The 72089-nt window shown below is 36.8% G+C and overlaps 4 protein-coding genes and 1 long non-coding RNA gene across 5 annotated transcripts; 3 read left to right on the top strand and 2 right to left on the bottom strand.

Moving 5' to 3' along the window:
• The first annotated feature begins 6670 nt into the window (after positions 1-6670).
• On the top strand, positions 6671-9604 carry LOC143623183 (uncharacterized). The gene is made up of 5 exons (XM_077094148.1): positions 6671-7502; positions 7608-8049; positions 8170-8828; positions 8895-9370; positions 9473-9604. Exons 1-5 carry the CDS (start codon positions 6671-6673, stop codon positions 9602-9604), a joined length of 2541 nt encoding a protein of 846 aa, XP_076950263.1.
• A 172-nt stretch (positions 9605-9776) lies between these two features.
• On the top strand, positions 9777-10366 carry LOC143623182 (uncharacterized). The gene is made up of 2 exons (XM_077094147.1): positions 9777-9940; positions 9982-10366. Exons 1-2 carry the CDS (start codon positions 9777-9779, stop codon positions 10364-10366), a joined length of 549 nt encoding a protein of 182 aa, XP_076950262.1.
• A 24111-nt stretch (positions 10367-34477) lies between these two features.
• On the bottom strand, positions 34478-35374 carry LOC143623181 (uncharacterized). Its single transcript, XM_077094146.1, has one exon. It carries the CDS (start codon positions 35372-35374, stop codon positions 34478-34480), a length of 897 nt encoding a protein of 298 aa, XP_076950261.1.
• A 6535-nt stretch (positions 35375-41909) lies between these two features.
• On the top strand, positions 41910-65969 carry LOC143623235 (uncharacterized). The gene is made up of 3 exons (XR_013151856.1): positions 41910-42158; positions 42602-42727; positions 65886-65969. It is a non-coding gene; the product is annotated as an uncharacterized LOC143623235 (long non-coding RNA).
• LOC143623285 (TMV resistance protein N-like) lies at positions 44356-46979 on the bottom strand. The gene is made up of 2 exons (XM_077094233.1): positions 44849-46979; positions 44356-44756 (listed from the first exon to the last, which is right to left on the bottom strand). The coding sequence occupies exons 1-2, from the start codon at positions 46097-46099 to the stop codon at positions 44448-44450; spliced, it is 1560 nt and encodes a 519-aa protein (XP_076950348.1). The 5' UTR covers positions 46100-46979; the 3' UTR covers positions 44356-44447.
• Positions 65970-72089: the final 6120 nt, after the last annotated feature.

Here is a 72089-nt window from a genome sequence, read left to right as displayed (position 1 = left end):
TTCTGTTACAATTGACACTTTAACTTTTTTAAGTTTAATATCTTTTGTTAATTATTATGTTTTGGTATAAACTTAAGAGATTTTATAAAATCTATGTTTATCATATGTTTATATTTGTCTTACATGTTTGTGTGGATGAATACGTATCATAAATGTTATAGTATCTCATGTTTAGTAGTATATATTAATTCTATATTAAATTTACCTATTTATTAGATGTTTTACATATTCATTATTTATGTTTACCATATTTGATTATAACTAACAAATAAATGTGTTTTAATTCTTAATTTGTTATGATTCGTCTAGAATGTAGTTTTCAAATTCAATAACCACCACTCTTATATTCCTTTTATTTATGTTAATATGTTAATGCATTCTAACAAAATTGCCGGGTGTTACCTAAGTTAGAATATTATTTTAAAAAGTGTTATAAATCCCTAATCATCTTTTAGGTTTAACATCTTCTTTATCATTCTCCCGGCCGTCATTGAAGTATGTATCAGTCCCTTAATTTCTTTTAACTATTTCTATATAAGTTGTTTTTTGTAACATCCTAAAATTTTAATTATAAATAAAGAAAGTTATGTTTAGTGATTTCACGTTGTTAATTATTTAATGTCGAGTAAGGAGGGAGTTGGGCTTAGATTGCGTAAGATGGGTTAAATGAGAATGGGCCTCGGGTCCGTGGGCTTAGAGGGATATAAATATCCCATCCCAAACCCAATCTTTCATTTCCACCTTCTTTCTTCACACACTCAAAACACACATTCTAACCGATCAAGATTCGAAGCCGAGACCCGAGATTTTGTTGATAGATCTGAGTTGGTAAGGTAAGAACAAATCCAACAAAGCTAATATTACTGAAAATGGTTAGGATTGGATGGGTTAACCGGACCCGAAACCCAAACTGCCCAAATCGGACCCCTAAAACGTCGATTTTAGGCCGATTTGATGGTTGGGATTTGTAGGCGCCGATCATACGATTCCGTGGGTACCAAAATCGAGTTATTTGGCTAAGAAACGAAGGAGTTATGGGCAAACAGATCTGCAGCGCGATAACTTCGCCTGCAAGATTAAGTTCGCCTGATGAACTTCGCCTTCAAGCGTAACTTCGCCTTCAAGCGTAACTTCGCCTAAGGATAACTTCGCCTGAAGCCAAGTTCGCCTAAGGATAACTTCGCCTGAAGCCAAGTTCGCCTAAGGTTTAACTTCGCCTGAAGCTAAGTTCGCCTAAGGATAACTTCGCCTAGGGCCAAGTTCGCCTAAGGTTTAACTTCGCCTGAAGCCAAGTTCGCCTAAGGTTTAACTTCGCCTGAAGCCAAGTTCGCCTAAGGTTTAACTTCGCCTGAAGCCAAGTTCGCCTAAGGTTTAACTTCGCCTGAAGCCAAGTTCGCCTAAGGTTTAACTTCGCCTGAAGTGAAGTTCGTTTAGAAAATAAATTAAAAACCTAATGGAAAATGTGTTAAGGCAGTTATCGAAAATAAAATTTTTCCAAGCTGACCTGGCTGCTTAACCCCAGCCAGGGGCTCTGCCCCTTGGACCCCGCTAGGGGCTGCCGCCCCTAGAACCCCGCTGCCAGGGGCGCTGCCCCCGGACCCCCGTTCGTTGTGGGTCATATATAGATAGAAATACAAAACGAGTAGTAGTAGTTAATTGATATGTGTAAATATTATACAGTTAGCCGAGCCCAGTTAAAGAAAGGAATTACGATCAACGGCGAGCGTAACAGGATCCAGGTGAGTTTCTAGCCCCATTCCTTGTTATGTTTTCGGGGCTGTGTGCATACTTGATGTGTTGTTAATACATTTATCCTAAGTGATAAGTGTATGCCATATGTGATATATGTGATATGTATGAATGATTGCTTGATGGTACGTGAACGATCTTCGGATATTGCACGTACTGTCAGGTTGTAACGTTATAAAGATGGTAAGTATGATATGTATGTTTATGTGTATGAACGTAATAAAGTTAATAAAAGAAGGAAATGACGGTTGTATGGTTGTATAGTTACGAAAAGGGTACCGAGCCCTAATAATACTCGAGGTATGATGTATGGTTGTATGGTAACGAAGAGGGAATCGAACCCTACTAATATTTGAAAACAAGGGACCAGACCCTTATAATATATGTGATGTTAGGGACCAGACCCTTATAATATCTGTGATGTTAGGGACCAGACCCTTACAATATCTGTGAGGATAGGGACCAGACCCTCATAATATCTGTGATGTTAGGGACCAGACCCTTATAATATCTGTGATGTTAGGGACCAGACCCTTATAATATCTGTGAGGTTATAGGGCGAAAGGCTCTTTAAAACGTATGATTATGAATGTAAAGAAAGTATGTAAGTAAGAAAGAAAGTATGTAAGTAAGAATGATGGTATGAGTACTTATGTGTGTATGAAAGAAAGTTATGAGGTTAAAGTACGTATGTATGTAATAAGGTATTGTATGGTATTGTATGATTAACTAAAACTCACTCAGCGTAGCTGACTTTTAGTATGCACGCAGGTGAGTAGGATGAGACAGCTGGCTTGAGTGGAGGACACATGGCAGAAGACTAAAGCCTGGCATCTGAAGATCTGATATGTTTTATAAGTTATGTTTTGATTTTGAAAGACAAGAGGAATGTTTTAAGACATGATTATGAATTGATATGTAATGTTTTATGAAAGTTTTATTTTCCGCGTAAATGTTTTAATCAACTCTGATAGTTAGAACTGTGTTTATGAGTAAATCCAACACGAAAGTAGGGTTACCGGTAACGGGGCCTTACATTTTTCTTAGATTAATACGTTAATAACTAATATTTTAAATTTATATTATTTTGTTTTATGTAGAAAGATTTTTTTTAATGACAACTTCTTTTCTTATGCTTGTCGAAGATCCGAAATTTCCTATTCAGGTATTCTTAAAATTATATGATAATATTTTTGTCTAAACTTTCAATATTTAATTTTGTAAATCTGAATTTTGTTATTAGGAAATTCCAAAAGAATTTATCTTGCAAAATTCTTTGATATTTAACTTGTTGCCTAAAACAGTTGAGATTGTTCATTACAAAGGATCATCGATAGTGGAGTTAAAAAAGCATGAAAAAACAGTTTGTTTGGGTGATGGAGTTACTGATCTAATGTGTTCTTTGAAATTCGTCCTTATGAGAGGGTTATTTTTGTTTTAATTGAAGATGAAACTAAATGGTTGGTTAGAACTCCTTCCAAGAAAGCAAATTCTACTTTGCATAGACAGGCATTTGTTTTATACAATCATAATAGAATGAATGCTAAATTGGTAAAATTCTCTTTATTTTTTAATTAATAGTCAGTGTTAGAAACATGTATATTAGAATGGTTTTAACATATATTATTTTTTCCTATTTTCCTAACAGGTTGTTTCAAAGAAGAATATTGAATCCCAGTTTCAAGACGCGCTTCAAATCGGAGTAATTAAATTCATATTTGATCATAGCCATTCATGGGAGATAAATTTTAAATTTTATAAAAAACACTATTTATTTGGTGACGGTTGGAAACAGTTGGTTCAAGATTTGGCTTTAAGAGATGGTGACGTTCTTTGGTTAAAGTATGTCAACACGTCTACTGTTGATTTTATAGTGTATGACAAGAACGGTATTCCTATATTGTTTCCACATTTACCACCAATTATTTTTCATCGATTATCAAATTTCAATATACATGGTGAACATACCGTGGAGTCTTCATATTGTGAATCAGTAGTTGGTTATTCTCACAATCCCGTTATACATCATGGTGATAATAATGAGGCTGAAAACTCTAATTGTTATTTAGAGTTCCATAAGAAGATTGAATATCGTATGGTAATAAATTTTATACGTTTGTAATATATTTTTGTTATAAGTCTGTTCATTTAAATTTAAATTAACCATATTAACTTTCTAATTTATTTTGTTTTTAATATTTTAGCGACCACCTGCTGAAGTTGGTAGACTGGCGAATCTGAAAAGAACCCGCTTAATTAAGTTCAGGAGTTTGTTAGGCAATGAAACCATCTTTAAAGTTAAAAAACGGAGGACAAAAAGAGAAGGGTCGCTTTACGTTAATTGGATGGAAGGATTACGTGATTAACAATCAATTATGTTTTGGCAAGACTTTAGTTATTCGTTATTATAAGAATGATGTTGCTTTTGTTGTTCTTAAAGTTATTTAGTTGTGATGTTTTTTTTTCGTATTTATTTTTATTAATTTCGACTTTATTAAAATTTTAATGTAAGAACCATTATCTTTATTTATTTTGTTTGCTTTAGTGATAATCTGTTTATGTATTGTTTTTTATTTCATTCATTCATGTTTATAACAAATATATTTTAACATAACCATAATTATGATAAACAAAATCTTTGTATAATCATAACCTATGTAAATCTAAAATTTATGTTATTCATATTTTTTTTTTAAATCTGGTCAAAATATATTAATATTAAACTATTGACTTACATTAAGCTTTATTAAGATTTTCTAAAGATATTCATTATTGAAATTTATATCATATTCCCTAATTTAAGATTCTTTCCATTTTATTACATTAATGGCATTTTAATTCAGTTTTAGTTTATATTATACATTACTTAAATACTGTTTCATTTTTCCTATATTAACCATTTTCCATGATTTGTCAAGATATTTTCCACCATTTTTTTCCATTATTTGTATAATCATGTCTTCATCTTCTAAGAAACGTAAAAATGTTCTCTCCACTTCAAAGAGCAAAACAACGATCCAACTGGTATTTCAGTCTTTGTTCATATTTCTTTCAACTCAGTCGATTATTTCTTCAATTATACGGTATTCTTTATGTTTTATGTAGGTAATATTCCAAGAGACCCATTGTCTAATGTTTCCAACACAACCCAGTCAAATAATGTTCAATATGTTCATTCGAATCCACCTATCACGGGTTTTTTTAATGGATACTCATGTCCAGTATATCATTCCAATCAATACGGTAAAATCTCTAGGCATCAACCTTTTAATATTAATTTTAACAATATTTAATTTGGTTGTTTTGTAATATTAATATTTTCATTTACTTTGAATTAATCTATTTTCGTATCCTATGTTTGTTGAAATAAAAGTCAACCTCAAATCGGCCATTTAGGTAACGTTTTAAGCAATACACCAGTTAGTATGTCTCAAAATTACACATCAAATAACTATTCATCAAAACACGATTCAAGTAAGTTTTATATATATTATATTTACAATATATTTGTAAATTTATCTATACTACATTATTGGACTTATTATAAACGCAGATTCAAACATTAGAACCCGTACACAATATGAAGTTCAAAGGAGTTGTGTTACTACAATTCACAAAGGGAAGAAAAACTTTTCTCTGTCAACTCTACCTAGCGTAAACAATAATTCCCCAAACTACCAACGTTCGTTTCTCTTTTTGTCATTCATAAGTATTCTAATTCTCTAGCTACTGTTATTTTCATTATTCATTTTTCATTATATTTATATTATAAATATATTTCCAGATGATAATTCTACGTAACTTGGTAGTTTTTATTCTTCAAATCGAAAACAAAGAAAGCAAATTGTAGATGCTAAACGTGATAAATTAAAGCACTCTTTAAACCAAGCTTCTCAAACAATGCCGTCTTCTTCAAGTAAAATCTTTTTCCTTTTAGTCATACATTTGTAATATTAATCTATTTTTTGTTTTATTAGTTATAAAATATTGTTTTTAACAGGTTGTGTTATTTCCTCAAACATCATCCCTAATACAACATCAAATTTGAGCAGTTCTGTTTCTAACTACATAAACTCTAGAAGTACGTCATCAAAAAGGCGTGTTGGAAGACCAAAGAAAACAACCAATACTACTCCTATACCTATGCAGCAGTTAAACGATTTTGAGTTTGTTGTTAATGTTTTTAAAGGCATATCAACAGGTTATTATTTAATACATTATATAATTTTACATTAAATATTACAAATATTGGTCTTAAACTTATATGTCTCATTTATTGTATAGATTACGTTGATCATGGTGATCAAAGTTTCAAATGTGAGTCTTGCAACACGTGCTTGTGGGAAGTTAAATCTAGGAAAGGAAAAAAAACTGCCGATACAACGTTCTCTTAATGTTGTCGCAATGGAAATGTTAAACTTCCTAATTTAAAGCAACCTCGTGAAAGTTATGTAAAGTTGTTTCGTGGCGAAGATCCTATAAGCAAGTATTTTTTGAAAAATATTAGATGATTCAATTCTATGTTCTCCTTTACATCAATGGGTGGAAAAATTGACAATTCCATTAATAGAGGAAACGCTCCTTACACGTTTAGACTTGGCGGAGAAAACTACCATTCTATAGGAAGTATTCTTCCATTAAATAACAAACCTCAGTTTGCTCAACTATACATTTATGATACGGAGAACGAAATATCAAACCGACAACGAGTATTTAGGTAAGGCTTACTTTTAAACATTATATGTTTCTCATTTTTCAAACAATTACTGTTTTATCATATATATCATTTATATTAATGTTAATTTTTATTTGTTTGTCTTACAGTGAATCATCTTCAGATGCCAACAATTACGAAAATTATATTATTAATTATCTCAAGGAAATGTTAGACTCACAAAATCCATTGGTTCAGGCATATCGTATGGTACGTGATACTTTTAAAGAAAATCCTCATATTGATTTGAAGCTCCGCATTGTTGGAACAAGGAAATACGATGGTAGGACTTATAACTTACCAACTGCCTCTGAGGTTGCCGCTCTTATCGTTGGAGATTTTGGTGGCGCAATGGACAAGAGAGATATTATAATTAACTCCAGGTCTGGTGGTCTTCGACGAATTAGTGAACTTCATCCTTCTTATAGTCCTCTACAATTTCCTTTGCTTTATCCTTTTGGTGAGGATGGTTATAAAGTAGACATTCCTCACAGGAATGTCGATCCTTCGTCTACGGCTGCCCGTAAGAAGTGCACTATGCGAGAGTTCTTTGCATATAGGTTACAAGATAGGCCGAACCAATTCTCACTACCCTTAAATGGACGAAGGCTTTTTCAGCAGCTTTTGGTTGACGAATATACCATGGTTGAGAGTCAAAAGTTGCATTTTATACGTGGAAAACATAGTGAACTTAGGTCTGACACCTATGAAAGCCTTCGAAACCTTAAGACGACAGGAAATTCAGATGCTTCAACATCTGGGCAGCGTGTAATTCTTCCGTCATCTTTTACTGGTGGAAGTAGATATATGATGCAAAATTACTTGGACGCTATGTGTCTTTGTAGATGGTACGGTTATCCGGATTTTTTCTTAACCATTACGTGCAATCCAGGTTGGCCAGAAGTAAAACGTTTTTTAAAGGATACCAATTTAAATTCTGAAGACAGGCCAGATATACGATGTCGGATTTTCAAAATGAAGCTTGATTCAATGATTAAGTTGTTGAAGGATAAGACTTTGTTTGGAAAAATCAAAGCAGGTTCGGTTCCCTATTTAATATTTTTTTAATATTTTGTTTACCGTTTGTTAAATATATTTATTTTATTTAATTTTTGATAATTTATTTGTTTGATTACAAATACAGCTGTTTACACAACTGAGTTTCAGAAACGTGGTCTGCCTCATGCCCATATTTGCCTATGCATTGCTCCAGAGAATAAAATTCACAATCCGTCCCATATAGATAAATTTATTTCAAGTGAAATTCATGATAAGGTCACTAAACCAGACCTATACCAGCTTGTGTCAGATCATATGCTTCATGGTCCTTGTGATGAGGCTAATCCCATCTGTAGCTGCATGATTGATAGAGAATGTTCAAAAAGTTTCCCAAAACGATTTCAAAATGAGACAAGTATAGATTCCAACGGTTTTCCGCTTTATAAAAGAAGAGACACCGGGCGTTACGTCGTCAAGAAAGGTATAAATCTAGATAACAGAAGTGTTGTGCCTTACAACAAAATTCTTTTACGAAAGTATCAAGCCCATATAAATGTCGAGTGGTGCAATCAAGAAGGATCAATCAAGTATTTGTTTAAATATATAAATAAGGGTCCAGATCGAGCTACAATTTCCCTTGTCCAAAATAACACCGCCGAGAATGAAGATCCTCAAGTAGATGAGATTAAAGCTTTTTAAGATTGTAGATATCTTTCTGCATGTGAGGCTGCTTGGAGGATATTTGCTTTTGATGTTCATTACAGGGTCCCGACTGTTACGAGACTTCCTTTTCATTTACCTGGTCAACAACAGGTAATTTATGGCCCTGAGGAAGATATTGAAGATGTTCTTACCAAGACTTTCAATTCAGTTTCAATGTTTACTAGTTGGATGGAAGCAAATAGAAACTACGAGCATGCAAGGAGGCTATCATATGCTGAGTTTCCAACACAGTTTGTATGGAAAAAAACATCACCACCAAAATGGGTAGAAAGGCAAAGTGGATTTGCTATTGGTAGAATTCATGCCGTTCCCGCATCATTTGACGAGGCATACTACTTAAGAATACTTTTAAACAAGGTTAAAGGACCGAAATGTTTTGAAGATATTCGAACAGTAGATGGTATTGTTTGTGATTCTTTTAGAGATGCATGTTATAGAAGAGGGCTTTTAGACGATGATAAGGAGTACATAGAAGCAATTGAGGAAGCAAGCCATACCGCAAACGGATATTATTTAAGAAATCTGTTTGCAACAATGCTTATAACATCGTCCTTATCAAGACCTGATTACGTCTGGGATAATACATGGCAATTTTTAGTCGACGGGATTCTTTATCATCAACAAAAGAAACACAAGAATCCAGGTTAGTGTTGTTATATGTGTGAACTTGTCTTTTTTTAGTTTGGTTTAAGGTAGATTTTTTTTCCAGTTTTGTCTCTTAGTGACGATCAATTGAAGAACTTGGCATTACTTCAGATTGAGGATTTTTTGGTATCCAACAATTCATCTCTACGTAGGTTTTCACACATGCCTTTTCCAGATCAGGAATCTGTTTCCACGTCAATGAATCCTCTTATGATGGAAGAATTATCTTATGATAAGGATTCTTTGTCAAATGATTTTAAGCTTTTGTACACATCTCTAACTGATGAACAAAAAAGCGTTTACAACGAAATATTCAACTCCGTGAAACGTAAAAAAGGTGGTGTTTTTTTCGTGTATGGTTACGGCGGTACCGGCAAAACATTCTTATGGAAAACCTTATCTGCCTCAATTCGGTCAAAGGGAGAAATTGTTCTTAATGTTGCTTCAAGTGGAATAGCATCTTTGTTATTAGAAGGCGGTAGAACGGCTCATTCCAGATTCCTTATTCCAATCAATCTTACCGAGGACTCCCAATGTCAGGTAACTATTATAAATTTTATTAAGTCTAGATTATTTCACATTTAAATGTATGTTTTTAAATTATTTTAATGAATATAATGTTGACATATTCAACATTTTCAGGTTAAGGGTAATACATATGTTTCTGAGTTATTGAAAAAAACATCATTAATAATTTGGGATGAAGCTCCCATGATTCATAAACCATGCATTCGAAGCATTGGACAGAACCCTAAAAGATGTTATGAACGTTGATTTGGGCAACACTTCTGGATCATTGTTTGGAGGTAAGGTAGTTGTTCTTGGTGGTGATTTCAGACAGATTTTATTTGTTGCACAGAATGGAACAAGAAATGATTGTGTGAACGCCACAATTAGTTCTTCTTACATATGGTCAAATTGTAAGGTTTTGAAATTAACTAAGAACATGAGGTTGACCGTTGGTTCTCAAATGTCAAATACTTTAGAGATTAAACAATTTGCTGATTGGTTGTTGGATATTGGTCAAGGTAATCTTGGTGGTCCTAATGATGGTGAAGCAACTATAACAATTCCAGAGGATCTTCTAATAAAAGATTCCCTTGATCCTATGTCTGATTTGATAGACTTGTTTATTCCTCTATGTTACATAGGTTTAATGATCTTACCTACTTTCAAGAGCGGGCTTTGCTTGCTCCCTTAAATGATGTTGTTCAAGAGATTAATGATCGTATTTTAGCGTATTTTCCTTGTCAAGAAATGGAGTACTTAAGTTCAGATAGCATCGACGAGGTCGAAAGTGTATCTGAGGATTTTGATCCCACATTGTACTCTCCTGATTTTTTGAATGGTATAAAGATGTCCGGAATGCCAAACCATCGTTTGTTACTTAAGGTTGGAGTTCCTATTATGTTACTACGGAATATAAATCAGAAAAAAGGGTTGTGCAATGGAACTCGACTACAAGTTGTTAGTTTGGGTAAATGCGTCATAGAAGCTAAGGTTGTTTCTGGTACTAATATTGGATTTCGTACTTAGCAGAATAAGTCTTACACCGTCTGATAAGAAGCTTCCATTCAAGTTAAAAACGAGACAGTTTCCTATATCAGTTTGTTTTGCAATGACTATTAATAAAAGTCAAGGACAATCTTTATCGCGTGTTGGATTGTATTTAAAAGACCCGGTTTTTACCCATGGCCAGCTTTATGTTGCTTTGTCTAGAGTGAAGACTCGCGAAGGTATTAAGATTGTTTTATTAGATAAGGAATCCAAATTGATTAGTAAAACCAAAAATGTTGTGTATAAGGAAATATTTGGAAACCTTGTATGAGTTTTTACATTTCATTTTCGTTTATGTTTGAAATCTTGTAATCACCTTTAACTTTTTTTTATAAAATGATTGTTTTATTTTATTTTGTTTAACTATGGTTATATGTTTGTTTATTAATTATCCCTTTACTATTCTTATTTTTTATGTATCTTTTTTATCTTGTATTTATAGTATAAATTATTAAATATGTATGTTTTTAATTATAAGTTATTTGATATATATTGTATATCTATTTCCCAGATTCAAAAAAGAAAAAAAATATAGGTATAATGTTTACAAACAGTCTAAAAGTATAGGCTTAACAATTAGTTCTATGGATTCAATAACCGCCATTATTTTTGATTAATTTATACGATTTTTAAAGATGAACAATCACATCCTAATTTCTTCAATCAGACAATCAAACACAATCAGTTTTTTATTTTCGTCCACAATGTCGACAATTGTTAACTGGAAGTTTTGCTCCGATAACAACAGATATGAGTTCCTTATCAGTGATCTCTCGGTAATTCACAAGTATAACATCTACTCTGTTATGTCTTTTGATATTCTCAAGAAATATCAAATATACGTAGCCGGGAATCGAAAAGTTGTTCTATCTGATGAAGAGAACTCACTGATGAATGCTATACGAGAGGATATTGTACAACATGATCAACAGGTTCTTCCGGTTGTCAATGTGAGTCAATGGTTTTTTTATCCTTTTCAGAATTTGGTTGTTATAAAGTATGTGAATGGGCAACAGAAGACTGTGAAGCCAAAATCAATATTGCAATCAAATGATCTTTATCTTTTAAGAGATTTGGATCAGTTGAAGCTTTCGAATGAGAGAAAACACATGGCACATTTTGATTTGGAAGAGGAGGTCGGTGAGAAGGTTAAATGGCTTTTAGAGTGTCAAAACTATGAATCCGATTTTGATGATCTTCATAGTTCTTTTGAATCTGATGTTGAAGTTTAAAGTAACAGTTATTCAATAATTTGTTTATTTACTTAATTAGTTTAATTCTTTAGTTTATTGATTGCAATGTTTGTTTGTTTATGTTATTACATTAATTTATAAAAACGTACAATAAACTGGTAAAATCGTTTTTTTGGTGTCGTAGGTTGTGATGGCAGTTTGGTTTTTTGTTTGGATTGTTGATGAAGCTGATGGTTGGTAAGTTTACCTCACATGTGTATATCTTCTTTTGTTTTAGAGTTTATGGTTAGTATGATTCTTTCAATAATATGACAGTTTCAAAAGTCTTTAATTTTTTATAAACAGTTGTATTCATTTTGTTATTTATATAAACTTGTGTTACATATAAACATTTTGTGTGTGTTACAACAAAAGTATTTACATATTTATGTTTACATAAAGTCTTTATGATATATGTTAGTAATATTTGAGTTAAATAGTTAATTGACTTCCATGTTTTGTTTTTCTTTTTCAGGTTTTAGGTACTGATGATTTTGTTTGAGGTTGCAAATTTTGACTATCATGTTTTTGTAGCAACGTTAACATCTAATTAGTTGTAATGACTTTTATTATAAACTTAAGTTTGTGTAATTATTAACTGTTTATGTAGACTATCTTATTATCTATATCTCCAATATAGATAAATATTATATCTTTTGGGTTCTAAATTTGATTTTATATTATGGTTGTTTATATATATATATATATATATATATATATATATATTATGATATTGTATGGTAGTTTTAGATACATTTTGTTACATATCTAATGTCAACCCGTGTGTAACACGGGTACTATCCTAGTTATTAAATAAATTAGAGGTCTAGTTTAATTGTGATTCCTAGTTTGAGTAGGATTAGAATTGTGGGTGTTATATAAACCCATCAAAAGGTTTATTTCTAGTAGTGTAGAGAGAGTAGAGAGGGTAGAAAATATTTTGTTCGTGTTTCTTATTAATGAAAAGAGCCGCATAAACGTTTTATGCAAAATCGTGTTTGGTGTTCTTGATTCACTTGTCTAAGGTTTAACATATTTTAGTTAAAAAAACATGCAAGGATGATGATGAAGTCACACTGACTTCAACTTCTACAGCAAAAGCAAACATAACACACAATGAAACCAAAAAGCTGATCAAATGCTGAAATCTTTTATAAAAAATTTTAGCTAGCCATTGGATGATTATATACATACTCAATTGCAAGTGCACAAGAGTCAATCTTATCAGCTTCTTTGTCTGGAATCTCCAATTTAAACTCCTCTTCAATGGCCATTGTTATCTCCACATTGTCTAAGCAGTCCAACCCCAAGTCCTTCTGGAAATGAACTTCAGGAGTCACCTGCACGCGTTTCGATTGAACAATTTCACCACCAATTCATAGATGCTTTATCATAGAAATCATCATTTATATGAAAGTTTACTTTATGTTGTGTGCCCTCTCAACTTCATTTGATCTTAATAACCTGAATATAAAACCGTAGGGGACTTATTTTACAGAAGATGGACAGACTAACACAAATAGGCGAACTTATAATAAAAATTTGGCAGGTTTTGTGTACAAATAGACCTGTAAACTAACCAAACCGAACCGAACCGAACACTTAATCGGACATATATTTGTGTTCACGTCCGTACGTTTAAAAAATGAGCATGTTTGTGTTCGTTTATGTTCATTTGTTTAAAATCAAACAAATACATATGAACAAACGTAAATGAACACAAACACAAATGAAGATACTTAAATGAACACACGTGAACAAATAAAAAACCAAATGACTCATCCATATAATATTTAATTATTTTCTATTAACATATAAACAAAAATAAACATACGGACATAAACGAACATAAATGTATGTTCACGGACATTAATGACCGAACAAAACACGTGTTCATGTTCGTTTGTTTATTAATACACGGACATAAACGAACTTCCCATCGAACGGTTCACGAACAGTTCACGAACAGTTCACTGAACGTTCGTTTGTTTACATGCCTATGTACAATCCATAGACGAGATGATTCAGAGAATAAGTGTAAATAGCAGCAATATAATACAAATAGCATGAAATTTTGAAACAAGATTTTCCTATTTGTCCACACCTTGTATCAGACATACTTTTGTGCAAGAAAAATAAAAGAATTATATAAAGAGTAAAACTAAAAAACTGAAATTATGACAGACATGGGATCTCACAAATCACAATTACCAGATCAGATATCAACAAAATAAAAGTGGTCAAATAAAGACTCTTATATGTTAAACTTTAAGGCAAGTGAATTAAGAACACGAACACGAGGATTTTATCAGCACACGATCGACTCTTTTATTAAGAAAACGACAAACGAGAAAAACTTAATAATTAACTAATACATTGAGCCTATGGTATATATATACCCACGATTCCTAATCCTATACTAAATCAAATACATAATTTAAATCTAAAACAAATAGGATTAAATAAAATAAGACTAACTTATTTTATAATAATAAACTAATTATTATATTAAATATTCTCCAAGATCCTAGGAGCCTTTAATCTGGTTTGGTGTTGGACACATTTAACACTCCCTATCAACACCAAACTTCTTATAACCGTGACACACACGAAACACCTCGACTCGAAACAACCCCGTGACTCAACGCAATAGGTCACGTCTTCTGGCTTCGGCTCATGTGTTCAATTCTAACACTCCCTCTAGATTCATACTTGTTCATCCAAGGTCTTTCACAACCCGCAACACTCGTATATCTTTGGACTTGATTCTTGAACTCGTCGCACGCCTTCACACGAAGTTGCATCTTGGTTCGTTACTCCTTAATCTACACAAGATCTAGGACATCATTCAACTTACATCCAAACAGTAACTCTGCACAATCAAACCCGTTTGTTTCTTCTTCTTGGACTAACAAGAATAGATTACTTTGGCTCCAAGCAATCTCCACCAACATGTTTATGTTGACATATAATACCATTTTCTTCATACTGGTCTTCTATAAACACAAAGTCCTACATGCATGTTGATTTAGTCTTGATATTACAACTGTAACTACCAATCGTGATCTCACATATATGGTCCTTATTGACAGCCCAAAACTGCTACTATTTGCTGCCGCATGACCACCAATTTCAACCCCCATGCGGTATCCAAACACCTCGAATCGTTGCAGCTTCGGTCATGAAACCAGACCCGAACACATCTGATGTTGTTGTCTCGTTTAGACAGCCTGGCAACGCTACCACTTGGGACTGTTGGGTCATCGATCCAACCCACTAAACTACCCGACACACGGAGATTTAACCATATCGACACACGATCATGGCACAACATCATTGCTCGACACGAGGAGATTTAACCATACCGACACACGATCATGGCACAACATCATTGCTCGACACACGGAGATTTAACCATCCTGACGCACGGTGATGCCACATCATCACTGAAACCTTCAACGTGACGAACACCAAAACAAAGTTGACACACAACCTCGTTGTACTCCGTTATATCGGCATACGTAAACCAACTTGGAACTCCCTCTCATCACATGTTCGCCACTGAACCTCTGTGAACCGGTTAAACAACCAACCCATTTGCTTCTTAATTTTGTTCTCAAAGTCGTACGCAAACATTCACGCATGTTGTCCCTATATGACAGCCCGTTTCCATTGTTACTCGAAACGCCGAAACAACCTCTGACCCGTTGTCAGCTACTACCTGAACCTGGATACGTTTGATCGAAAACTTACCAAGATCCGAACCTGGACACACCTTCTTCGATCGATTTCTTTGTTTTAAACGTACTAAAACAGTCGGCCCTCGCTTCCTTCGACTATGATCGGTTCAATCACTAACCTGACAAACAGATCACAATGCGTTCACGGTCGGAACATCAGGTCCTTCCTTCTTGATAAGAATTGTTAAACAACAAGATGTTTTCACAAGTGATAGTTGCAAATCAAACAAGGCACACACAATCGGAATCGCTTACTGCTTCTTCTTGGACACACAAGAAAGACTCCAAAATAACATGCTTTGGCATGCAGCGGTTCTGAACAAACAGAAGAATTATTTTCTTGATAAACAAGTGCTCTATGCTTAGCCACTCAATCTTAGTTAATCATCATTCAAAATTCATGAAACAATGTTGGTTCAGGATAACGTTCTTGACATGAGCCAACAAGATTGACCACCAAACATATAAATTTTTAAACAATTACCAACTTGCCTGTTGAAAACAGTTTCACCACCTTAAAACTCATACGACGCCATACTCACCCAAGACGGCACTCCCGCACGACTATGGACGACTCGAAACAGCTCACCGCCTTTGTCTACTGTTTTTGTTAATTTCCTGGTTACGACCCAAGCCTTTCTTCACACCTGCCCTCCACCGGCGGACACACCCGCCGGCGGAGGCTGCCCCGATCTTCAAACCGCTTCCCGGTACGAGCCTTAGGCTCTGATACCACTTGTTAAACTTTAAGGCAAGTGAATCAAGAACACGAACACGAGAATTTGATCAACGCACGATCGACTCTTTTATTAAGAAAACGACAAACGAGAAAAACTTAATAATTAACTAATACATTGAGCCTATGGTATATATATACCCATGATTCCTAATCCTATACTAACTCAAAAACATAATTTAAATCCAAAACAAATAGGATTAAATAAAATAAGACTAACTTATTTTATAATAATAAACTAATTATTATATTAAATATTCTCCAAGATCCTAGGAGCATTCAATCTGGTTTGGTGTTGGACACATTTAACATTATATCGAATTGGTAACTCGGATTCATTGTATCTCACAGGAAGAGTAACTGAGACACTGAGTTAGATATAGCTACCATGTCTCATTTTTCATATCACAATAGTATGACACAACACAAGTATTACTGCAAGAAGTTAACAAAAATATTGAAATCCATAATTCAGCATTAATGAAACGAGACTCTTGCAGTCGTCTAACACAGTCATGTTGCAGGGACAGATTGACGATATGAAGATCCACAAAATAAAAATACTTCGAATAATATTGCAGAACACTCTGCTTGTCACTTCTCTTAATCAGAATAATCAAATACAAAAACTCAGATCTCTAAAATGGATACTGAACAGAAACTAAGTACTCCAGATGATCATCATGAGACGACATTGACCGAACATAAGTACTCCAGTGGGCCCATACAGAACATATCCTAGGATTGTTGATCTCAAGACCGCCGCCATTTTCCCACCTTATTCTTCTTCTCAATCTCTCCGAACATAAAAACATAGTAACTAATAACCGGTTCCAAAACCCAGTTCCTAACCGGTTCCAAACCGGTTCGAACCGTTGGAGAACGGTCTAATACCCGTTTTGACTTTTTTATATCCGTTAAAATTGAAAAAGGATTTTTTCTGACGGTTTTGCCCCTCAAAGATATTAATATAAATAGGCATATGAAGCGATTATTCAAACACAAGTTCGCTTCACATTTCACAACACTCAAAAACTGAAAACCCATCTTGTGAGCGAAAATCTGCTCTTGAAACGCTATGACAACCGAAAGCGGAGAACCGTCGGTTGGCATCGGTGCAACTAAAACCACACCTTTTATTGTGAGGACGAAACCGGGTTCAAACTCTACTTTGAGAAATCATTTGTCGAAATGCGTGAAGATAGCAAAAAGCAGTTCGTTTCAAGGCGAAGCATCAACCGGAAGCAATAAAGTTTGGAATTACAATGTGAACACACTTCTGGATCAATTTTCAAAGTTCGTGATTCAACAAGGTTTGCCATTCAGCTACATTGACAACCCTCGTTTAACGAGGATGATTCAAGAAACTCTTCAACCGCTTTAGCGTCAAGTAAGTCGTATTACCCTTAGATGTAATTGTTTAAAGCTATGGAAAATGGCAAAACGTGATGTTTGGTTCGCTCCACATGGTATACCGGTATCTTACCTTTGTGTGACCGCGCATTGGGTGGATCCCAATACGTGGCAAATGATGAAACGTACGCTTGCGTTTGAATTGTTTGGATACCCGCATGACGAAGAGGATTTATTCTAAATTTGAGATGATGTGATAACAACTTTTAAATTAGAAAACAAAATTTTTTCGATCGCATTTGATAACACTTCGTACAATACAAACGTGGTTGAAAAATTAATTTTAAAATCTAAACCGGTTTGCAACGGTGTTTTTTTTTTCATAGTCGATGTGTTGCACATACTATTAATTTAGTTGTGCCAGACGGACTTGGCATTGAATCCGTTAAAGATTTAAAAACCGCTTTTAGAAATATGTTATGTGACGTTTTAAGATATAGTAAAGATAGATACGCCGATTATAGAAAATTGTGTCGCGAAAAGAATTCCACTTGTTTAGGTCCGAACTGGGACATACCTACTAGGTGGAATTCGACTTGTGACATTGAAGAAACACTAAGTGACCCCGACAGATTAAGGATAATCTTAGGGTTAAGTAGATGTTTCCCACGAGGGTTAGGTCCGGCAAAGATGGTTAGCTTAGCTACAACTGCGCGTGGACCTGCGTGTACTCCACAGATGCCTTCGTGTACTTCCCTTAGGAGGTAGTCGGCATCTTGGTCGTCAACGCATCTGAGGAGTGGGCCAAGAAAATTACGCCTGTAAAGTATGTAATCAACAAATTGATAGTTCAGTGATTTACAGCGTATCTTTCTTGCCTGTGTCTTTGACTCTGGTAGTACACCCGCTGCAAGGTAATTTATTATTGGCGTCATCCATGTTTCCGTGCCGGTTTGGATGACACAAATTTCCTTGTGCGGGACTGATGGTGCTCCCAGAAGTTCAACGCGGATGTCCTTTCCCAAGTGGGTGAAGGCTAACGATGCAAGCTTGCTTAACGATGCAAGGCTAACGATGCAAATGGGTGAAGGCTAACGATGTCCTTTCCCAAGGGCCATTGTGTCGTTCACGGCCGTGTACGTCCCGTTTATCTGGTTGGCTACTAGCATGGAATCCACGTGGGCTTCCAAGTATTTCACCCCCATCTTACGCGCAATTCTTAATCCGGCCAAGAATGCTTCGTACTCCACTTCGTTATTCGTACTTGGGAAATCCAGCAGAATAGCGTAAGTGTATTCTTCGCCTGCTGGGTTAGTTAGTTTTAACCCTGCGCCTGAACCTTCGTTGTTGGCTGCTCCATCAGTATAGAGTTGCCATACATCGTTGCTGTCTTGTGCTGGAGAGGGTTGAGCCTCTTCCTGGCACTCTTTTTCCCGCGAAGCGGGGAATTCTGCAATAAAGTCGGCCAAGACCTGGCCTTTTATGGCTGGTCTTGGCTTGTACTTTATCGCGTATTCTCCCAACTCAATTGCCCATTTGGCTAGGCGCCCTGACAACTCGGGTTTGCCTAGAACGTTTGCAAGTTTGAAGTTGGTGAGAATGGTGATTGGGTGGCCTTGGAAATATCGTCTTAGCCTGCGTGAAGCCTATACAAGCGCTAAGACTAATTTTTCCAGGGTGGAGTACCCGGTTTCCACGTCTGTTAAGACGCGGCTTACATAGTAGATGGGCATCTGGATGCCCTTTCGTTCTACTAGTAAGACCGCCCCAGTTGCTCTGTCTGTGGCGGAGAGGTAGAGAATTAATTCCTCCCCCACTTCTGGTGCTGTGAGTGTTGGGAGTTCGATCAAGCGTGACCGAATCTCTTGAAAGGCTGCTTCCGCTTCTGGTGTCCAGCGGAAGTGCATTTTCTTCAAACAATTTCTCAATGTTGACACGAATGGAAACGACCTATCCGCATGGTTTGCCAAAAAGCGGTTAAGTGCGACTAGTCGTTCATTCAGTGTCTGAGCCTGTTTGATGGTAGTAGGTGATTCCATTTTCATAATGGCTTCAACCTTTTCGGGGTTCGCTCTGAAGCCATCTTTGGTAACGATGACTCCTAAGAACTTCCCCTCTTCCATCCCAAAGGAACACTTGCTCGGGTTGAGCTTCATGTTTATCTTTCTGAGCGTGTTGAAAGTTTCTTCGATGTCTTTCAACATCGCCTCTGGCTCGAGACTTTTGATGACCAAGTCATCCATGTAAACTTCCAAGTTTCTCCCGATTTGGGCATGAAACTCTTTGTCCATCAGGCGTTGCTATGTGGATCCGGCATTCTTTAGTCCGAATGGCATCATTTGGTAACAAAATGTGCCATCGAACGTCCGAAATGCGGTTTTATCCTGATCGTCAACAGCCATGTGGATTTGATGGTACCCTTTATACGCATCAAGGAAGCATTTAAGGTGAAACGGTGCTAATGAATCTACCTTAAGGTCAATTTCGGGTAACGGGTAACAATCCTTGGGGCATGCTTTGTTTAGGTCTTTAAAGTCTATGCACATGCGCCATTGTTTATTTGATTTTGGTACCATGACGGGATTTGCAACCCATGTTTGATATTTACTAACGCGTACGATGCCTGCGTCAAGGAGTTCCTTGACTTGGGTTCTACACGCGTTAGCCAGCTCAGCACCCATTACGCAACGCTTTTGTATGACCGGCGCAAACGTCGGGTCACACTTGAGCTTATGCTCAGCCTTACTTCGAGGTACACCAGTCATGTCAGCTGGTGTCCACGCGAAGATGTCGGCATTTTTTTGCAACAATCGTTTGAGTAAGGTGCGTGTGGGATTAGTGATCGTTGGGCCAATGGTAACGGCCTGGTCAGGGTATTTGCCATTGAAGGCCCATTCTTCTGGCTCAGAGGTGGTTGGTTTAGCCTTTTTTGGTTTGGGTTTAGGTGAGACGGATGCGATGCATACCTGGGGAATGCCCGTGATCATAGCGACGCCCTCAGCTGTTGGCCATCCCATCATACCATGGACCGAAGACACCACGGCATTAAATCTTGCCATCCCATCTCTCCCGAAGAGAATGTCGTATGTGTGGTGTGGCTTCCTCATTACAACGAAGTCCACGTCTTCCGTGCGGGAGTACTTCCCGTTCGTGAGAGTGACGGGGAAAGATAGGATTCCCAAGTGAGTGTTTGTGCTGCCATCGAATCCTTCCATTGAGGCGTAAACTGTTTCTAGGCATTCTTTGTCTTCATCGTCTAGCTTGTCGAAGAACTACCTATACATGACCGTTGATGAAGCGCCATTATCAGCAAGGGTGCGGGAGGTGATGTAGTGCCCCAGCTGGCTTTTGATGACTATGGGGCCTTCTTTGTTGGCCCCCCCGGCACACGCGGGAAGCGCACTTCTGCTTCCTTCCACGCACTGGGCTCTGTTGTTCGCCGTTTTCTTTCTCTGATGTTGCCATGAACCATGTGAATGCTGATGTCGACGGGCTTCCGCCCATTGCCCTTGTACCGATTGTCTTTCCTCCCTCCGTTCTTGATTGACGCCACGAGGTGTGTGAGTTTCCCATCTTTGACGAATGTTTCGACGACATCCTTCAAGGATGTGCATTCCTCCGTGGTGTGGCCTTTTGTCCCGTGGAAGTCACAGGATTTGCTCTGATCAGCGTTGTGACGCTGTCGGATTATTGGAGCCTTTGGCCATGGGAGCTTGTTGGTGGCAAATATCTCGGTGACGCCTTTGGTGAGTGGCGTCCATCTAGGATTCCGGTTCGACGACTGCATGTTGTCCCTTCCGCCTAAGAGAGGGCGAGAGCTGGATGAGGTGTCAAAGTTTACCCTTGACTGCCAAATACCAAGCTTCCTCTTTTTGTTTTGTCGGGCGGTACGGACGTTATTTTCTCTTGTTCTCTGGGTGTAGAGGTTTGTGCTCTGGGGAAGATTTCTACCCAGTTGCTTCTCCGTTTCGGCAAAGCGTTTAGCTGCCGTCATGATGGCATCCCACGTGGGTGGCATGCCGTCTTTACCTGTCAACGTGCGGATGAGCTCTGGGTACTCAGCGCCCTGGATGAAAAGCGGCGCGAACAAGATTTTCGCTAATAGTGCCCAGACTTAGCTTCTTTGAGTTGAAGCGAGTGATGAAGTCTAGCAAAGATTCGTCTTCTTCCCGGATGCAGTTGAGGATCGTCCATTGCTCTTCAGTATATTTTCTTTGTTGACTGAAGTGCTGGCTGAATTTGTGCTGGAAGTCTGCCCAATCGTAGATGTGGTGGACCGGTAGACGATCAAACCACGCTCTGGCTGCCCCGACGAGCGTCATTTGGAACATGTAACACCATGTGGGTTCCATCCAATTACTGACGGTTGCCCCCGCTATAAATCTGTTCATGTGATCGTCCGGGTCAGATATGCCATTGTAAGTGCCTATGTTGGACATCTGTTTGGCACTCTTTGGAGCGATTGCTTCCGCAATGTCCCTTGCAAACTTGGACGTTCCCGCATTCTCAACAGTTGGTCTGAAAGTTTTGGAGAAGTCACGTGGGTTTCCCCCCGTGTTTTTTGGTTTGAAAGTTTCTCCGAAATTTCTTCTCGAGTAGAAGTCTGCTTCTTTACGCTTCCCTTTCGCCTTATGACGTGGGTTTGCGTCACTGTCAGATTCTTCGCAATCTTCATCATCCACATACTCGCAATCATTGCTCATGTTGAGCTGTTGTCGAGTGCTTCCGAATTCGTCATTGGCCTGTTGGAGTGAACGTAAATGTTCGTCCAACTCGGCTTGGAATTCTTTCTGACGTGCTTCCGCCTAAGCTTTAACTTGTTCTGGTGTTTTTCGGGGAAGTCTCGTCTGTTGTTTCCCCAACTGGGTATCAATGAATCCCAGGAGAGGATTGTTTACTGCACTTGCCCCGGCTTGGGTAACCGGGGTAGTGTTCGTAACAATCGTGTATTCACCGGTGTTCCCCCCAGTAGCTGGGGTTGTGGTTACCGGAGTTTTTGGTCACTCGGTAGCTTTGGCATCGGAGTAACCTTGACCATCTTTCCAGAAGTTTGAAAAACTGAGGAAAAGAAGAATTAGTTCTAGCTTAATGCACGGATGGCGCCAATGAAGAAACACTAAGTGACCCCGACAGATTAAGGATAATCTTAGGGTTAAGTAGATGTTTCCCACGAGGGTTAGGTCCGGCAAAGATTGTTATTCTTCTCAACCTGCAAAACAGACACCGTAAGCTCGTCACTGGGAATGGGGGGTTCCTCCTTGTGACCACCCTCCGGCGTGAGAATCAGACTAGGTTGCTCTGAATATAAGTGTATATAGAGAGAAATAGCTAGAGAGAAGATGATGATACCGTTCCAAGGTGTTGGAGTATTTATAGCCGAAGGTAGGTTTCCAAGCAGGTACGGCCAGCTGTATATAATATTCCTTTTCCACCAACTATGGGCTACGTTCGTGCCACGATAGGAGTTGGTGGGTAGGCAGCGGCTGATAGTGACATTTTGTACTGGAGCGTGCTCCTCCTCGTACTATTGTCAGTGAGCTGTCACCCTGTGATTGGTTCATGGGTTGCTTTTGCCAGATCTTGTCTATTTGTCCATACCTTGGTAGGTATAGTACAAAAGATCTTCTAGAAGCGTACGGACTGGCTCTTTTGGGCGGGAATATTCCCGCCCTGCTCATTCCTTCTTCAGGTGACATTACTGAAATATAAGAGTTAGTGTCTTATGCGTGTAGCCTTACTGTTAGTGCGGGTAGCCTTCCTTCTTGGCTTGTACCCACAGCTGCGGGAACAGGCAGGGTACTGTACCAAGGGAGGCTTTCATGCGGGGACAGCTGGCTTACTGCATGTAAGGTCTTCATCTCTCTGAGCATGGTGGGTCCTGCGGATCCAGTTGGTCTTTGCGCAGACGTACCTCTTCAAGGTGAGTCTTGCGGGTCCAACTAGGCTTTGCGGGAACCTACCTCTTCATACATGTTTGAAAGCGCTTTACGACAAAGATCAACATTAGAATTGTTTCACGATAATCTTGTGGCGCGTGGTGAGGCTATATCCTTTGGAGGAGAGGGTTGGGCAAATGTTAAAGAAATAAACGAATTGCTTGATACTTTCAAAACCGCAATGACAAAATTATCGGGGGTTTATTATCCCACGAGCTCTTTTGTACTTCAAGAACTATTTTTCATGTGTAACCAATTACGCGATTTTGAAAATAAAAATGACATGTGTACGGAAATGATAAGACCGATGAAAGCGAAATTAAAACAATGTTTTAGTCAACTGCCTTCCGTTTTTACTTGTGCCGCCGCATTGAACCCGTACCTAAATGTTTCCGGTGTTGAAGTTGTAATTGATAAAATAGCTTCTGAATTGGGTTTGAATGATGATGAAATGTATGTTGCAAGAAATACAAAACAACAGTTTAACCAATGTTTTCAAAATATGTTTGATAGTTATCAAGCAAAATATGTTTCCACAACACACATGGCATCAGGATCAAGTGACGGCTTAAGCGCGGATCCGATGCTTAGTTTTTATAACAAGTTGCGAAACGAAAATATTAAACGGGGGTGCACCTCATATAGCGAGCTAGAGAGCTATCGTGGGACGGATTATTTATCCACTATGAGTTCCGATGAGGTTAAAGCTTTTGATATTTTGGCTTGGTGGAAAGGAAAGGAATCCCAGTTTCCGATCCTAGCTACTATGGCCCGTGATTTACTAACTGTCCAAGCTTCTACAATAGCTTTGGAATCTGCGTTTTCTGTTAATGGCAGGGTTTTATCACTTAGAAGAACACGAATCAGTCCAATGGCGGTGGAAACGTGCATTTGTTTGAAGGATCATTTGGATGCGGTGGAACGGATACAAAATATACACGAGGAGGAAGATGAAGACGACGACGAAGATGAAGACGACGAGGGAGACTTGAGTATCAATTAACATATGAATTGTATTTCTTGCCCACTAACTCTTAAACCATGATGTTATGTGGTTTAATTGTTTATGATGCAATTTTTACCTCAAGTTTGTGTTGAATGTCTGTTGCAAAATTTTGACAAATAATCAAATATTTACTCTTGCAGTAGATCTACAACATCAACAGTCTACCAAAAGTACTTTGATACAATAAAAAGCAGTGTGTTCATAAAGTTTATAAAGTCTCCGCTTTTAGCTTCATATAAACACAGAAAGTGTCCAATTTAATTCACCTTGTATTGCCTTAATTGCATTATTGCCTGATTTTAAACTCTCAAATACAGCTTTCTGCTTGCTAAATACTGGGTACAGTTTAAGTTACTGTTTTATTGCAGATATGGAAATATAAATAATAAGTGCTTACTTGCTGCTCAACATTAACAAGCCATGCATCAACTTGTTTCGATAAATCTTCTTGCACACTTTCTTCTTCTTTAGTGCTGTAACAAGGCCCGTTCTTTCTTCTTTTCACGAAGCAAATCTTTTGCAGCTTGTTTTTCAGCTTCGATTACTTTATTATTCTAAAATAGAAACTGTTTCATTACATTTGACTTTCATTACATAAGGCAGATGATAACCAATTATAATTTGTAGAAGTTGAAAAGCTAGAACTTTATCAAGAATGTATCAATGTTGATTCGTTTTTATTATCGGGCGCGGAGCACATTAACTAGAAATATCTCAGGTTGGTTAAACTCTTCTCATACCCTATCCAGGGTTCACAAAAGACCGTTCTCACTGTTTGAATAAACAATTGGATCAAACCAAAAATATTTGAAAAACACGCAGAGTTGAATAACATATTGCAGCTCTTAAGTCGACAGATAAAACTGAATACATAACCCTCTATTATACTAACTTACTAAGGGACAATTGCGTATATCATCCTTGTAAAATTTATTCATAGCATATTACCAAAACTGCATATATCCATCCCCTTCTTTAATACGCTTTTGCTAAATATCCAATAACCAACCAATTTGGTGTAAAAATATGGTGAAGTGGGCTGGGTACCCTTTGATTAATAATAATAAAATTTATTAGCAAAACATAAAAAAACCAACAAAGTTTTTGTAAAAAGACAGAAAAAAAACCAACTTAAAAATTGAGTAAATATAAATATTTTGGAAATTTTAAAGTTTTAATCAAAAAGCAAGGGTGTGAATTGAAGTTCATATTCATAAGTTACTAGAAGATGGGAGCTTACAAGGTATAAACTCTGAACACATTAGTAAAAGTTCACAAGTCTGTTACATTGATCAGCATATGAACGATCAAAGTAGAAATTTTTAAGGAAAATACTTTTATCAAAAATAAATATTTTTCGGTTCGGTTAAAGTTGGTTAACAAAGATATCTTAATCGTAACCATATGTAACTGATCAGTTTGGTTGGTTTTTGGTTATTTTTTCGACAAACGGTTAGGTTATTGGTTATGGTTCGGTTTTAGCTCAACCAACAGCTATATCACGCACTAAATTGATGACAAGATAAAGGTATTCCTAATCCGGATGATGTACTATGAACAGTGAATGACATTAAGGCTAAACCATATATAAACCATTGTCTATTAATTCATATTTATACATCTCAACAACCAAACAGATATTCATTCATTATCTTGCAAGTACTCTTATACTTACTGATTCTCAGTAGTCATCCCAGTGACATTGGTTTCAAGTGAAACATAAATAGCATTACAGCTAAAAATTAATACTACAGTGCTATTCAGCTATGTTATAATTTTCTACACAAACTATTTGGAACAAGACAACATGATAAAGATGAACAAGTATGCAAGCATTGAACCTAAGTTATGATTATTGGTTTTTAAAAAGCAAAATTCTTTCTTATTTTTGTTTTTTGAAAGAGTTAAAAAGTTGTTTTCTAGAAGCCAGGCTTTTCAAATGGTTTTTTGAAAAAAACCAATAAGTCAATAAGCTGTTTTGAAACTCAATCTCAAATATACTCTTAGGTATAGCATACAGTACCTGAATGTATTGGTTCGGTACAGGTATTTTGATACAGTCAGCTCTGATATTTTTGTACTCTTTTTTTCCTAATCTTCATTGATCGTGTATAAATATTCATTCATAACCAAAGGTAATCAAGAAATCAAAAATCGTATCAGTCTCATACATAATCAAGAAACTATGATACCAAAACAAAAATGTCTCAAAAACCGTATCAATGTTATTGGAAAACAAGAAAGAAAGGTATGGCTACGGGCATGGTTGTAAAATTCCGACTATTCGTCAATTAACCGCTCTCTACCGCCCGACTAGGGATTAAAGTTGTTTAAAAAGCTCGCATATCAATTTACAAGATTATAAGATATATAACAATAAAACTTTAATAACTAACATAATATATTTTAACAATAAAGATTAAAAAATATACTTTAAATATGAAATTAAATAATAGCTACTATACCATAAAATCATAAACTATTGAAATAATATTTACTTTTTCTTAAAACGTCAATTTCAAATACCTAACGTGCTAATTCATGTCAAAAATCCAAATAGACTCACACAACAACATATCATGGAACGGACCTAACTCATCCAACAAAATGTCATGATTACACATATTAACAATATGACCCAATATCATCTAAAATATTCTCATTCCTATAATCCTTACTATTTTAATATCAACCTAGAATGATAAATTAATGGCAAATAGTTGAGATTTTTTAGTTATTGATATATTGATACAAAACCTTGGACTTCGTCTTTCTTAGATATATTTGTAGTAATATCACCTTTTGTTAGCATGTATTAATGTTGTTCAAAACAAACAATTTCTTCATCTTGACAATCTTCAATGACACTTCTGTCTCCTTCAATTGCACACATTTTCTCCCACATCATCATTGACATTTGAAATAATCTTTGACTTTTAACCTAATCGATTTGGGTTAGATTACATGACTAGGATGCGTACCGTTCGGTTTGGTATTCTCTCATAACCTAACCATAATCAAAAGTTTCGGGGAACTGAAAATGTATAACTAACTAGTTCAATTAATTTTGGTTTTTCAGTTATAGGTTAAATGTACATAGTGGTTTCATAAATGATAGATTCATTTTTAAGCTTGTCTTAATTGAAGCATGTTTAATCTAGTTTTGTACTTGGTCTAAAAGAGAGACTAGTGAAGTTTGTGTATATATTGTTTGATTTTATGAACTATACAAAAAAATAAACATTCCAACAAAAGCACGACATATCAGTTTATAAAACAAACTACAATCGAAACCAAACCATGCAACACTTAGTTGTTTGGTTATGAAACAAGTTATAATCAAGACCAAACCATAATTAAAGTTCGTTTTTCTTTGTTTTTTTATTTTTTCAACTCACTATTAAGTTAGTGTGAGAAGCTCTACTTTTATTAGAAATTAATATGTTAAATATATTATAATATTATTATTCATAAATAATAATTATAATGTAATAATATATTAATAGAAAATGAGTTTAGAAGTAAGTATTTTCAATATAATATTATAGACAACTTTAACTCACTTTTATAGTTTATATTATGTGACTAATCTAAATAAGACAAAATTTCAATTGGCTAATCAAATTGTCATCTTCTGTAAAAGCTATGCACGTTGTCTTGTACCTCTTGTTTCGTGCATCTTTTTTGCTACGTTGATTTATTTTCGTATTTTATTAGATCTTTATATCTTTTAAGTGTTTTCTTTTTCCAAATCATTGATTTTTATATCAGTTAGTTTAGAGGGGAAAAGCTTAAGAGATTTTTAACATGAATATTTATTTCAAAAGTCTGTTGCCTGTATTATTAATCATTTTATGGGTAACTTACATGAAAATATATAATTAAATTTACCTAAATTTCCAATCTATATGATAAATAAGTGATGGTAAGGAAGTTGTACATTGTAACAAAAGTCAACAAATCATAGTATATGGGCAACAACTTACTATGTGTTTCATGTAACCAGATTATTTTTAGGTTTTACGGAATACTTGTTTTGTAAATACATTTGTTACATATACATATAGTAACCGTTTACAATAAAAAAAAAGGTCAGCAAATCATAGTTGATTAATTGCTTACCGAGAGCCAAGCATCATAATTTCGACAACCGTCTCACACTATCACTGCCACCCACCATCCCTTATAGTGAACACCTCAATGCCATGAAGGTATGAGTGAGATGTTTGTGCCGGTAAAAATAAAAATTAAAACACTACAAAAGTTAACCATGGTGCGAGGGAAGGACCTCAGGCGCTTGTGAACAATGCTTGTCCCATGGTTTTAGAGAGTATTATTGGATACATGATTACATGTTATTTATTTACACAATAACTAAAAGTATTACTAATATGGCCCGTGTATACAAGATTACAAGCAGTAAATATTTAATTAACGAGTAATAAGTCAAAAGAGTGTGACATTTGTGAATTGTGAGACAACTAATATACCTTATAATCTTATATCCCTTATTTTCTCATTTTGTTTTAAAATTCCTCTCCCTTCAATTATATAGCAACTTCAGTAATTTGAAAACCAAACCATGCTTAAGCATGATCGACTAATTTACTAGAAACTATTGTGTCAACGGTTAGGTTACTGGTTAATGGACCCCACACAAAATCAAACTAAAAAGGCATAATAAAAAATTAAAAATTGTGGATGCTTACCTTGTCTTTTAATTTGCGCGGGTGTAGTGTTCACACCATGCATAATACTGTTCTGGTTGTGGAGGGGAAAACTAGCTCAAAACAAGGGGAATACCTTAGTTTTGGGTTGGTTAATTATAGAGATGAGATTTATTTTTTCCCGAATACACGTGTATATGTATACGTTCAATACTCGTACATGTATCCGTACATGTCTATTAGGTACGGTACGGATATGAGTACCCAAATTTACTGATTATAGGTACGAGTACTTTCATGTACAAGTACGGCTTTTACGAGTACTGGTACCGGTACCCGTTTAAAATATGTAGGGACTTTTATTAGGTTTCCAACACTCATTACTTAACTTTCAAGCGAGGTTTTCAAAACATAATATATATTAGTTGAATAAGTTCATTCTCAATCTATATGTGTATATTCATATATTGTGTATTCGTATATTTTTATTTCGTGTATGTGTTGTGTATATCATAAAACAACATGTATTAATTTTCTTTCTTGTTTTTTTTATAGAAATTAAGGAAGCAATAAACAAATAAAAGAAAAGGCGAAAATGAAAAGATGATTAACGAAGATTAAACGAATGTTGACTTTCTTTGTAAAAGTTAATTTGGTTTAAACATTTTGATAAATTATGTTTGATATTTTGCATGTTTTGGTATTCATTACTTGATTTTGAATGGATTTTATACCATGGTTGATTTGTTTCATTGTTAGTTTTAGTATTATGTCTTGGTTGCAGTATTACAGTTTTGGTATTATAGATAATTGATTGTCGATACCGTACAATTACCGATACCTAGTTTAGTGGAGATTTTTTTTAAAAAAAAGAACATGGGGGTACCAAAGCGAGTACCATACCCAAAGTACATGTACTCGTACCATATAATTCGGGTACGGGTATGGATACCAAGATTTACTGATATTAGGTACGGGTACAAGTACAGGTACTACGATCATGATCTCATCCCTAACTAGTTGTGTATAAAGTAATACAACAGTGATGGAGGGAGGGTTGGGCCAATCACAATTTTCTGTCTTTTAATTTGTTTTTTTATCTATAATAAAAAAAATTAAAAAAATAATAACTTTGTAGTGACTGAAAGAGACATTTTACCACCACGTAACTTTTTAAAAATTAGTAATTACTATTACGCGTGCCTTAGACTGTGTGTTGTCGCTGAAGCTAGGCTTCGAGTTCATCCAATAATATGGTGTCATGCAGTGCTGATTTGACACTCGCTGAAGTCGCCTAAGCCTGTTGTGGTTCAGGCGAACGGTGGTTTCAGCAAATTTTATGATTTTTTTTAATTTAAAACAAGAATATATATTAAAAGATAATTTTTATAATATAGATAGAGATTATATAAATAAAAACCCAAACATATATAAAAAAACCAAAATTATATACTAGTTTTATAAAATCACAACCCAAACAATACAAATTATAATAAACATAATAATGTATTAAAAAACATAAAATAGGAAAATAAATTGACACAAGTCGAATAATATTTCAAACATTAAAAAAACCCAAGAATTAGGTAAAAAGAACCGAACTGAATCATTTCTTCTCCACTCTTACCTTTTCCATTCTTCTTCACCATTCTTATTCTCTTTCATTTTTCACATCCATGAAACCCTAATTTGTTGTATAAAATAAAGTAAAAGAAAAAAACTACCAACCACTCGTTGTGGTGTGCGCCATCTACTTGACTAGCGCCGACCACTCACCGCTCCACAACACACGGTCTTAAAAAGAATGAGTAATACTAATAACATAAAAGATTTTATTACATGCATTTATATCTTTGATGTACCTTATGGAAAATAGTCATTTCCCGTATGTTATTTTGGTATATAGTATCAGAGCATTCCTAACTCGTTCTCATCTCTATCTTTATAATTACACTATAAAACACTAAATTTTTATTAATTAAATAATATTATTTATACCTTTATCATTACAGTTTTCTCTCTTCTCTACTCACACCAATTCAACAAGTATTAAAAAATAAATAGAGACATACAAAGTTTCCCCAAATTTACAAAAATCACAACATTTTCTCTCTCCACTCTATAATTTACATTCACAATCACTCAAAACGTCACCCTATAATTTACAATCTTCCCTCACATAAATATAGGGAATGAGTTGAGAATGCTCTTATTTCATTTATAGTTAAGGATTACATATTTATAAGACCATGTGTAGTGGAGAGGCTACAATTGGTGGCGAATTGTGACACGTGGCGCCCAGTCAGCAAGGGGTGAGAATTTGTTTTTGGGGTGTAATGGTGTAGGGGCTACAAGTTGGGCCCACAATATCTTTTTTTTATTATTTTCTTTTTCTAACTAAACTAAACAATAAAAACCAATTTATTTAAATAATTAAATAAAAATGCATTAAAATTAAAAAGAAATACAAAAAAATTAAAAAAACATAACTAATAATGCATTAAAATTTAAAAAAAAAAACATAACTAAAAATATTAAAAAACATAACTAAATAAAATACTAATATCCATAATATTCGCGCATTTTTTCAATTCGTTGTCGTTGCAATAATGTGGCCTCTTCGTGTAACCCGGCCGCTTTGAGGGATTCATATTCTTCACTCATTTCCCGCAATTCCAACATTTGGGCAATCTTTTCGTGTTGTTTGTTGGTTTCTTTCATGGCATCGTTGAATTCCTCGACACACTTTTTTTGTTTTTTGATGATTTCTCTCATGGTAGCGGCGAGTTCCACAAGTGTCGGTTGGTTCGGGTTGTTTGTGGGATTCATTTTACTAAATTTTTTGAAGAATTTGGGTATGAATTGTGTATGAAATGGAGGTGTATGTTTATATATATATATATATATATATATATATATATATATATATATATTGTTTAAATTATTTTTTTTTAAACATTTGACCGTTGTCAAACGGTCATATTAATATAACATTATTATTTTCTTCTCCAACCAGCGACAAGTAAACCCCGCCCTCGCAAGAATAAAACTATTAATATTTACATTATTTATTTTACGTATATCAAATATATATTGATACACTATTTATATATATATATATGTTATAGAAAGCTATCAGATATTAACTTTAATGAAGACCCAATGTGGTATAGTGGTAAAAACTGACCCAAGTTTAATCCTTACATATAATTTTGGGAAGACATGTGCGGCTCAACGAAGAAAGACTGAGATTTTTGTGATATCTTGTTCGATCTTGAGGCGTCCGAGTTTTACCACCAATGAGCCTTCAGGCGTGTGGGTTTTCCTCAAAACTGAAGATAACTTAGAGGTTTAAGGGCTTCGTACGGCAGGGTTGGGCCAGCTGACGGGGTCTTTTCATTGGATCACCATGTATAAAGTATATAGGCATACTATGTTTTTCGAGCATTCAAAAAATAAGAAAAAGAAAAGATATTAACCTTACCACTTCAATCTATTTTATATAAGTTATCTAAAGAATTTAATGAAATAAGTTAGGTTATATCTCATTATGTTAAATTTAAAATTGCAGTCACTTCTTTATATGCGCCCCATTTAATTATATTATTTGTAATCTAATAACTAATTTAGTTTTGGTTATAAAACTATGTGTACATGCTTATCCAGATGTGATTAACATTTTAAAATTATAATAAGATTAGGTAAGTTTGCTAGGTTAGTGGTTCGTTACTTGCAAGAAAACTCACTATTGAAGACAAACATTCACAAAAGCGTAATTGAGAATATTCTTACCTGGATAACTATGATTAAATTTGCATTCAGATCTACTAATTCTCAAAGGAGTGAATTAAGGATTTTCACCAATAGAATTGAAAAGAATATGAACGGCGTTACATCGTAGTTTATATACATATTTTACTAAATTTTATCCTGTTTTTCATCTGTTTTATATAATTTTCATTGTATTGGCTAAATAACATCAGATGACCAACACACTATCCATACGCCACCGGTCACATAGGTCTTTTAACACACGAAGAAGATTTTATTTGCCAAATCATACATGATCCATATAAGTTATTTGACATGTACAAAAGCAACTCATGTTACCACTAACAAAGTCATAAAGCTCGTATGACGAGTTCCATCATATCATACAACTCATATGACATCATATGACCCATATAACGTGACAGATAATGTTAATCAATTAGTCGCATGTCTCTTTGGTTCAAATGCAACACATTTGAGGATGACATATTTTTGCATCACTCTTTTTTATTTATAATATTCCATCGTCAAATACAATTTCATTGTGACGATAGATTTTGGCCGAACCATTTTGCGAAATCTGATAAAAGGAGAGGTCATTTTTCGAATCACTCTTTATTTTTATTTTAGGAATTCTCCCCTAAAATATAACTTATATATGGTCAATATTGGGGATTTTCATGTACACACACTCTTTTTTTAACTTACCTTTTCAGCATATTAAATCAATCATTTCTTCAATTATAACAAGTGGTGTTAAAAAATAAACACATTTTCATATAACTACGGTCACTTCTATCATGATCAAGTCAATTCGATAATAATCGTAAACTAGACGTTCCATTTTGGCCTCTTACCTTGTTTAATCGAATCAAACCAAACATGTCGCTTTCAAGTTGTTTTCATGTCGACCGTCCATGTTATTTTATTTTATATTATATTATAATTAATTATAATCACTCATAAACGCTAAACTATTTATTACATTACAACTATAGAACCGTTGCTATTATTATAAACATTTAAACACCATAAATAAATCCAATTGTTTGATAAACAATTATTTAAATTTTAAAACACAAAATAATTCAACAACTTTGTCTTATGCATTAACTTTGTTCATTTAACTCAGAAAAGTAAAAAGGCGATGAACTTTTCAATTAATGTAGATCTGTCTTTAATCTTTATAGCTCAAAACTATAGTAGAGTCAGTAATCATAATTCACAAAAATTTAAGAAGTCTATTGGCATAAATTTAACAAAATTAAAATATGAAAGAGAAAATCACTAAAATAGCCTCCTTGACCAAATAACTATGAATATTGCCAGAACTGTCGATGACGATCAAAAATCATGCTAAAGTGTTGAGTACTCGGCGAGTAATCCCCGCCTCCCCAACTAGGTCGAATATATACACGCAACGTCCATGTCAACCGAGTTGGTAGTGCCTAGCGATTTTTGCAACCGCACTAACCTTAAACAACTTCTACGTCATCCTCGATCTCACGCACCACTAGCCGTTCTTCGTCCTCGAGAGCCAAAGAGATCAAGTAGTCATTTAACAAGTTTCATGATTCTTTTGATAACTTTTGTAGTCAAAATGACTATTAAGGTGATTTATACCGTTCAGTGCTAACAGATCACAAAAGTCAACGGTTTGGATTTGACCTCCCGAAATCAGCAAGCTTTCGTGATCTGTTAGCACAAAACGACTTCACATTGGAAAGAGAAGGTCTGAAATCGCCGTTGTCAACAGGCGGTTTCCCCTTCAAATTCCACACACGGTGAGGACTCGCCCGCACCAACGGACTCAAACAAAAAACCAAACCGAAAACACCACTCTGTCCACCCGTCCGCCTCACAGTCTGACGCGACGGAGTCTTCTTCGGCGTGTTTTTAAGCGACTCCGCCGATTCATACCCGCTAGACCCACCGCTAACTTCTTCTTCATCATCTGAGGACCCCACGGGTGACACGCCTCGGTCTCTAACATACCGCTGCTTCCGAACAGACTCATTCACATAAACCGCTTTATTCTTGTGACGAGAGTTCGAAAACCACATTGGAGAAGATGTCACCGACGTTGGCTTACCAGCAGCCCCACTCGGCTCGCCAGAAGTCGACTCGGCATCACCTTCACGAGCATTCGATTTGAAAAGATTTGAAAACGAAGAAAACCGAATTAAACTGTTCTTCTTTTTATTCGAAGAACCACCGCCGCCGATGCAACCGCCACCTGTGTTAATTGTTACTTGTGGAGAGTTGTAAAACCATTGGTCTGAGAGACTGTGGTCTAAGCGAGGTTTGTTGTTAGGCCGTTGGACGGTTGCAACCGAATTAGTTCGGTTAACGCCTGAACGCGGTGGTTGTTGATTTGTATTTGTATTTGTATTTGTATTTGAATACCTTTGGTTTTGAGGTTGTGACTGGGCTTGAGCTTGAGCTTGTTCTTCTGCGACGATTACTTTTAGAAGGCGTTCACGGAGACAAGAAGCGCATACGCCGACGATGCTACTAAGATCGGAGTTGTGCTTCTTACACCTCATCTATAGATATATGAACTCGTGTTTATAAGTTAATATGTAATTACGTACATATGTCTATGACCTCGCTGGTGGTGGCTCAGCCGCCGGCGTGAGCGGTGAAGGTGGAGAATGAGGTTTTACAGTCTGGTGTGTATTGAGAGTATTAAAAGGGTCGAGTATTACACTTTACCTCCTTATAGTTTTTCTTTTATGTTACTTTACTGCTACTACTTTTGGTAGGTTTTACATGTGGCTTCTTATTATTTTAGAGCGAGCATCTACAACCCTACACAACTGTCATATTAGTTTCTCATCAGATTCTTAACTCCATTAAAAACACAAATGTTTTTTCTACAACACAAACCCTTTACAAAATCCAATTAAAGAAATTGTATTATTGTGTGTATATATAAGTGTGTGTATGTGAGAGGAGAACCATCTACAACAACTAGTTTGCAGACACAAAGTTCTTATCCATACGAGTAGGGGTGTACACGGACTGAACTGGACTGAACGAGAGCATGTCCATGTCCGTCATGAAGCTTTTGACGGAAAAACGGATAGTTCACTAACACTCTACCAAACGAAAATTTATGCACGTGTCCGTCCATTAACAAATTAAGTTTGTAAGTGTCCGTTCGTTAATATTGTAAATGGATGTTAATGAAAAATAATGGAGAAACAGACACTAATGGTGTCTGTTTGTAAGTGTCCGTTCGTTAATATTGTCCGTTCGTTAGTATTTAGGATCATTTGTACAGAGCGATGGGGAATTAGACAGTGATGTGACCCACCGAGTTCAGGTAGGATGGTGTAGATGGAAAGCAGCCACAGGTATATTATGCGACAAGAGTTTCCCGACTAATCTGAAGGGAAAATTCTATAGGGTGGCAGTTAGACCTGCAATGCTATATGGAACAGTTTGTTGGGCCATCAAGAAGGCACAAGTGCGGAAGATGGAGGTAGCAGAAATGAGAATGCTACGTTGGATGTGTGGGCACACAAGGCTAGACAGAATAAGAAACGTTGTGCTTCGCGAGAGATTAGGGGTGGCGAACATAGCAGACAAGATAAGAGAGTGGAGATTGAGATGGTTTGGACATGTAAAGAGAAGACAGACGACGAATCCTGTTAGATCCGTAGAAAACATTACTATAGAGGGGAGGAGGGGTAGAGGACGACCGAAATTGACTTGGGATGAGAGGATTAGGCATGATTTGATAGACCTAAACCTCTCTGAGGACATGGTTGAGGATAGGAATTCGTGGAGAAGTAGAATTAAAGTTAAGGATTTTTAGAGAGAATTGAATACCTTAGGGCTTAGACTTAACTTATTTAGGTCACATACCATAATGGTATTTCCCTTACATACTTTATTATTATTATTATTAGCTTTTATATTGCGGTTAAACTGTGACCTTTTTATTAATATTATTATAATTAGTAGTAGTTTTTTATATAACTGTTAAACTTTGATTTCCTTTTTTTGCTTCATACACATGTTCTTAGAGCCGAGGGTCTCTCTGGAAGCCACCTCTTTATTCCTTTGGATAGAGGTACGGTGTGCCTACATCCCACCCTCCCCAGACCCTACCTATAGCTCTGCTGTCGGTGGGATTTTACTGGGTATGATTGATTGATTGATTGAAACAGACACTAATGGACAAACGGACATGTGAACATTAATGAACAACATACACTAATGAACAAACATAAATAGTTATATATTAATTCCAAACATAAATCCAAACAACTTTACATATAAATTTGGAATTACACAATATAATATCCAAATATACTTAAGAGATATCATACATATATAGTGATAGAAAAGTGTGATTAATAACATTAGAAATTAAACAATTAAATTACAATACCGGATAGATTTAAATTCTTAAGATACCGGGCGGAGGTTACCGGGCGGACATTACCGGATGTAATCGGACGAACTTTACCGAACGTTCACAAACACTATCGAACAGACCTGGCCCTTGTCCGTGTTCATCCGTTAAGCTTACCGAACATAATTTTTTTGTCCATGTCTGGTTCGTTTATTAAACGGATGGACATAAACGAACTTCTTGCTGAACGGGCGACCGGGCATCCGGTTCGCTTATACCCCTAGCTACAAGTGGAGCAAGGCCACATTCGAACGCTCTGCGACCTCATCTTTTGCCATGAGCAAACCTCTAATGGATGATTATGTGAATTGGAGGTGCTCTTGGAATCGTGACATCCATGGTCAACAGTCATCATCCACGTTGATAAACTATATCGTCATGTTTTCTTTCAACATACATTTTAGTAACTTAAATGTAAGTTTTATAACTGGAAGGGCCTGGATATGAAATAGATGAAATATGAGGGGTAGTATAAAGTTAAGCTGGATAAGTAATTAATAAGTAATGGATAATATCATACGGAGTAATATATAATTTTTGTTTTGATGATGTTCAAAAGTCGTTTTAGTTGATATATGGAGAGTGTTCACATATGCAAAAGGAGTCCAACTAATCTTGCTACTTGTAGCGTCAAAATACAAGAACTTTTTAACATAATTAAGTTGATGAAGTTATTTTTTAAAGTTGGTTTAAAATATTTGAATGCGTCATTATACTTCATAAAGATGTTAATTTGATTGGGTTAACATATCCTTTATGACACGATATTAAAAACGTAAATGTTAGCAACCCGTTGATGCATTTAAAACAGTAAAATATAAGATTTCTTTATTCTTTTTATTTTCTCTATCATAGATGCCCTTCACAATATCTATCTCTTCTCACCGTTCTCTAAGATTTATACTTCATCTCTATCCTTGACACCATGTCGTCCACCTAGGATACACATTCTTTTAAGGATTCATGATGAAGTTAATCTAAGTAATGTTGTTAATATGTGTAGTGTACATAATATGGCTAGCCCCGTTAATAGTCAAGATAGTTGTCGCTAATGCGCATAACCCTAGACTCTGAGTGCCCCAAAACTATATTGTGTGATGAACACGCTCCAAATAAACGAAAATTGAATTGCCGTGTTGTATCAAACATACCATATCACTATCAAGTTTTCAGCACTGATCTCGCATATTTTATGCCAAAACCGGACAATTCATGGTGCACCCTTTCGGAGATATATGTTGTTTACGTGTAAGATACACAATCTTATTTTATAAACTATATTTTGAACCCAACTAAATTAACTGGTCTCGTAGGGGACATCTCTTGAATGGTGTGACGCACAATTATTAACATGTTGGAGGTTCAAATTCTATATCGTTGTGGTATTATCCTAGAAAATCTAGGAAAATTGATGCTAAATAAAATAAAAAATAAAAAAGTAACTGATGTACATACTGCAACAAATAATCATAAAAGTTAAGTAGTTAATGATGTCAAAATAATTGAGTTGCATTCAGTTAAAGTATCAAAACTAAATCATAAAAGTAGCAGATGTACATACGGCAACTAAATAATCTAGTCAACGGCCAAAAACTAAAATTTTAATCTTTTACTAGCCTCAAAGTGAATTATAATGCCCGTTTTCTGATAAAAATTAAATGGAATTATTATAAGTAATATGATTTTGACAACATACTATGAGACAAGCCATTATTTTTTGTGTGCCAACGAAATTCAAAAGTTATTAAATGCAATGATAACGTGGTCTTTTTTTTCTCTGTTTGTGTTGCATTATTTGAATTAAAGTTTGAAATATATATTTTGAAAAAGTGATGGCGAAATTTGTATGGATATAAATAGTAAAAAAGTTTGTATTTTGGATCTTCTAGCTGGAAATTTGTCGATGACTAGAATTGTGGTAATTGGGCTTTTTAGAAACAGACCATTATTTGTTTTATAATAACGCAAAAGAACACACCAAAAGTTATAAAAATACATATTTTTTTTTTATAAACCTAGATGGCTTGCCGTGTCTTTACCAAATTGATTGATCCAAAGATGTTATTTTTTCATCATAAGATATATTTGATATTCTTTGAAATCTATAAATCGGATTAGCCACTAAACTCACAGCTACAACAGATAATCAGTTTAACTGGCAGAGCTTATCTTCGAAAAATTTCAGTCAAACGCAAGAATCAAAAAAACATTTTTTTAACCTTTTGACATATATTCATTGAGTTTTTCTTGTCAACCGTTGATCATGTTAGTTTCTTGTATATCTATCATTTCTTCCCAATAATATAATATATAAAATTTATTTTAGCATTTTCATATACACATACATATGTATAAAATATGTACACATGAAGCATTTTCTTTCTTTATTTTACTTGTGCGTATGTCTCAGTCTAAAAGGTTTGGTCAGCCAAATATATTAACATTTTAATCAATAGTATGTAGTTTACATCGTTAATAAAATAGTACTATCAGCCTTAATCAATAATCATACACAAAAAAAATATTTTTCATTAGTTATTTTTTAAAATGTCAAAGAATGCTAGAAAGAGAATAAAAGAAGGGATGGAATGAAAATACATTATTTTTGTGTGCTCATTAAACATGGCAAATACTCATATTCAAATCGTTGTTGCTTAATATTATTCTAATCATGGCCCGCCTTATTTATACAAATTTTAATTAATAAAATCTAATAATATTTGTATTGATCAATGCAGTTTTTTTTGTTAAACTTCCTTGTCAAATATGAATTTTATGACAAAAACATTGTTTCCAACAAGAAATTGATATATAATACAAACAAATATATGGGGGAAAAATTAAACTCAGTGGTCTATTCAAGTCAAAAACTAAGACTTTGTTCACGTTTGCAAATTTTTTTTCTGAACGACCAACTAAGTAACGCCGGGTACTTCGTACGCGGCCCCAATTAGCTAAAGGTAGCCCGAGCCGGCCACTAGTCCGGACGGACGGAGCCCCTAGCGGTCCACCTATTGAGGGATTCACCGGATAAAACCCGACCACCACGTCCGCCAAATGGCACGACAGCGAGGAGCCGGTAAAACCGGGTGAGATCAGGACTCGAACCCTGGCAAGCTCCCATATAAATTGGTGATAGTGAGGTTTGAACCCCCTACCTCTCACTAGTAAAGTGATTGCTCTACCATTGAGCCACAACCAATTTATACATTTGCAAAATTATTGGGTTGATAAAATAAATACTCTTTTCATTCGTGTTAGATAGGGTCGTTAATACATTTTATTTTGTTTCTTACTATACAAATAATCAATATGGATTATGTTCCTGAATTTTATAAGTTATAAAGTTATAATTTTGGTATCAATTAATTTATCTCAAATATATCCTAATCATAAGCAATCAATATGATTTAGGATAATTATGTTATAAGTAATAATGATTTAGAAGCATTGGAGAAGTTTCGTGAAGAGAGTAAAAAGACAGTTGTTAGACTAGTAAAAATGGAGCCTTCACATCTGACCGTCGATTTTTCCAGAAACTTACAAAATGGGGCCCACTTCTTAACATGGAGACTGCAGAAACCCACCTGGTCCAGGCCCATTAGTTGACTTATATGCAAAAGCATATATTAGAAGTATCAGGTCAAACGTGTCATCTTATATTGAGGAGCATGATTCGCAAAGCGGTTGTTTATTGTCAAGTTAACGTTTAAGTTACTTCTACACGCTGGAAATCAATCAAACTTGCAATGTTTGACTAATGAAAGTCAAACTAATTCTATTGTGTAGGAACTTTATAAGAAAACATTATTATACATTAAGTTGTCTATTCAAACGAAAAAGAAGACATAGCGTTGCGTTCATTTTCTCTGGACCACCCACTGTTTCTTTCCATTGGTGTACATAATAGATCCTAGAACATAAAAGAAAAGCATAGACGTTTAAAATCTATAATCTCAAGATCATTGTCAAGTCATTTATGTTATTCATCCGTTTATATTTTTAGTTGAGTTAGAATAAGAAAAACAAATATCTTCCAGCAATGTTTAAACATCGGCTAGCTAGAAATAAGTATAATGTAATGTTTGAATTAGATTAAATTCAAATAAAATCACAGAAGTTTGACTTTCCATAATAGTCAAACTGTGTTCACTAGTTTAAATATAACAGAAATGTTATCTATAAAAGGATGGTTTAATATTAAGGGTTCATCAATTGACAGTTGACCTTTTGTCAACTTTTGAATTCTTGAACGTAGACGCACGTGATCTGTGATCAGCTCAGAAACATCAGAAGCACAAGTAACATGTTACAAATTCAGATCGATTGCGTAAATTTACAAACATGCCCCTTGCACCAGTTTAGATAAGAAAATTAGGATAACTTTGAGTACTTGTATAAACAAAAATCACCAGAAAGACAAACCCCAATAACCGAACCTAATCAAACACCGACGGTTAAACCAAACTTTTGATTCGGTTTTGGTTTTGCATGTAACTAAAACTGAAGAAATGGAACGCAGCAGAACCATAATACCATAAAGATTATAAATTTAAAAGCGTCATCTTTTAAAAGTATGTAAAAGATCATGAGGTTATATTTATGATTGCTTAGTTGAAAATCTCCAATTTCTTGAATGCATTGGGGCAAAAGCTATTTGGTGGAGTTCTAAACTTCTGATGACTTTATTTTGTATTATGGGATGGTCTATGGTAAGTTCAGAACCCTTTGAAAGGTTTTTGGAAAAAGGGGTATTTTGGTCATTAAGGAACAGATGGAAAAGAGAAGAAAACTGGTCAAAACTGGCATTCCTATTTGGTTTGACTTTTTTGGTGTCAACTTTGACTTATGGACGAACTATGAAAGTCAACGGAATCTGTATATCAAGATTTGGAAATCTATTAGTCAAAAAAGTTAAACAAAAAATCCTTTTGATCATAAACGGTAATCTGGTCTTTTTGTATTGAGTTGTGAATTCTTTATCCAAATCTGAAATTTCACTTAAACTTGAATTTCTATTGGCCAGAGTTGACTTTCGGAGAAGGTGGACTTTTTTGATCAATTTTGACCGGTAAGTCTAATGTTGGTTGAACAATTGCTGGAAGTCAGGAACTGTTTCTTGATGGAGAATAGTATCGTTAACTGGGCTATGCTTGAGAAATGGGGTGTCATGGTTTTATCGAAATGGTAAAACGAGAAATAGGATGTAGATAAGCCCGGATAAGGAAATATAGTGAGAGCTAGTTAAAGATTGTTTGTAATAAACACAATTGAGCTTGGTTTAGTCAAGTGCTGAGGTGCAAACAGTTCTGGGCTATTAATAAAAAAACAAAATTATAGAGCCCAGGAGAATTGCTAATTGGATTTGACAGTTCCAGTGCAAAAGAAAGATTGGGCCTAACGGTAATCAAATAAAATGGATATGGGCTAATCGGATGCCTTTGTACTCGGTTATGTCGGCCGAGAATAAGCAGTATTGTGATCATACATTGGAATTGCAGCTGTCTTGTTTTTGGGTACGATGCCTTTGTACATATTTTGGTATGCAGACGCATAAGTACTTGTTCCAGGCCTGTTAGTTGGTTGACCAAAGTGGACAAAATGGGGCCCACTCCTTCACCTCAAGACCGATATGCAGAAGCACATTTTAGAAGGACCGGGTCAAACGTGTCATCGTATATTGGTATGGTATCAGATACACTTAGGAGCACAATTCCCAAAGCGGTTGTTTATTGTCAAGTTAAAGAGGCTAAGCAAAATCTATTAAGTTACTTCTACACGCAAATAGTAAGGAGAGAGGTAATTGTAATCAAAGTCAGCCAAACTTGCAGTGTTTGACTAATGAAAGTCAACTAATTTTAATGTGTAAAACTTTATAAGTAAACATTATTATACATTAAGCTGTCTGTTCAAAGGAAAAAGAAAACGTTATACAAAACATATATCAACTTACAAGAAGAGTCATTAATACTAATGTTCAAAAAAAATTATAGAAAAGAAAAGTTTTGAAAGCCGTACACCTGTTGTCTCTTAGCATATGAGCAACCACCTTATTCATTTGCGTGGACTGTCCACTGTTTCATTGCATTGGTGTAGATAATAGATCTATGAACACAAAAGAAAAACATAGACGTTTAAAATCTATAATCTCAAGATCACTGTCAAGTCATTTAAGTTATTCATCCAGTTACAGTTTTAGTTGAGTTGGAATAAGAGAAACAAATATCTTCCAGAAATGTTTAAACATGCTCTAGCTAGAAATAAGTAATATTATAATGTTTGTAATTAGATTAAATTCAAAGGCAATCACATTAGTTTGACTTTCCATAATGATCAAACTGGGTTCACAACTTTAAATAGAACAGAAGTTTTATGTATAAAAGGAGGAGCTTGCTATGAAAATTTTAGAGAGTATATGTACGATAAAACCAGCTTTGAAAACACATAGAGATGGCTTGATTTTCAGAGTATATGACAGTAGACCTTTAGTCAAACATTATGAGATCAGCAACATCAAAAATAAGTAAATAAATACCTTCGTTCAGTTAGTACTTAGTAGAGTACTTGCATGAATCCGAAAAAATCGATCCAAAACACAAATAAGTTCTATGTTCTCTTAAAAACCGAACCGAAGCAAAAACCGACAATTTAGTTTTATGTTTTCTTAAAAACCAAACTCTCGATTCGGTTTCGGTTTTGCGTGTAACTAAAACCGAAAAAACATAATTAACCAAATTAATAGATTTTTAAACTTTATTTTAAAATGTAAATAATTTATAATAGTTTAATATATAGTTAACCCAAATATTTTAGCCCAAAATTCATTAAACTAAAATCGAACTGACCGAAACCAATTGGTTTTCTGAAACTACTAAAGAGACATAAATGAATTCAGATATCTGATATCTGATCGATTGTTTAATTTAATCAATTGCATCCCTCATTGCTATGTTTGTATGCATAAAAATGAATTCAGAAATCTGATCGATTGTTTCATTTAATATCTCCAAAGATTCTAATTCACCAACATCCTCTGGTAATTTCTCAAGACTATCACAATATATAAGAAGTAGACGTTTCAACATACAAATGCTATTTGAATCACTCAAGTCAAGGTATTTGAGATTCTTCATTACCTATCACAAGATAAAACGAGAACAAAATAAGGTAAACATATATAACTAGTATAACATTCAAGATTCACCAACCAACCATATTACCTTTCCCTCTTCCCAAAGATGTTCGATTTTGCTTCTAGGCATTTCTAGTGCAACAAGATTATTTGCTTCAAACGTTCTGGGTAAACACCAGTGGGGGTAGTTGTACCAATACAAATATCGTAACGAATCTGGAAAGTGTAGGCGAGCTTCATCAATAACAGAACTATCCTTGAACTCTCTGTTGTTCACAATAAGACAAGTAAGTTTTTTCATGTTTCCAAGAGCTTCCAAAAAAATATTTGGAGTGATTCTTAGATCTATACATCTTGTTCCTTTACGAACCTGCAAGTCAAGAACAATCATAAAAGTTGAGTTATGACTCATGAAAATTTTGTGAGTTTCATCTCCACCTTACAAATACATTGGACTCTTACCGAATTATCAGCCAAAATGTTTTCAATTTCCTTTTGAATCCATAATCGGTTACGCTTGTGGGGCTTGTCCAAATGCTCACGACCTGCAATATTCTTGCCCATTTCTTCTATACGGTCATGCATGTCGATTATATCATTATCGCGTTCTAAAGTTACAATTAGAGATTTTTGCCCAAGAACTTTTAAACCATATTCAGCGTTAAGTCCACAACAATCAAGCATACGAATTGCATCGTCTTTCTGCCATCCTCGAAGGAAGCATGCCACATGTAGGAATAATTCCTTGAGTTCATCATCAAGGCTTTCATAACTTAATTCCAATTGTTTAAGAGTTTCCTCCAATGGAATTGTTTTAAGTCTTTCTAGTGTAAGTCTCCATTGCCTTTCATCTTTACCGCATAGTTTTGAACCCAAAACTTTAATTGTCAACGGAAGGCCAGCAGCATAACTTAGAACTTCATTTGAATGTTTTTCATACCCTTGAGTTGGAATATCTTTCCCAAATGCATGCCTACTGAAAAGGCGAATGGCTTCTACCTTCGTTAAAAGACTGACATCGTGTATCCATTTCACATTATGTTCTTCCAGCACCTCTCCGTCTCTAGTGGTAATTATAACTCTACTTCCTGGCTTGAACCAAGTCGGATCTCCGGCTAACGTCTCAAGCTGTTCTTTACAATCCACATCGTCAAGAACAACAAGAACTTTCTTGCTAGACAACCTAATTTTCATTAAGTTTTTCCCTTCTTGGATACCACTTACACTAATGCCTTTATTCTTTAATACATCTCTAAGGATTTGTTCTTGCAACTTCTCCAAACCTAACTGTGAGGCGTTTTCCCTCACGTTCTCAACAAAGCTTTTACCTTCAAAATCAGTGAACATTTTATCAAAAATAGCTCGGGCTAAAGTTGTTTTCCCTGCACCTCCCATGCCCTTAATCCCTACCATGCGAACATCCTCCAAACCAATCTCTAAATACCGATCAATATCTTGCACCCTTTGTTCCATGCCTATTAAATTTTCATCAACGTTCATATCAATGGAACGTAACTCGAGCGAAACCCAATCAGCAATTAACTCAATGACTTTAGCTTCATGCCTGTAGAACATAAAAGAAGATTCAATTAGCTCGATCAAGAACCCACATGAATGATTATTTTTCACGTCTATACACACTAAGCATGTCAATTTGACTCTATAACCAATAAACTCATAACTTGGGTAAAAAAAAAGTAACTTTGGGTTCATTTGGGTCCACTCAAATTATACAAAGGGATAGAACGTGTCGCTCATAAAACATTTTGTTAACATAAAAATACCGTCTGCATCACCACCCTAACCGTCACCGTCGCATACAACCCATTTGCCCCACTAACGGCACCACGGTTGCGACATGACCATGGTCAACGTCGGTAATACCGTTGTTGCCACCTCTCCACAGTGAATACCTGGTGTTACTTGTCGCAAGAAAAAACATAAAAAATGAAGCTCGATAAGCTATTTTAATACCTATGTTATAAAACGATTAATTTCAGCTAATTTTGACCCAAATTAAAGTGATAACTTTGCATATATCTGCCTACTGGTTATAGCTCGTTTTCATTCAAACCAGTTATGACCAGACCCGGCACGTCCGTTTGTGTGACATAATAATACACACAGATTTAAAACAAGTGAAACATATTTCAGGTTTAAATTTACATCTTTCAGCGAGACTCATATTTAATTTATGATTTAACAATAGAGTATAGAACATGAGATGCCAAAGTATAGATATAATGAAGAATTAGCCATTAGCAGTTTTCCTCACGTCCAAACCAGACAAATTGGCTGCTCCTTTAAGAGCCTCTCTCCATTTTCCAACCTCTGATTCATTCTTATGTTCGGCAAAGGCTTCTTCAAATGATCCAGTTTGTTTACGGACCTCAGAGGGATCCACATCGTAGAACACGGTGTGCTCGTTCGTCTTAATGCACTCCATGATCTTCAGAAGCTCGTTTAAGCACCATGATGAAGATGCGTAGCGTTTGGAAAAAATAATAATATAGAATCTGGATTCCTCAATGGCTCGTAAGAGCTCATCATTGATCTCTTTTCCTCTCTCGTCATCCTTGAAGGTGTTAATACCCTGCCGATCAACAAAGGTCTTGCGGGTGTCTTCACCACTAAAGCTCAGAAACACATCATACTTGTAGCTTTTGTTGTGACCACATGAACTTGAAGAAGCCATCGAAGGTATGTTTGGTTGGGAGATCTGAATAATCCAAGTCTTTTTTGAGGAAAAAAAGTACACCAGATCGATAGTTGCAAAGAAAGTAGGATGAAATGAATGTAGACAGAAAAATTAGCTTAAGATGTGAACCACTACCAAGGAGCTATTATTAAAGTCAATATAATGTCGACATAATAATGTATTTTCACAATATTTTACTTTGTGTAATTAAATTTATCTTCTTCTCTAAACTACAAAAAAAATTTAAATTATAAAATGACTGGTCCTCATGAGGGCTCAACGAGGTCCAACTGCAAATAATTATAAATTCTAATTTCCTCAAAATTAAATACAAAAATAGCAATATAACTTCCCTCTGGCAACAACTTGGACCCTAAAAGGGCCTATCGCTTTTAATTTTTATTCAGAAAAATATTGTCTTTTTAAAAAATAGCAATTAAGAAAACATGAACCGAAAATGTTGATATCCACAAAAGTTCATTGTATGTCTAGCTACTTTTAGACTCTCTCATGAATATAGAATCAACAATGTTGAGTGGCATCCACATCATTATATTCTCTTTATGATAGCCGGCAATTTATCAATCAGAAAAGTTAAATCCACATTCCACACCCCCTTGCTTATTGTTATTAATCAAACGAAAATATAGTTTAAAAAAATGTATGAAATATTTTCAGAAGTAATGCAAATTAGTGAAAGAAATGGTTATTTAATATGAAGAATCAACTAATCTACAAATTTAAACACACTTTGTTCACCTAAAGCAATCCAATACCACATATTAGTTATTGTAAGGTCTATTTCATTAGTAGTCTTTCGTATTTGTAACTAGTGTACGTTTACGTTGTTTATTTGTTTACATATGTATGTTTAGGCCTAGGCCTTTGTAATTGGAGCCCATTGGGCATTATTAATGAAAGAGGTGTATGAGTAAACACACACATATATAAGGTGTGTGTATTTCATACACCAACCTAACCCTTTTGCACAATATTGTCTAAGTCCTTACAAACTCTCTCAACCTCCTTCACCCTTCTCTTACTTTTCGGCTCCAATGGCACCACACTCAAGATCCGAGATCTCGGTCCAACTAGTTGTTTCCGCCAATTAGTTGTGAGGTTGATCCAAGAACAACTAGTATCTTAGTTTGTTTTGTTGTTTGATCCGGTTTCGGGACCTACAATTGATATCAGAGCATTCTGGCTCGACTAGTTGTAGATCTTGGGTCACAACCTTGGATTTTGGTCTTGTGTGTGAAAAGACCGATTTTTCGAGAAAATAATTGGTTTTTGGGTTCTTGTGTTCTTCAAAGTTTCAAGAATTTTAGTGTGTTCATGTTAAAGATGATAAAGTTTTGATGAAAAGTTTATGTTTGTGGTGTGTGAATCTTAAAAGATTGTGTTTGTGTAGTTGCATGTGATTAGTTTGCTTGAAAAAGTTGGGATAATCATGTAAATGGGTGTGTTTGATAAAGGTGTGGGAAAGTGAGTTGGTGACATTCCTCTTTTGGTTCAAAAGACTCCAATACAAGAGCTTGAATTCGAATACATTGGGTTCTTTTGAATACAATTTGGCTTGTAATCTAAGGAAATTGTATTCTAATCTACTTCTATTAGAATACAACTTGTCAACTCACATACATGTGTGTATTCGTATACAATCTGTTGATTCGTTTACAATCCCATTTTTCGCATACATTTACCTCATTAAATTAAAATCCCTCAACTCGCTTACAAACCCTCAATTGACCTCATCCAACTCGCATACATTTCCTTAGCCTCTAACCCCAAAACTCGCTTACACTCATCCTAATTTGCATACATCCTAACCCTCTGCCTTAACCAACTCGCATACATCTCACTCTTGGCCCCAACTCGCATACAATCTCCAATCAGTCGCTTACACTCCCAAGTCACCCCTCGCATACATCATACATCTCAGCCTTAACACCCACTCGCATACAATCATCATCATCATTCGCATACTTTTAAGTTGCATACAAACCAGTACTCGCTTACATCCTCACACTCCATACTCGCTTACATTTCATCCATTCGCTTACAACCTCAACTCACATACACTTCTCCAAGCGATCACATCCAGTCGCATACATTAGTTAATTCGCTTACACAAACCCTCACTCGCTTACATTCACCCCACTTGCATACTCGCTTACAATTCTCACTCGACCACACTTCATTCGCTTACATTGGCACAACTTGTTCACTTGCTTACATTGTGTTCCTTGTTCCTCATTCGCTTACATCCTCTTACACTCGCTTACACTCCCTTGGTCGTTTACAACATACTCATTCGTTTACATTGTAACCCGCTTATAAAGTCATCACTCGCATACATCGCATTCGTTTATAAAAGCCCAACTCATCCTTAACCCTCTGCCTTATCCCAACTCGCATACATTTCAGTCACCTACAACCCAGCCCTCATCAAACTCGCTTACAAGTCCACTCGATTACAATCCAAAAAAAAGGTATTTTGGCGGGAAAATTTTTCTTGAACAATTTTTTTCCTGAATACTCCTCATAAGTGAGACTTCATTCCATAAAATTTTGACGAAAATATTTACTTTTCGATAATTTTCGGTGATTTTTTTGGTTGGAAAATCACGAAATTTTTCTGGGATATCCCTAGTGTATTGGGTACTCTTCTCTCAAATTTTGTTGACATATTTTCTGGCCAACTGTTTACGCGTTTCGGGTGGCCGAGGGGGAGACAACGAGTATTTAAAGAGGAGTTTATTTGTGATACATGTCTTGCAATTCTAAGCTTGAAGGATGTCTTAACATGAGAGAAGGCCAAAAGGACATGTTAAAAGAAGAATTCAACATGTTTAAACATACTCAAGGAGAATCAGTTGCCTCTCTCAAATCAACATATATTTCAGTCACTCGTTACTAAATTGAGTAGTGTCAGTATCATCCTGAGTTGTCTGATCAACATGTGTTGGTTCCCAGCAGGATCTACACGGAATATCTCGTTCTACGTAGGTGCGGAATCCCTACGTAAGACGTTACGAGCGTAGAAGACGATACACGTTAACACGATCAAACACACGTTACAATAAACAAAGTCACGTTGTATTGCAACTGGAAACACGTGATTCACTGATCACCGATTACACAAAACTGAATAACTCGTAAACTCAAACTCTAACTCGTCTGCTGATCTAGCCGTAACCTAGCAGTTTATATAACACGACAACTTCGCCTAGCATGTTTTGGCGAAGTTGTCCCTAACTTCGCTTGTTCCACAAGTTCGCCTATATCAGCGAACTTGTGAGAACTTCGCTTACATCCAAATACAAATCCAACTAACTCGATTACAGACACTAGACACTGAACTACTGACATCATGTACCAACAGACTCCCCCTTGGCCGTAGCTTCATATCTCTATCTTCAAGCACGTGTCTTGTAATCTTCAACAATCTTGTATCTTTCATCTTCAAGCATGAACTCCTTCTCGTACACAAACCGAAACAACTCTTTGATATTTCTTCGCTTCTTCTTTCCAAGCAGGAATATAAAATATTTTCTTCTCGTTCAGCACCTGCAGATCAGCTTGAGACAAATTCACCAAGTGCATTGGATCATACACTCTCAGCAGCTCTTGTTCATCTTCATTCTCCATTACTGCTTCAGCTGTTTCACAATCAACATACCACCACTTCAGATCCTTGAGCACATCCTTGGGCATTTGTTTCATCGGCACTTCTTTTAAACACCGGATCGGCTTATACTTCATGATCATCCAAGGCTTGCCATCTGCTCTCATCCCTCTATCTTTGTCTTCAATAAGTTTTCCTTTCTGTGGTTTCAACAGCTCGAACTTTTTCTCCTTTATACTTTCCTTCCAAACAATCTTTCCAATGACCCTAGCCATGTTATCATCAATCCTGTTTATTAACCCCAACCTGGCTAAGTCCTTCACTTCACACTCAGGCAACGTATTCAACGATCTCAACAGCCTCTTGAAGTACTGAACCCCATCATACCTTTTAATCACAAAGAGCCTCAACTGCTCATCATATAACCAGCATATAATCCCCTTTTTCGATTCAGCATAACCCCTGATGTTGTAACTTTTCTTGAACATAGTAGGGACCGCCGGTTTCTTCGTTTTTACGAACCACTGAGCGTAGCCTTCTTTCCATCTTGGCTGCTCTTCCCATTCTGTCTCATCGCTTCCCATATCTTGACTCCTATCTGCCTTATCAACTTCCGGAATCTCATGCTCAATGTTCTCCTCTACAATCTCTCCCTCTTCAATCTCATTATCAATAACAATCTCTGCCCCAATCTTCTCTATCTCATCAACCGGTAACACATCCTCATCACCTACAATATCATCATACACCTCTTCAGCATCCACGACCACCACATCATCACCAGAACCGCCAACTGCACTCGTTGACTCCCCCTGAGATGTGGAAGTCCCAAAAGCTTGTTCAGTTCTTGGCAACTCTCCACCTACACCTTTCGATGCATTGGAATCATCGTCTCGATCATTACGCTTCTTCCTCCTCAGCTCATCACCCTTACAGCCCGTCTCCCCCTGAGATGCCAAGAACTATTTCAAAGCATCAATTATTTTTCCATGTTCGATCAGCAGGGACGACTGTATCTGATTCTCTGCAACGAGGTGCTGAATAGCATGGGTCTGGATAAGATTTACCCTTGATTGTTCTGCCATGACCCTTTCAAGCGCTGCTATTCGTTCCGAGTCGGATAAGGTTGCATCGAAATCAAACCTCATATGTGATATGTCTTGAGTGTACTGAGGAGGGATTTCCAATGTAACCGGGACCTCAGAAGTAGGCGTAAACGTAACCGCAGGTGGTATCGTAACTGACAACCCTGCAGTAGCTACAACTGTCGACTCAATAAATCTTGCCACGACCTCCGTTGGAGTAAGAGTTGGAGGTGGCAAAGATACAATCTCCGGAGTCGAGAGTTGGAATGTAGTGGGTGGGATGCCGAAGGAAGATGAGGTAGTCACCACGGGAACATCCGTGGCGCTTGGCCTTGTAACTGGTAATGATGTCGGAACCATGGTCATACCGGACAGTGCGGGTGGAGTGAAACGCACCTTGAGCTCTCACCAGCTCACCACCCTTGAGCTCTCACCAGCTCCCGAACCTGCACCTGTCCGTTCCCTTCTTGATCTACGAACCAACTGATGTAAATCTTCTTCAAAATCTGACTCACTGTCATCATCATCTCTCTTTCTCTTCCCTTGAACCCTTTCTCGTGTTAATAAAATCCGTCTCGCTTCAGCCACATCATCATTTGACGAATCAGAATCAGCTACCGTCGGAGCTGCCCTAGCCACATTCACACTAGAAACCTGTGCAACCGAGACTTGCACATTTTCCTCTGGATCAACACGTTCCATATCAAAGAAGCCTTGACCACCAAACGCTGCATCAAGGTCTACATTTTCCTCCGGTGACACAACAGGAGCAGCAGGTATAGCTTGAGGTGCTCCAGCCTGTTGTGGTGCCGGATCCCGAAACTCGTCCCCACGAGCTGGAACATACTCTGGGTTGATCAAGTACCCAAATAGTGGAGTATGTGGAGGACGGAGCTCAGGCTTGCTTCTTGCACTCGATGATCTACACTGAGCGAAGATCCTCTTGCTGACACTTTCCACATATCTAATTGGGCGGCGCTGAGGTAACGTGGGAGCAACATGATTCAAGATCATTTGTAGGAATCTTGGATACATAAGAAATCTCTCACGCGCCACCGCTCGTCTTTGACGATCTATCTCGTAAAATACCATCTGACTAAAGCTGTAACGCTTATTGTAAGTCAGTGCAGTCATCGCCGACTGCATGGTCGCACCCATTCCATCTGTACCAGCCTTTCTCCCCGACATACACACGATCATCACGTGCATGAGAAAGCGCCACTGGTCTAGCAAGAACCCCTTGCGTCTCTGAGTATCCCCCAAAGGACCAGAATATCCCATCCTCAGAAACGCACCATCTCGGAATGGAGCCACAAAGTCGGTAGGATCGTCTCTTGTTTCATCCCCAAACTGTAACGCCACCCTGATCTGTTCAGACGAGAACTGAACTATCTGATTATTGACCGTTGCACGCATAACCGGGGGCTCGACTCGACAGTCATATTCTACTGTCTGCCAGAAATCTTCAATGTTTGGCAAAGATATAGGCAGTGTTGTGGTAATAGCGTGGAATATACGCGAGCGAAGTAGAAATGTGATGATCTCGCGGAAATCATCAACACCACTCGCATCCGGGTCCAATGTGATGTACATGTTATGCCCCGGGAAAAACTGTTGGTTGTTGTCTCCACCTTCATCACCACCTGCACCACCTGCTCCAGCAACAGCTGCCTTTTCTGCAACAAACAGTCTAAGTTAGAGAATCGTCGAGGCAAATCACAAGTTCACCTGTTACCATGAGCGAAGTTATAATTTATTCTGTATAAGCGAAGTTAGAGGTGGGGCGAAGTTGGGAACAACTTCGCCTCAACTTGAACTTCGCGTAATAAATGTTATATAAACAGGGCCAGGCGAAGTTAATGATAACTTCGCCTAACGACAACTTCGCCTCATATACTGTTACATAATTAATTATCAGGCGAAGTTAAACCTCAGGCGAAGTTAAGAATAACTTCGCCTAAACTGTAAGTTCGCCTGAATATGAATCGGCAACAGTTAGACTTTCGAACGAGGTGAATTGGGTCAATTTGGAGATTGCGGACTCCATAAAACATGATTTTATGACGATTTAGACGATTAAGTTGATTACGACCACGTAATAACAAGTTTGAAAATCGGGTGGTGAGGTTTCGAAAGACCGAGGTCACGAAACGGGTCGAAACGACCTTTGATTTACATCAATGACAGTGAATATACTTTATATCGACACTACACACCTTGAAATCAGATTAGTATTGAGAAGAATAACACAGATTGGATTCGACGCTATAAGTTCGCTTAGGGTTAACAGTGAGTAAGTTCGCCGGTTTTGAAAACAATAAAGAGTCTGACCTAAAATTTCCTTTATATAGGGTCAAAGTTATTATAGGCGAAGTTATGAATAACTTCGCCTATTGCAGCCGAAGTTATGGATAACTTCGCTGATATGAAAATTTACACAACAAACCCCTATAATTTGAACAATTTGCAATTAAGTTTTAAAACATCCTTTAAAGAGTTAAATGATACGATCAAGACCAAGTAACCAGGTATAAAATCATACAACTACATAAGTAGAATAAAATTTTAAAAATAAAGTACACGGGATCAAATTTCAGTCTCGACAGGGACTACCATGTTTTAGAAAAGATCCGAACAGGAATCATACTAATTAAGTGACTGTCACACAGATCCATGTTCAGCTGTATTATGACATAAAGAAACAGGTTGTAAGCAGGTAAATAACTTAGAATGGTTTTCATTGTTTCTGTGATACGGGTTAGGTTCAATTAAGCTCAAAACTTAAATGGGCAACACCTCAGAGATTGTGATGTCTCCTATCTATTCTCAAAGCATATTTGGCTTTCCCCAAGTCACCCCGAGTTGACCTCGACCCGTAGTGTCTGATTAAATAGTAAGTACTCTTCGATCTTTAGACTCTTCTTCCCGTTCTCTTTCTCACATCTTGATTGAGAAGTATTAACCTTATAAGCTCTAGAATGTCTCAGTAACACATTTTTTTTAAGTATTTACACAGTTTCAGAGTCGTAAACAACTGCAAGTCCCGAATCTGGATCACTGCAGTTTCTTGACACGCTATCTTCACGGGAATCAGAACACTCACGGGCTCGTGTATGACTGGGTAATTGCTTTTCTGCCTATCATTCGGAAAGATATATATGGAGACATGCACAACTATTAAGGAGTTTCCACGTAAAATCGAGGAGATTTAGTTAGTATCACTTCTACTTTTACGCACCATAAAAAGCTACCATGACATACAATGACTGTTCTAAAGTCTTTTAGGCCTAATAACTTCACTAGTTAAGCACACAGAATCAGTATATCTATCATTTTCCAAGGTTGGATCAATTTTCTGTTAAACATAGTAAAGAAACTTCTTACGAAGTAGTAGACTTGAAAAATAATTTCATCTCCCAAAAAAAATTTTAACTTCTATCGCCCCGATCAAGTCGAAGTCTTCAAGTAAACGGCTATCCTGAAGATCTAATGGATCAACTGGACCGACCACATACGAGTATGTGTCCTTCTAACTAAGTATGAACGACTAATTTTCAGCGAAAGAATAAAAACACATCATAAACCGCCCCGGTCACTTTCAGTCATCTGGTTAATGGCTATCCTCATATTCTACAAGTAGAAATGAGGACCAAACATATCCGAAGATATGTCCTTCAAACTGAGGCAACCGACATAATTCTAAGCGATAGTGAGGTTTTTTTTTTTTTTTTTTTAAGCAAAGACAAAAAAAACACGGTTACTCGGGATTGATCATCCCATTCAGCTCAATAAGGTTTTGAAAACGAGTTTTGTCAAACGCTTTAGTAAACAAATCAGCGAAATTATCTAGCGTATCAACCTTTTCGAGCACAATCAATTTCTTCTCAGCACAATCCCGTATAAAATGATGACGGATGTCAATGTGTTTAGTTTTGCTATGCTTTACGGGATTGTTAGTTACTGAGATAGCAGCAGTGTTATCAATGCAAATAGGAGTATGAGTGAAATTCAGACCATAATCGCGCAATTGCTGTTGTATCCAAAGAACCTGGGAGCAGCAGTTCGATGCTGCCATGTATTCTGCTTCACAGGTTGAAATGGCGACTGAGGTCTGCTTCTTGCACTGCCATGACACTAATCTGCCTCCAAGAAACTGACATCCACCTGTTGTTGACTTCCGATTCTGATTGCATCCTCCATAATCAGAATCTGTGTAGGCGACTAACTCCAAGTCTCCTCCTTTCGTGTACCACACCCCTAGCTTAGGCTTGCCTTTGAGATATCGCAATATCCTCTTCACACCATTCATGTGAGATTCCTTTGGGTTTTCCTGAAAGCGAGCACAAAGACAAACTGCAAACATAATATCAGGTCTTGAAGCAGTTAAGTACATTAAAGAACCTATGATTGCCCGATATTGGGTGGGGTCCATGTCTGCATCGTTGTCTGAATCAGCACCCAGTTTATGGTTGACGCAAACTGGAGTATCAAATGGAGTGCTGTCCTCCATCTTGAAGCGTTTGAGAACGTCATGGACATACTTAATCTGATGAATGAACATCCCATCTTTCTTCTGATCAACCTGCAATCCTAAAAAAAAAGTTAGTTCACCCATAGCACTCATTTCAAACTTCTGTTTCATGATGGCTTCAAACTCCTGACACATGGCGACTTTTGATGCAGCGAAGATGATGTCGTCCACGTAGACTTGAACCAGAAGAAAGTCTCTTCCATTTCTCTTAACGAACAGTGTACTATCTATCCTTCCCCTTTCAAATTCATTCTCAAGCAAGTAATCAGATAAAGTTGAGTACCAGGCACGAGGGGCCTGATGTAGCCCATATAGCGCTTTACTTAGCTTGTACACGTGATCAGGAAAGTCTGGGTCAGTAAAACCCGGAGGTTGCTCAACGTACACAACCTCATCGACTTTACCGTTAAGAAACGCACTCTTCACATCTAACTGGAACACCTTCATCTCCTTGTGTGCAGCAAATGCCAAAAACAGTCGAATCGCTTCCAATCTCGCCACAGGAGCAAACACTTCATTGTAGTCGATCCCCTCTTGCTGATTAAAACCTTTTACAACCAGCCTCGCCTTGTTCCTGATAATTATCCCTTTTTCATCTCTCTTGCATTTGAAAACCCATTTTGTGCCAATCGCATGCACATTTTTCGGTTTTGCAACCAAATTCCATACCTCCATCTTCTTGAACTGGGCTAACTCTTCTTGCATGGCTTCAACCCACGAGCTGTCCTTGAGAGCCATTTGATAGTTCTTTGGTTCAATCTGGCTGATGAAGCAGGTGTACAAGCATTCGTTAGTGATGCCTGTATCTTTAATGCTTGTGTAAACACAGGTGTGCTCATTCAAGCTTTGTCTTGTTTGTACACCATCGGACAGATCACCTATCACGTTCTCCAAAGGGTGATTTTTGTGAACTCTCGTAGTCGGAACCGAACTGACTTGCAGATTGTCTTCCAGGTTCGAAGGTAGCTCATCAATGGGTGATTGTTGTTGAGAGTGAAACGGATTGAAGAATTCCTCTTCAGTAGAGGCAGCAGGGGTATCGACAGCATTTAACAAGGAAGGTTGACATTCATCGTACTGCGGTCGTTGCACAAGAGTTTCTTCCTCATCATAAAGCATCTTCGTAGCTATTCTCTCATCAACTTCTGCACAATCCAGGTAAGGCAAATTAAAAGATTTAAAAAGCCTATCATAGTCGAAAGCCCCAGCGGGTCCCGTGCTTGGTATTGGTGATTTGTAACTTGTGATATCAGTGTTACACACCACCTCAACCTTGCTGGTCGATAGATTAAAGACTCGTCTGTTGGGAGTCCCAACAACATATCCGACTAAAATACCTTCGTCGGCTATTTCACCAAATTTTGAGTTCGTCTTTAATATCTAACATGGGGACCCGAATGGTTCGAGACCACTCAAGTTAGGCTTTCTCCCATGCATAAGTTCATAACATGTTTTATTCAGTCTTTTAACAGTTAACACTCTATTAAGGATATAATAGGCTGTTGCAACAGCTTCAGCCCAGAACACCACAGGAAGTTTCGAATCAGCCAGCATGGTTCTGGCTCCTTCAATTAACGTTCTGTTCTTCCTCTCAGCCACCCCATTTTGTTGCGGAGTATACGGGGCGCTGTACTGGTGGTCTATTCCTTTCTGTAAGCAGAAGATCTCCATCTGATAGTTTTTGAACTCTATCCCATTGTCACTCCTGATGTATTTAACCTTTTTCCCCATAATATTCTCAACCTTGGTAATCAAATTTATTACCATCTGAACCGTTTCATCCTTTGTCTTCAGGAAATATACCCAAGAATATCGAGAGAAATCATCAGTGATCACCAAACAGTATGATGTTCCACCTAAGCTTTTTACATTCACGGGACCGAAGAGATCCATGTGAAGTAGGTCTAGGGTACTGACTATTGAATTAACCTTCTTGGTGTGATGGGATTTCTTGTGTTACTTTCCCTTTTTGCACGATAAGCATTGGTCTTCAAAGTTGAAATTTTTCAAGGGAACACCCAGCACCAGCCCATTCTTGACAATGTAGTTCATTTTCCGAAGATGAATATGCCCCATTCTTCGATGCCATAACACGGACTCCGATTCAGTTGCTTTTGACAGAAGACACGATTCTTCTGTTGCCATCTCAGTCGACCTCATGTCCATAACATACGTATTCTTTTCCCTTGGAGCCTTCATTACTATCCAATCCTCTGGTATCTTGAAACCAGGATACAGTACAATCGCTTCATTCTTGGTAAAGTGCACAGTGTAATTTTTGTCACATATCTGCGATACACTCAGCAGATTATGCTTCAGTTCTTCAACGAAATTCACTTTCTCTAACGTCATTTTACCATTAGTCACCGTCCCAATTCCAGTAATCCTTCCACCACTCTCTCCAGCAAAACTCACTCTTCCTCCCTGAACAGGTTTCCATTCGTGTAACAAATTCTTGTTACCCGTCATGTGCCGGGAACAGCCGTTATCCACAACCCATAGATTGTTTGCAACCCTGTTCAACTGTTCCTGCACGATTAAAGCAGAGGATTAAAATCTGGGGACCCAAGACTACATCCCGTACTTTGGCTGTCCAAAGTTAGTAATAGTATGATTTCTGTAAGTCCTAAAAGGATACCTTCTTGTAGATTGACTATGAGGTCATCCAAACCTTCGTGAATTAAATGAATTATTACTAATGGTTTGGTTGTTAACAAGGAAAAACTGAGATTGATTTCTTTGAAAACCTGGATTAGTCCAATATCTGAACTTTGATGAATTTTCATTTTTACAATTATAGTAATTACCGTTAGTTCTATTCTCAGTTTTTGAAGGCCTCATACCTCTGAATCTCTGCTTCAGAGGGCAATCAGCAATCAGGTGTCCTATTTTATTGCATCTGAAACAACTCCTGTGTTCAACTTTCGTCTCAATAGTTGTTTTAGATGTTGAGGCTGCATTACTGCCCGTTTGTCTAACATATGGTGGGACATACGGGTTTAGTGGAGAATTCTTTTCAGTTGGTTTATGTTCCTCTCCACGTTTTGGTAACACTGCCTCATCTTTTGTCTCACTCGACTCGGATGACTTGTCCGAATTTGATGAGACAGGACTAGGAACAGAAATCTTAACATTAGAAACAGGCTTACTCGTTTCGCCTTTACTAACTTCTGGATCTTTAATCGTAACCTTAACCGGAACTGTCTGGCCAATTTCAACATCAACGGATTTCTGATTACTAGGATCATAAGTGTAGTTATGATTATAAGGTGGTGGAACTTCATTATATCCAATTCCTCCCCTTTTAACTGGGGAACGTTGATCACTTACAAGGTGATCAAGTATAGCAGAGGTATTTCTGAATTGCTCAAGTTTTCTGTTTAGTTCCACCACTTTCACCTGGTGATCAGCTATCTGTTTATCCCTTTCAGCTATTAGTTTAGTTTTCTCTTCTAACACTTTATAGCTAAGATCAATTACTTGTATTTTTTCAGCTAGACTGGCTTTAAGACTTCTGATATCTTTCTCACTAGCTTTTATTTTTACCTTGTAACTATTTTCTCTAGCTTTAGTGTAATGATGATCTTCTTTTAATGTTTTAAATTGAGCATCCAAACTAACAAACTGATCAGTTATTGTTTTCAATTGTTCAGACAGATTTTCACATTTCGTACAAGGGAGTTTAGTACTTACCTCGGAGAGCTGATCTGTCACTTCTGCCATGTAAGCTTGATTTTCTCCAGTTAGTTTCTCACTTCCTGCAGTTTCAATGTTCGCCAAATTGGCCTGTTCGAACACTTCCTCAACATGCAGATTCCAATTGTATTCCCCAATCTGTCTGGATATCATTGCCCTATTCTCACTACTTCCACCACTCTGTTGTGTAGACCTGTTCTGACTACGTTCAACTCTGTCATTTGTGCATTCTTTAGCAAAGTGGCCATTCTGTTGACAGTTGTAACACCGAACCTTTGACTTATCAAAACCTGGTCTTTCACCAACAAACTTTCTACCAGTCTTCTTCATAAACCTTTTAACCCTTCTTACAATCATCACCATCTGCCACTGCAGATCCATCTCTTCCAGATCATCAGCATCGATCTGATCATAGTCTTCGTCTAAAGTTGCAGGATCAACAATCTTGCCTTTAATGTAATTTTCATACGAAGCAATGAAAGATGCATAGAGAGCAAACTGCTGTTCAGCAGATTTAACACTCATGGGCATCTGAGAGTAGTTGTTGTTCGGAACACTTGAAGAGAAACTACCCTTGGTTGCTTGAGGTTTAGAAGCATTTGTACCACCAGCTACAAAACACACATCACCATCCATGTTGAGAGTTACATGACCTTCATGTGTTGAGTTAGTGCCCGAGTCTCCCTTAGAGTAGTACGCAGATGATTCTGACTTAGAACTTGAACTTGAATTAACTTTCGCACCATACATTCCCGGATCCTGAACCTGATCAGTTGGTGTCTCTTTTCGAACCATGTTAAGTTCAAAAGTTCGTAGTTTGTTGACTGTTGTTTCCAAGTCATAGTCGGCAAACTCTTTGTCTTCTCTCATCAAGACAGTGTACATCTCCCATTTCGGTGGGAGAGCATCAAGAAGTTTTTCCACGATCTCCTCTTCTTTGTAAGCGATGGAATAATTGCTGAGTTCGGTCATCAGGTGATAATATCTTGTGATGATATCATCAAGTGATTCATTTTTCAAATACTTGAACACCGAGAATTGGGTTTTGAGTAGTTTAATCTTGGATGCACGAATCCCCACATTACCTTCAAATCGGTTTTCAAGTGCTTCCCAAAGCTCTCTGGCGGTTTTATACTTCCTGAAGGTGTGAAGAATCTCTTGTGGAAGAGCCATTGTTATCGCTGCATGAGCTTTGCTTTCAGCCTCATACATTTTCTTTTCTTCCTCTTCCATCTTGTTGTATTTCTTAATCTGTTCACGACCCTCATACAGAGCAGTTGGTGGAATGTATCCGTCTTGAATGCACACCCACATCTTAGCGTCTTGGTATTTAACATACTGCTCAAACCGATCTTTCCAAGCCACAAAATCGGTACCCTTTAGCATCTTTGGTGCCTTAGTAGCTGAACCCGCTTCCACTTCCATCTTCACCAGTTCCGTAATATTTATTGAAGTCATCTTTTACGAAACGAAAACACAAAGAAACCCGAAAAATAAAAATTTTATCCTTAACAGTACTGTAGGCGAAGTTGTGGATAACTTCGCTTAAGTCTTAACTTCGCTTGAATTCTTAACTTCGCTCTTCTTTTTAAATTCGCCTGATTTGGCGAAGTTGTGAGGTAGGCGAAGTTGTGGATAACCTCGCTTGAGATAAGCGAACTTGTGAGGTAGGCGAAGTTGTGGATAACTTCGCTTAACCTTATATCTTCGCCTAAACCCTACAAACAGTAGCGGCAACTTCGCCTGATGAACACGATGATTTTGCAGGTTTGATTTCTGGATTTTGCGAGGTATGCGAAGGTGTAATGGGTTGTTTTTGATGGTGGGAGGTAAGTAGGACACAAAAACTCGGTAAACTCGTCCCGCGAATAGTTGAACGGAACGATTTCTACACCCGCGTGATAATCCCGAACCACACAATCACGAGCAAAAGCTCTGATACCAATTGTAGGTTCCCAGCCGGATCTACACGGAATATCTCGTTCTACGTAGGTGCGGAATCCCTACGTAAGACGTTACGAGCGTAGCAGATGATACACGTTAACACGATCAAACACACGTTACAATAAACAAAGACACGTTGTATTGCAACTGGAAACACGTGATTCACTGATCACCGATTACACAAAACTGAATAACTCATAAACTCAAACTCTAACTCGTCTGCTGATCTAGCTGTAACCTAGCAGTTTATATAACACGACAACTTCGCCTAGCATGTTTAGGCGAAGTTGTCCCTAACTTCGCTTGTTCCACAAGTTCGCCTATATCAGCGAACTTGTGAGAACTTCGCTTACATCCAAATACGAATCCAACTAACTCGATTACAGACACTAGACACTGAACTACTGACATCATGTACCAACAACATGAAGTTGTTGGATTCACTGCCTTACGCATGGAATAGCAGTGTGATTACCGTCAAGAGAACGACAAACTTGGATACCTTAACACTCTCAGAGTTGACTTCTACCATCAAGTCTTTTGAATCGATGGATGCCAACCTTCGAATAAACAATCAGTTAAGAGAAAATAAAGCTGAGACAAGTGATGCGGGTGTAAGCAGTCAAACAAGTCCTATCATCCCCGAGTGTGCTGCATGTGGAAGTAGTCAAGCAAACACCTCGTCAAGCTCCACTTAGGGGATTCCTAATCCTGCCTCTCGCATTCCCGAGGTATATAAACTTTGCACACAAGAATGTATTGATGAAGTCATGCACTATAGAAACCATAATGCTAAAATTCTATATCAAATTCATAACATTAAGTGTCAAAATGATGAACTTAAGAAAGCTGAAAAGATAAACGCTACTAGGATTAAAACTCATGGTAATGATATGGAAAATCTTAGGAAAAAAGTTACCATTGCTACTAATTAAAGACGATGTATAAGATGTATGAGATGTATCGATGTTTTTGTTAAAAATTTTAAATTTTGAAGATGATTACAAGAATATAATTGATGAGATGTGAGTGAATGCCATAAGGTGTTGCTGAAAATAATAATTTATAGTTCTACATTTTTAGTATTTTAGATAAAAATATTTCAAGTAATAAAAGTACACATATCAATATAAATTCCACGAAACCGCACGCAACAACTTGCTTATATTATATACAGTTGAGCATGTATTCTCGGGTTGCTCAGTAGCTTCGAAGGTTTGGGAGTTTGGGAGCTCGTGGTGTAAAATTCCCCCGATCTACGCTTTTTCGGTTGGAGATTCATAAGACCCCGGGGCTGTTAGTCCGGGAAAGGGACGTTTTTCATGGTATAGTGATTATCGCTTGCTGGAGACTATGGAAAACCCGTAATGAGAGGATATTTGAAGACAAAGAAGTCAAGATAGAGTAAATAGTAGGTGATATTAGGTCTAGGTTTTTATTGTTTAAGAGCAGGTACAAATGTAAGTCTTTAGTTTGGTCCAAGTGGTGCAATTTCAATTTTATGTAATTGTCATGCTTCTCTCCGACTTGTGGAGAGGGGTGTTGTCTCTGTGTGGCTTTGGTTGTTGTTTGCTTATAATATATACAATTCGAAAAAAAAAACAAACTTGGACATGGGCCCTAAGTTTTATTTTGGATTTCCTGAAAAGTCATAAGTCTTCCTTATAAATATTATTACATTAACTAGTGGTTTGGTGGGTATCGTTTGATTAAGGACTTGTTGTTTTGTAATGAAATATTAATTAATGCTATGGAGTTTTGTAATCATAGTAGGTCATGTTTGATCAATGTTTGTAGTTTTTGTAATGAAACATTATTATATTAATGGTGGATATTATTTAATTTATATTTTGTAATGACGTCTTATTATATATTGGATCTATCTATCTATATTATACATCATGACGCGCTTAAGATAATCAAACGTAATTTCATCATATCCTGGAGACACAGATCAATTGCATATGTATATAAAAACTAAAACGTAATTTCATATATAGTTAGTACGTTCCTTAACACAACAAGAAGCTATATATGCTAAAAATATCAAACTTATTGTTAATTAAAAATCTTCATAATTCTTCAACGCTCTCCATTATCCTCCAATATATATATATATATATAAGCTTTGTTTTACTAACAAGTAAATAAAATAAAAATGAGTAAGTGGATAGCTAGGTAATTAATAAATACTCATATTTAAGTGATTTAAAGTTGTGTCGCTTACTTAAAAATGATTGTTAACCCACTTGACCACTTGTGATGTTCTTGATGACCTGGTCAAAGGATGGATTCGTTTGGGTTTTGTCGGGTTGGGCATTTGTATATATATTGGATTAGCTGGACCTTGAACCCGATGCTGGTCATTAAAATAGCCCAGATGTCCATAAGTATATCCAGGTTATGATTTTTAATACAGGTCATCAATATTTAAAAGTTAAAAACAATACCGACCAATCGTTGACTTTACTCCGTATATGCCATGCACAACATTTCCAGCCGTTGACTTTACTCCGTATATGCCATGCACAACATTTCCAGCAGCCCAATCCAAAATATGGCAAACCTAGAATAGGAAGAACAAATTCGATGGGTACATGTGCAATCTGTTATTATTGCAGAATTATGTAAATTATGCTGTTAACTTTAATGTGAAATACTTGAATTGCTCTATATTATTATTATTCTTCTTCTGCAGTTGTGATGTAATGGAATTTAACAAAGACAATGGCAATGTATGTAGATGTTGTTTGCTTTAGACAAACGTACAAGCTTAGTTCATATGATGCAGTAGTGTAACTTTCATCGTATGTATAAGTACAGCAGCACTGCACTCAAATCATACAATAGTATTACATCAGAAGCACAAGAAAAATGATGACTGTCAGAATTCACATTCAGATCCGACTACATTAAAATTTAAAAACCCTCTCCCTGCACTAGTAAAGATAACTTTGATTAATTAGGAGAGTACTTGTATCCAAGGTGTTAATTTCAGTTCATGATGACTGTCTAAGTCAAAATTCCGTTAACATATAATCCTCTCAGTTTCAAATATCAAGCACAAAGTAAGGCAACTAAAAGTTAGCTGAGAGAGGGATCACCTACTAAAAATTGTACCTAAATGGAACGGAATTATCTCAAAAACAACACTGACATTATTACCCTCCCCTCATTTTTGACAGCCTTTTCTTGTTTTTTGAGTCTTGAAAGTGGAGGTGGAAAGTATGAAGATGAAAAACAAACTGACCAATTTTGAGTTTTTAGTCAAGTTTGAATTTTTTTTGTCAAAGTTGACTTTCTTAGGGTCAGATCTGAATATTTAAAATCTTTGACTATTTTTTTAATCATGGTTGACATTTTTTTCCGCATTTGACCAATTCTGAATCAGCTTTGACTTTTGGAAATAACTTGTTTTTCATTATCATTCTGGCCCGGAAATACAGCTGGCAGTTGAGAAAAGTTTGAAATTCATGGTTTGGTTGAATTTTTTTGCTAAGAGTAGCTGAGTGGTACTAATCCTCATAGTCACCTTATTGAAGTCATTGCATTAATGGAAGTATCTAAAAGATCATGAGGTGATTTATGACGGCAGAAGCTATTTGGTAGAGTTCCAAACTTCTATTGACTTTATATTGTAACATAGGATGGTTTATGGTAAGTTCAGAAGCCTTTGAAAGGTTTTTATCAAAAAGGGTATTTTGGTCCTTATGGAACAGATAAAAAGATAAGAAAGCTGATCAAAACTGGCACTCCTATTTGGTTTGACTTTTTAGGGTGAACTGTGACTTCTGAAGGTAATACGAAAGTCAACAGAACGTGCATATCGGAATTGGTCAACAGGACTGCTATTTGCTTGGTACATGATACTGCAGCTGGGAAATGTTTGAAGTTCATGGTTTGGTTAAATTTTGAAGTTTATTGTGATATACATTGGAATTACAATTCTAAGTGGGCCTAAAGTGGTAGTACATATTTTGGTATGCAGAAGCACCTGGTCCCTGAAGTGGACAAAATGGGGCCCATTCCTTCACCTCAAGACCGCAGAAACCCACCTGTTAGTTGACCGCAGAAGCACCTGCTCCAGAACCATTATTTGACCGATATGCAGAAGCACATTTTAGAAGGATCGGGTCAAACGTGTTATCTTATATTTTGTATTGTATCGGATACACTTAGGAGCATGATTCCCAATGCGGTTGTTTATTGTCATGTTGCTTCTACGTACATGCAAAAATGAATTCACTATCTGATCGATTGTTTCATTTAATCAATTGCATCCCTCATTGATTTGTTTGTATGCATAAAAATGAAACCCAAAACCAAGACAGCTGCAATAAAAAATAATAAAATAACTTCTGAAAAACTCATAAAATATCATGAATGAATGAATGCCAAAAAGAAGCAGAGCAATTATCAATTGGTTCTTCTGGAGTAATTTGTGAAGAAACATACCAGTTGATTCGTCTGGATTCTGATTCTGATTCTGATTCTGATTCTGATGAAGAGGTGAAGAGAAGTAGACTATATGGTTCTCTGTGATTTGCTTCGTCTGGATTCTGATTCAGATTCTGATTCTGATTCTGGTATTCTGACTATGATTTTGATTTTGCCAATTGTACTAATATCAAAGAACTGTAAACATCCTAAATTACCCAGTTCCTCAGGCAATTTCTCAATATTTGTACAACCTTCAAGATCCAACGTACTAAGACGTTTCTGTTGGATTTTATGAACGTTTCGGGTCAAGTCAACGTGACCGACCCGAACGTGATCCGGACAGAGTTACACCGGGGGTAACGAGACAAAAGGCCTACTTAAATGTTATTTGGGCCCGACACTTTTATATAGATGGAATGGACAATGAATTAGGCTTTAATCTTATAATTGGGCTTTAAACCCAAATGGATTAATGGATCAAACCCTAAAATTAACTTACTATAAATACATGTCCTTATTCTATTTATGGAAATATATATAATATACAAAACCCTAGATGCCATAATATCCGGCGCCGAATTCCGGTGAGCTCGGTTTTCCGGCGAGCATCTCCGGCCGCCGCAAACACCTCCCAGCCGCCGCCACTTGTCCATTAGCAATCACTAACACCTTCATAGCTTAAACATAGATCCCGGCGCTGTTGAATCACTACATCACGTTTTTCCGGCGAACTTCATATTCTCCGGCGAAATCGATTTTCCGGCGATTCAATAAACCGCCCGTTCTTGTGTTGTTTGAAGCTTATGTTGTTGTTTGTTGCTGTCCATCTACCTGCGCCGCCGTCGCCACCTTCTGTCATCTCCGTCAGCCGCTGCTGCCGTCGCCGGAGACTTCCGCCGACCACCGTAAGCTGCCGTGGATTGCAGATCTTACCGGAATAGTTGCCGGATCTTGGATTGTGTCACTTCTAGCGTGTCTTGTTAATCCTTGGTGTCTTCCCGGTTCTCGTAACCGAGGTATATCGATAAACCCCCTATGGTTGTTTATTATTGTTTACTCGTACTCGTATCGTTTGTAATCAGATCCGGGTTCGGGTTTCGTTTTATGGTTCGTTTTAATTAGTTTAATATCCGCTGCGTTTTTTAGTTCGGTTTCTTATTAACTTGATTAATAACTATCGAAACGAAATATTATATAAAACGGGTTGAAATAGTTTATCCGTTTTGTCTCGAACCACCGTTGAAACCCAACAGTGGTATCAGAGCCGCGGTTACAACATACGAATCGATACCGGTTCGTTTAAAACCGGATCTACATCTTAAACTTTAAATCGTTTAAAGTTTATAGATCTAGAATTATTTTTGGGTGATTTTGAGTTGGTCAAAGTTTTGTTTATTTTATTTGACCAAGTCAAAACGACCCTAAATTTTATTTATTGTGAATATGTAAATCCGGCCCCGACCTATGTGTTTGTTTGGTGTTTGAGCTTGTTTTGGCCATATGGTTGGTTCAAAAGTTGTAAAAAGGTTATTATTTAATTTTCGGTTTTCTTTTGGCCATTAAGATGGTTCAAATTTGTAATAGGACATATTAATGTTAGTTTATAAATTTGTAATTAAGAAGACGCGAAGATAACAGAGGACGAGCTCGAGGACCATTTTGGAGTTAGTGGGAGTTCGGGCAAGACGACGGGATGCACGACGTAGTCCATCCTTGTGGTTGTTTGTGTTGTGACCCCTTGACCCGATCGGTCTCCCTAATTGGCTCTAGCGAGACCGATCAACTTTTGGCCATAAAGGATTTACATATTTTTTTATTTGCTATTTGTGGTTGCTTGGTTTGATTATAATGAGATTATAATATCACCAACCTAATACCAAATAAATTGGAAAATAAACATTTTATTAACCGATTTTGTTTTGCAAATTAAAAGCGTTTTGATTTCCAAAACTAATAAGTTATTATAACTTAAAATTGGTTAGTCGTATCGCTACAAACTTAGTTTTAATAGGTTATTTAAAACTAAGTGTCCTGAGAGATGAAAGGGTTCATCTATGCGTCACGGTAATAAATACAGTAAAATTTGACTTTTACTCTATTTGGTAATTTTAAAATTTATCCCAATTTAAAACCAATAGTTTATGCCAATCCTACTACAAGTCACACTTGAGGCGTACTGCGAAATTTCGAGTGTTTGGAGCTACAGCACCGCACTTGTTTTCTAGCCTATCCCATCAAGGTGAAAGTGCTTCGTTGACACATCCGGCCCTTTCACACGTCACGGTACTAGGACAACTATTATTTTACTCTCCTGTTACGTGTTAAAGCTGTCTGGAGACTTAAAGTGGGCAAAGATGAGGCTAAACGTATCTATACAGACAATCGTTGTCTCTATAGGCCTCATAACCGAGAGTTGTGCTCTATTCACAATTGACAATCGTTGTCGATCTGCCTAACCACTTATTAATGTTGTGTGCTACAGCTGCCTTTAATAACTGGAAGCCAGATTCTCATACTCCTAATTAATTAATGTTATTGGGTCATTAATAATAGGACTACAACGTCGAAAATACTAATTAAATTTACTTTTGCTTAACTAATCAGATGTCGTCAAACGAAATTTCACCCTACGCCCTTAAGACTATCCTTGAGAAGGATAACTGAATGGTACCAACTTCATCGAATGGCACCGCAACTTAAGACTTTTTCTCACCATGGCAAAGCGCCTGTATGTTCTCGATGGACCTGTTCCAACCGAGCCTGAAAACAACACAGCCGCTGCACGAAAAGTTCTTGACAAGCATAAGGATGACTCGGCTGAGGTCTCCTGTATTATGCTAGCCACCATGACTTCTGAGCTTGCTAAAGGCTTGGAAGACTTTGGTGCCTATGAGATGCTTGAGCAACTCAAGGGCATGTTCCAGAAACAAGTCCGTCAAGAACGTTTCGACACCATGAAACAACTCATCAGTTGCAAGATGGAAGAGGGGTCTCCCGTCAGTGCTCATGTTCTTAAGATGAAGAGGCACATCGATCAGCTCAAGAAACTTGATTGTCCCATGCCCAATGAGATGGCATCGGATTTCATTCTCAACTCTCTCCCCAACTCATACGACCAGTTCGTAATGAATTTCAACATGAATGGTTGGGTGAAGACAGTGTCGGAGCTTCATAACATGCTCAAGACGGCTGAGATGAACATTCCTTCTAGGACCAATCAAGTTCTGATGATTCGATCTGCTGGTGTCAAGAAGCCAAAACCAAAGAATCGGGGTTTTAAGGGAAAAGGCAAGAAGAAAGTTAATGTTGCTGCCAATGTTGCCACCAACACTAACAAGGTAGTTGCAAAAAAAAAGCCACCGCCCTTCGAGAAGCGCAAGTGCTACAAATGCAACCAAATGGGGCACTGGATGAGAAACTGCCCCGAATACCTTGCTGAGATCAAGAATAAGAGAGCAAATGGTGAAGGCTCTTCTGGAGGTATTTCCATATACGTTATTGAACTTTTCACTGTCTCTAGCAACACATGGGTATTTGATACCGGATGTGGTTACCACATCGTTAATGTCTTGCAGGAGCCTGAGAAGTGGAGGAAACTGAACAAAGGCAGCATGAAACTCATCGTTGGAGATGGGAAGAGAGTACCGGTTCTGGCAACTGGAGTATTTCATTTTACTTGTCCATCTGGCCTAGTTTTTCCTTTAAATAATTGTTTGTATGCTCCTGGCTTGACCAGAATCATCATTTCAGTTTCGCTGTTATTTGAACAAGGATTTAAGTATGTTCTTAATGGCATGGCTATTTCTGCTTACTTAAATGATATCTTTTATTTTGAGGCTAAACCCCGAAATGGTATTTATGAGATTGATGTTCAACCTGACAATAACGTATATCATCTTTCAAAACGTATCAAGACTAGTGTCAATGATACTTTTCTATGGCATTGCCGACTTGGCCACATAAGCAAGGCAAGAGTTAAAAGACTCCAATCCGAAGGTATTCTTGAATACACAGGACCGGACTCTTTTAACACTTGGGAATCTTGCTTAGCAGGCAAACTCGCCAAAGACTCCTTCACTAATAAAAGTGAACGAGCAAGTGATCTATTAGGACTCATACATACTGATGTATGTGGACCTTTTAGAACCATGACTAGAAACCATGAAAGATACTTCGTTTCTTTTATCGACGATTATAGTCGATACGCTTATGTGTATCTTATGAAACACAAACACGAAACTTTTGAAAAGTTCAAAGAGTTTCAAAGCGAAGTGGAAAAACAACTTGACAAAACCATTAAGATACTTCGATCAGATCGAGGTGGAGAGTATCTCAGCACCGAGTTCATCGCTCATCTAAAAGAGCATGGAATTGTTTCACAACTCACTCCACCTGGCACACCCCAACTTAATGGCGTGAGCGAGAGGAGAAATCGAACTTTGCTAAACATGGTTCGATCGATGATGTGTAGAACCAACTTGCCTCACTCCTTTTGGGGTTACGCCCTTATGACCACCGCCCGCATTGTGAATCTAGCTCCAACTAAGAAGATAGACAAAACACCATATGAGATATGGCATAAGGGAAAGAAACCCAAATTGTCTTATCTTAGAGTATGGGGATGTGATGCTTATATCACAAGTGAGTCTGATGACAAGCTTGATCCCCGCGGAGAAAAGGTTATTTTCTTCGGATACTATTACAAGAGAGGTTATTACTTCTTTCATCCTGATACAAATACGATTTCTGTCAGAAGGAAAGGCTACTTCCTTGAAGAAGAATTTCTTAGTCAAGGAACTAGAAATGACATTGTCGATCTTGAAGAAATTCAAGATCCACAACCAACCGCTGAGAAAGTTGGAGAGTCTGATCAGCAAGTTGTTGTTGCTGATACATCAGACGTGAACACAAGCGTTCGCAGAAGTAGTAGGACTCCCGTACCAAATTCTAGATACTTATGTCATCTATATGGTCCCGAAATCTTATTAGTAGCCGAATCTGGGGACGAGCCTACTAACTGCAAGTCTGCTATCTTGGATCCGGAATCCAAGAAATGGCAAGATTCCATGAACGCTGAGATGCAGTCCATGCATGATAACCAAGTTTGGAACTTGGTTGAGCTACCCCCCGATTGTCGGGAAGTAGGGAGCAAATGGATTTTCAAGAAGAAAACTGACATGCATGGAAATGTGCAAACCTACAAAGCACGGCTAGTCGCTAAAGGTTTCACTCAAACTCAAGGTGTTGACTATGATGAAACTGTTTTGCCCGTTGCTATGACCAAGTCGATTAGGATATTGCTAGCCATTGTTGCATAATATGATTATGAGATATGGCAAATGGATGTCAAAACCGCTTTCCTATATGGACATCTTTCTGAAGATGTCTATATGGTTCAGCCTGAAGGTTTTGTCGATCCAAAATATCCAAATAAGGTTTGCAAATTGAACAAGTCCATTTATGAACTTAAGCAGGCATCTCGAAGCTGGAATCTTCACTTTGACGAGAAAATCAAAGAGTTTGGTTTTGTCAAGAATGAAGATGAACCTTGTGTTTACAGAATGGCTAGTGGGAGCACTATATCATTCCTCTTCCTGTATGTGGATGACATACTGATCATTGGAAACAACATTCCCATACTTAAGGAAGTTAAGCAATGGTTGGAATCTTGTTTTGCAATG

Source organism: Bidens hawaiensis, unplaced genomic scaffold, assembly GCF_021521415.1.
Source record: "Bidens hawaiensis isolate Kalapana, Puna unplaced genomic scaffold, B.hawaiensis_p1.1 tig00003356_1, whole genome shotgun sequence".
NCBI classification, from domain to species: domain Eukaryota; kingdom Viridiplantae; phylum Streptophyta; class Magnoliopsida; order Asterales; family Asteraceae; genus Bidens; species Bidens hawaiensis.
The sequence above is the reverse complement of the archived record's forward strand: the minus strand, read 5'-3'. Positions and strand labels throughout refer to the sequence as shown.

Coding starts and splice junctions, on each gene's coding strand:
- LOC143623183 (XM_077094148.1), top strand. CDS start 6,671: ATGGTACGTGATACTTTTAAAGAAAATCCTCATATTGATTTGAAGCTC. Junction 7,503..7,607: donor GTTTGGAAAAATCAAAGCAG/GTTCGGTTCCCT, acceptor TTACAAATACAG/CTGTTTACACAACTGAGTTT. Junction 9,371..9,472: donor CCGAGGACTCCCAATGTCAG/GTAACTATTATA, acceptor CAACATTTTCAG/GTTAAGGGTAATACATATGT.
- LOC143623182 (XM_077094147.1), top strand. CDS start 9,777: ATGAGGTTGACCGTTGGTTCTCAAATGTCAAATACTTTAGAGATTAAA. Junction 9,941..9,981: donor AAAGATTCCCTTGATCCTAT/GTCTGATTTGAT, acceptor TATGTTACATAG/GTTTAATGATCTTACCTACT.
- LOC143623181 (XM_077094146.1), bottom strand. CDS start 35,374: ATGAGGTGTAAGAAGCACAACTCCGATCTTAGTAGCATCGTCGGCGTA.
- LOC143623285 (XM_077094233.1), bottom strand. CDS start 46,099: ATGAACCCAAAGTTACTTTTTTTTTACCCAAGTTATGAGTTTATTGGT. Junction 44,757..44,848: donor ACATTTTGGCTGATAATTCG/GTAAGAGTCCAA, acceptor CTTGACTTGCAG/GTTCGTAAAGGAACAAGATG.